The sequence below is a fragment of the Theobroma cacao genome, chromosome 5, assembly GCF_000208745.1.
Source record: "Theobroma cacao cultivar B97-61/B2 chromosome 5, Criollo_cocoa_genome_V2, whole genome shotgun sequence".
Taxonomy (NCBI): domain Eukaryota; kingdom Viridiplantae; phylum Streptophyta; class Magnoliopsida; order Malvales; family Malvaceae; genus Theobroma; species Theobroma cacao.
This window is the reverse complement of record NC_030854.1, coordinates 8,567,037-8,639,125: the sequence shown is the minus strand read 5'-3', so window position 1 is coordinate 8,639,125 and position 72,089 is coordinate 8,567,037.

Genomic DNA, 72,089 nt, shown 5'->3' with positions numbered 1-72,089 from the left:
CTAACCAAGTTTGATTTCTCTTTTGAGCACAAAGTTGAAAAAGCGAACCGTGTGGCAGATGCCTTCAACAGGAAAATTGAGTTCGCAGCTCTAAGAGTGATCTCACCAATGACAGCTAGCAAAGTGACCACAAATATCTTTAAACTTATTGGGGAAAATTTGCACAGAGATCCCCGAGCAATGGTCATTAAAAAGTTGGTGGAGAGTAGAAAGTCAAGATACTTTTGGGTAGAAAATGGACTCTTACTAACAAAAGGACTACGCATATTTGTTCCAAGTGCGAGAGAGATTAGATAGATATGAATGTGGGAATGTCACGACACTCCTTGAGTAGGACATCCAGGTTGGTAGCGGACTATTGCACTATTGAAAGAGGGATATTATTGGCCTCATATGGGGCAAGATGTGATGGATTATATGAAGACATGCCTCATTTGCCAATAGGATAAAGTAGAGAGACAAAGACCAACAAGAATGCTTGAACCTCTACCAGTGCTAACCAAATCGTGGGAAAGCATTTCTTTGGACTTTATTGTAGGGCTTTCTAAAGGGGGAGATATGATAGCAATCTTGGTAGTGGTGGACAGTTTCTCCAAATACGTGACGTTCATTCCAATGTAAAAGTTTGGCTCCACAGAAGAAATAGCTGACATGATTTTTAAACATGTGGTAAAATATTGGGGTGTTCGTAAGAGCATTATTAGCAATAGAGATCTAATGTTTAAAGGCTTTTTCTAGAAAGAGCTTTCCAAGCTATTAGGGTCAGAACTCAACATATTTTCTAGTCATCACCCGCAAACAGATGGTTAAATAGAATGCTTCAATGGGTTGTTAGAAGAATATCTATCACACTTTGTATAAGCAAATTAGAAGAATTGGCCCAACCTATTAGATGTGGCTCAACTATGTTTTAACTCACAAAAGAGGCCAACCACCAATAAAACCCCTTTCGAGATCATCACTAGACAACAACCTAGACTTCCCCATACCTTAGTGTAATTGTATAGCGAGAAGAGTCCACAAGCATTCAACTTTGCTAAGTTGTAGAGACAAAACATTGAAATTGCCAACGCTTATCTAGAGAAAGCCTTTAGCCACATGAAAAATTGGGTAGATCGAGGTCAAAAGGATCAATACTTTACGATGAGAGATCTAGTGCTAGTGAAGTTGGTACCCGAAAAACTCTGATTCTTAAAGAAGAGAGATCAAAGACTAATACGAAAGTATGAAGGTTTAATATCGATTATAGCCAAGGTGGGGAAAACCTCTTCCAGGATTGATCCACCTAAGTGGTTGAAGGTACACTTCATGTTTCACGTTAGCAATCTCAAGCCATTCCATGCAAATCTAGCAGATGCAAGTAGGAGCCGAGCCACAAGAGCTGCCATCAACACCAAGCCACCATTACAGTGTCGAGTGAGGGAAATTTTGGTAGGGAGGATGATGATAATCAATTGACGATCGACACAAGAGAACCTTGTGAGATGGGAAGATTTAGAGCCAGATGAGATCACCTAAGAGAAAAAAGTAGATCTCCGAGCCTTCTAGTAGAAGATTGAAAAATTTTAAGCCAACTAGTCAATGAGGACATCGATAGATTGAGTAGGGAAAGATGTCATAAGCCAACCTTGTATCGGACTACGATAAGGTAGAGTTGTCTAAAGAATTGAGTATTTTGTACTTGTAAGGGAAATGTCCCCTTTCATACATTGTAATGGCTTGTGGTAACATCTCTAAAAATACTTGTTAAGTTTTTAGGAGGGGGAAGACTTTTTAGGAAAGAAATGTTCTAATTTCAAGTTTTGTAATGGCTATTGGTAAAATACGTGTAAAACCTCGTAAACTCTTTATAGGGGGTGAGTAGTCCACGGATTGTTGGGCTACCTTACTAGCAAAGGTATATTTGTAACGAATCATCTAGGGCTGCCCCTATGGCTTAACGATGGCGTGTCTTGGTCCCTTGCACTGATTTTCATATTAATAAAACATTTTTTCTTTTTATGGCTTAGTGGTTACATATATGGCATTCTGTATGCCTTATGATTTTGATGTGCATTGTCTCAATTTGATTTCTTGCTATTATTGATGCTTGATCAAATATAAATGATTATTAGCTGGCTTACGTGGAAGTGTCTGCTTAAGCATCGCACGGACTGTCACTTACTTAGGCGAAGGATCGTAGTTTGTGACACTTAGCGTCCTCATTAAGGTTTGCCTTACCACAACCCAAGGTTGCACACAGAGTGCTTTGATACCATTTTTGTCATATTTCATTTTTAGGGATATGACCGATGAGAGGACCTAGGTGGATATAGACCACTAGTCCTAAACAAGACTCTTATTGATCTTATATACATATTGTTCATCTTAACTTTCATACACAACACACAAAACAACTGTATACATATTGATGCACTATTACACAATTATGAAACTTCTTAACATAAGGTGTGAAAACACTCACATTCTCATCACAATATCTGTATAATGTGAATTCTCATGTTTCAGATCATATAAACATGCATATACACCATCAGGCATCCTTATAAGCTCTCGAGCCATCTCATAACATTTATTTGTATAATTTCATAAAATAATGGCCATCTCTTCATTATATCAACATAAACTTTTCAAGCACATATAAGCATAAAGATAAAGATCGACTTGTCAATTGAACATAACTTGACTCTCTAGGCTTCAAGTGGGGCAACTATATCAGCTATTAAGAAAGAATGAGATCTTATCTCTATGACAATGGTAGAATGCTAATAATTGATCTGTTAAAAAAAAAAACTGAAAACTAACATGTGAGTCATAAAGACTCCGTGAGTGAATATGGGAAGTGGACAGGTCAAAGGGTAGACATTTTACACATATCACATTTTTACTATAAATATGAATCTTGAGATAGGCACAACTGTATTATCAAAACGTTGAAAAAAAATAGAGTTGTCATAAAAGCAACAATTTTATTGAGTAGAAATCAACATTTTATAAACACATAGTCCATAATGAAAACTATACATTGCAAAAAATCCTTTATGAAAAACAAGGAAACTATATTGTACCTGAAGCATTGAATCCCCTCTAAAGGATAATGATACTTAGCTCTTAGACCCAAATTGTGGGCACTTTACTATAGATTTCCATCTATCACATAACTTAATGCCTATTTAGCCTAACTTTTTTTAACTTATCTATTTCTTAAAAGTAATAGCCAGGTCAAACAGGATTTTGATAAGCTCTTAAAAAAATAGCTTTTTTTAAAAGAAAAAAATCTAAAAAAAAAAGCCTCAAGAAAAGCTTTAGAGACGAATTTTCTCTTATCTTTTTTTAAAAATATGCCAGTTTTTTAGGAGAATTTTTCTTTTTGTTTGAAAAATGTCCTCATCTATTAAAAATAATACCAACATTACCCTCTCAAAAATTTTCCTCATTTATAAATTTTATGTTATATAAAAATGCTTTTTATATTACCAAAAATTTTTTTAAATATACAAAAAATAAAGTTGAGTTTTTTCCATTGTGAACAAAGGAATTCATTGATTAATAGAAAATTATTTATTAAATACCTTTATTGTAATTTTAACCAAAATTAGAGCTTATATAAATTGTGTTACCAAACAGCTTATTTATAAAAAAGAGCTTATAAAAGTAAATTTACCATACAGTTTTAGCTTAATTTTAAAAGCTATTATTTTTCATAAGAGCTTCATATAGCTTTTACATTAAAATAAATCAGGCCAAACAAGCTCTTATTTGGAATCACCCTTGTATTGAAGGTTTCTATTGAGATCTAGTTATATAATAACACACAGTAAACATTTAATACATAATTTGATCTATGTCTAGAATCTAATCTATCTCATTAATATCACTATTCATAAATTCAAAAAAAAAAATCACTATTAATAGATTTCTCATCCATCAATAATGGTAACATAATGCATAAACTAGTCATTCACACTTACATGTACAAAATCATTCATTCATAATAAACATACCCTTTTCAACACCATCACCATGGGTGGAATTCTACATTAAGCTATATAGAAACACTATAAAACATTATACTAGGTGCCATCACCACCTGGTGGAATTCTACATCACAATGTGTGGAAACGTTATAAAACATTATACTTGGCAGCATCACCATGTGGTGGAATTCTACATAACAACGTGTGGAAACGCTATAAAGTCATTTAGATCAAAAATTATTTTCCATAAATCTTACCAATACATTATCATACTTGACTAAGGCTCATGCTTCATATCTATATTGATCTTGTAGGTTATGTGGAACTACCTCACATAATATTAATAGCTTTTACTGTGTGTACTCTTGTAAGATAACATGCTTATCTCTAATTCATGAGGTGGAAAAGTCTACATCCACCTTATCATACTTATAATCATCAAATCCTCTAGTTTGTGGTGCTATATCGCATACTAACTCATGCTTGTATTTAAAAATCTCATGAGCATACATCATTCTCATCTCTAATTACTAAGGCGGGAAAAATCATACATCCACCATAACTTTCATCGCTCATGCATCGAGTTTTTTTTTTTTTACACTGAAAAATCACGTAGGGCCCAACTACCCTGTTAAATTTTATTAACTACGAAATGTAAAGTACATAGGAGGTGGCCCTAAGCCGTGCCTCCAAGTTACATGAACATAAGAAGTTTCGGAGAAACAAATAGAGTAAAGAGATCCATTTTACGTGCACAACTTTGGTGCTAAAGTAAAAAAGATATTTCCTAATATTACAGTGAGACACTATTCTAAACTAAATTTAAAATCGAATTAGTGCGCTAAAAATACTTTTCGCGTTCCCAACTAGCTGCAAAGTTTACCGAGATGGCATCTTCATCCGAAGCCTCATCGTTATCCCATCTATCCACGACTTTATCTGAGACTAAACTGAATATCTTATCAATTGAAATTTCAGTGTCAAAATGTCTTTTACGCCGTATACGAGAATGGATCTCGATTTTTGTGAACTTTGTTTTGGAGCAAGAGGGAACAAAAAGAACATCACTTAGTTTTTTATTGTGCGTGCATTAACCAGAGGTGGATTCCATATTGGGAGGATTCTTAGCATAGTTATTCATTTTGTCATGTGAGCATGGCTCTGATGAAATAACCCGAATATGTCCATTTACGTTCTCTATCTGACATGCACTCGATCCCACTATTGGACTATATTCTCCACTACCTTCAGCCATATCAACTGTCACATTTTGACCTCCCGATCCATTCTTTATTTTTTCTACACTGCTTGCAGCCTTGTCAACTGATTTTTGTTTTATTTTTATTTTTTTCTTCTTCTGGTTACGGGCTGCACCGATTTTAGCTTATTTCCCGCCTATTCTTGTAGAGTCTTGTGCCATTATCCCATCAGCTACAGTGGACATTTCACACCTGTCGTCATTTGTGGGATCTTACTGGCCGTGTTGCGCAGTCAACGGTCTTGCCGCTGCAGTTGATGGCCCCACGAACCTGACTGCACCTTCATGCAGCGTTTTGAGCTGCAAAGTCCCATCATGCTCAGCTATTGCTATCCAATCCGAGTCCCTCTCTCCCATGCCATTGCATGGTTGACCCTTCTTACCTTGCACGTGAACCTGTAGGAGTACGTTGGGCCCACTTGCAGCTGACGCCAAGGGAAGTTCTCCCATTGTAGTTCTTGTCTGTTCGTCGCCATGCAAACGTGTTGCTGCCTGCGTTAGTGGTTCCAAACGATTATTGTTGAAATTTATTCTAGCACCCTCCTTCCTCCATGCATGCGACGTCCCATCGCTAGCAGGCGTAGCCATTTTAATACTCGTACCCGAGGCACTTTTTTGCTTATCCCCGCTTGTCCTGCACTTTGAAATTACCTATTGCTGGAGCCATTTGTGGCTTTCCTCCTTTGGGTTCTGTCCTCCCTCGTTCTTTCGCGTCATATTCGGTTTGAGTAAACTTTCCTTGTTCGTGAAAATGCTCCTGAACCTCGCCCTTTTCGGTCTGCACATTTGCAAAAAAAATTGCAAGTTTCTCTCTCCCATTTAGTTCACTGATCACGTGCATGCTTTCTGCCCCTGTAGACTGCTCCTCTTCCATTTCCCGGTGACAACCCGTCACTTCCTTCTGTGGACTACTGCTTCCGTCCGTTACGTCCCCGTGGATTTCGACCACCACACCTTCTCGGCATTTTGCTGCGTCTCCCGACTTGGATGAAAAAATAATTTCATTTGCATAAGCACTGTTTACCTCTATTTGCCCCTGTTTCGGTGCCTGATTCTGCTCTTCTAGATCTTCTTCCATTATTGCCTAAAATTTATTTGAAGTTGGGACGCCAGCATGCCAAAACTCTAAGCCCGGTTCATCTTCATTTTCCATTGTATTTTTTGCTCCGCTGCTGCCAACTTCTCTAACTACTTGCCATTGCTTTTTCTGTTTAGACTGTTCTGCCCTATTCAGTTCCTTCTCTCCTTCTCTTGCGGTCCTAGGCTTTTCTCGTTCTTTAGTTCCCAAAGTCTCATCTGACTGTTTGTTCTTTTCGACTGGTTGCTTAGGTCTCTCCTGTTGCCGTTTCCCTTGTTTGGAGCTGACCGTCCCATTTTTCTGTCCCAGTACTAAACAATTTGAGATTCAATGTCCAACATGATAGCAATGGCTGCAATATTCCAGCATTGGTGCAAATTCAGCCTTTTGAAGTGTCACGATCCAAATTCTGGGCCATGACGGACACATGGGCCCAATGGATGTAGTCCACTAAGCCCAAGCAAACTTATTAGTCTGACGTGTTTATCATTCTACCATAAACTGCTAAGTCATTTTTCAAAATTTAGAATCAAAATATTATTAAACATTGCCATCTCATATTGGCATACTAAATAAGTGTATATATATTTGTTTACAACATGTATCTTAATAATTACATTAAGTTCATCTATATACAATAAAATAATACTCGACTTCCAACGGAGGGACTCGGACGAATGTACAGTTACTGAATGCCGAGACACCTATCAAAAAATGTGTACAAGTCTATAAGGATACCTCGTCCTAGTTACTGGCTGTCTCGTGATCTAAAAACATGAAGTTGAAAATGGTGAGTATAAACCCAGTGAGTGAATAAAGAAGGGAACAAGCATACCATAAGGAATCTTTAATGAAATCATGATGCATTCTTTTTCAAAACAATACAATTTGTTTCTATTCTTACTAAAAACCCCTCATCAAGCCCTTAATTGATTTATCATTTGAAAATCATGAATCCATACACAACGAACCATTTGAAGAATGAAAGCTTCAATGATACGTAAGCAAGTCAAATATGACAACGAATCTTCGCTACAGCGTAGCTGCAGCGAGAATGAATTTTCGTTGCAGCGACGTTGGGATTTGGTTATTAGTCGATTGAGGGTTTCTCAACTGGTCGATGATTTCTCACTAAACCTCTTCCCTTTAAACTTAACTCATTTAATCCTTAATGTAGGAAGTCCATGCTTTGATATGGTAGTAAAGAAGTGAAAGATAGGGCAGCAATTGGACAAGATAGGAGATCAAAACAGAAGGTTTTTCGCTGCAGCGAGATTCTTTCTCGCTGTGGTGAAATTGTAACCCAAAAGTAGAAGGTTTCTCACTGCAGCGAAATTTCACTGATAAAACAGAGAGTTTTTCGTTGCAACGAGATTCCTTTTTCGCTGCAGCGAGAAGCTACGGTGACTATCTCGCTGTAGCGAAATACATTCTCGCTGCAGCAAGAACCAATTCTGGTGAAGGTTCTCAAACCCGAGAGTTTCTCGCTGCAGCGAATATGAATTTTGCTGTAGTGAAAACAAAACAACAAGAGAAAAGTTTCCCCTCACTCAACAAAAAAGCCATCTTGCTAAACCAACAAAATCAACATACATCACATGAAAATTCTCAAAGTACAATGTATCAAATTTCTCATATATGTCAATCATATATCACATTCATAAGTTTTTATTTCATAAGTCTAGATATGTATAATTACATAGATAAACCTCAACATCATCATAAACACACCCGGCTCATGTACATCCCCCCACATCGTGCACACGACACTATCATCATCCACCTCTCACACCACCATCATCACCGGCATGTGCATCCCCCCACATCGTGCACACACATGGTTACAGTCATTATACACAATATCATTCATCATGCACAACACACTCATTTATATATCATCATACTACAATAGTCAATGAATCCATAGCTTTCACATATCACAATATAAAACCATTTTGCAAAAGCTTGTTCCCAAGGCACTTGTCTTTATGAAAAACTTGATAATTCATTCAAATGAGTGCAAATACATTATATTTCCCAAAACAAGTTTTGAAGGCAGTCCGCTCACCAACTGATTGTAGAGCCTTTAGATGACTCAAATTCCCCTAATTGTCCAAATGAGATGATGGGGCTTCCTTAGAACCTAGGATCACATTAGCATAAGCAATAGGTCAATTTACACACTATGACCCCTTAAAGCTATCTCTTAACTAGCTTTCAATTGCAACATTAAATGGCTATCTATGTTCACTATCTTAATCACTAAAAAGTAATGAACATAGTCAACAACAAAACAGCTCATAAATCCTAATTACTAGCCATTTTCTGCAGCTAAAAACCAGGCTTAATTCATCACTTACCCTAAGGCTCTTTTGTAGTCAAATTCTCTGCCAATTGCTTCTAAATCAATGGGGTAATTCTCTATTTCTCTCTCTAGAATGCCCAGCTAATGAGAGAAAGTATGAAAACCATATTTTTTGAAGGGTTTTAAAGTGAGAGGATGAAAGAGCATAAGGGTTTATGGAAGAGTACACCAAAAGCATGAAAATTGGAGCTAGAGAGAGAAAGTTATGGAAGCTTGAAGAAAACTCCCATGGAGGAATTGAAGAAACGTGAGAGAGGAGAAGGGAAGAAGAAGACAACTGCTAGAAATTTCAAGAAGCTGCTGGAAATTCAAGATATTTATAGGCCAATTTTATCCATTCCCTTAAAATTACAAATTTGCCCCCTCCACCAATTTACTTATTCTCCTCCAATCTTTTATGCAATCTTTTTGCTCTTTTAACACTGGGACAATATTCATAATGGTCTAGACATGTTCGGGTTTATAAAAACTTAAAATTTTAACCCGAGGTGAAAAATGACCATTTTGTCCTTACGGTGAAAATCGTCAAAATTTTGGTTTTCTTTCCATTTTACCCCTAATTTCACCATCCATTTATACCTTAGGCCTACTTAAGCCATACTTTTATTAAAAATCTTACTTTTATGCCTTACTAAAGAAATGACGAAATTACCCATGGCTCGTATTATTACATCTATACTTAGTTACAAGCTTATAGAGGTTGGGGTCTCACATGAAGGTAGCCTCCAGACATATCCTCCAATCCTCTTTTGCTAACCACGATCCAAACACTATTCAGTGGAGCCTTCAAGCAGTCATACTCAATGCAGAATCGAGCCACACTTGGCCAGGTTCCGTTTGCAGTGGCCTCATCAACATAAAATGGATTACCAATGGCTTTAACGATCAGTAACAGAGCTGATTTCTCAAACAAATGGGCTTTCAAGTTTAGGAAAGAGATCTAAATTGGGACTATGGATGACTCTTTCTCAGTTTCAAAATTCGGCATCCACTTGAAATGAGCATCTTCTGGTTAGCTATAAACCATGTCTGTTTCATCCAGATCTTATTGAAATCCTACTCATTCGACAGGTTTATCAGAACATGTTTATAGTTCATCCATTGGACATTATAAGTCCCGAATAATCCCAAACCCACAAAAGATTGACGAATGTCAATTAAGCGAGGCATCTTTGAGAACTTCTCGACTATTGAGAATCTGAAGGCCTGTGCTAAAGCTTCAATCTCATCTTCAAAAAAACGCACAGCTGGCTTATCTTTGTAGCAAAAAGAGGGACGTGTGGGTGGTATCAAGGTTGGTTTTGTTGCATTTGCAATAGCAAGAAAGGATTTTTTGACTGCTTTGGGGGAAGTTGGGGGTTGCAGTTGGGCATGAGACTCTTGAGGACTGCCCTTTATCATTTGCGGTTGTGAAAGCTTTGTCCAGGTAACAGAAGGGTTTGCTGTCGACAGGCCAAGGGGGACTGTCAGCAGCAACTAGGGGGCTGTCGGCGGTGGTAAAGAGGCTTGAGAATTCATGTTGGTTGAGAGCATTTTGCATTTTTTTTAGTGACCCAAGGATTAGCTTGAATCACTATGATTAACGTTGTTTATTAAACATATATTAGCTCATGCATCAAGTTCATTCACTAGCATGACTAATAGGAATCATTTTGAAGTAAAACAATTGAAAGGGCTTGTCCCCTTTTGTTAAAAGCTACTATATAATAGAGATATTTACAGAGGTATATAGGTTCTAAAACTCTTTAAAATCATTTGAACTTAAACATTTTGATTTATCATTGTAAATATAGCATTCAAATCATGCAAGGCAACCAACTCGATAAATCATGCTTACCTTTACAAATTAAAATACTTTAAAGAGATGTATCCATTCACCTTGACAAGAAGCACATTTCTTTAAACCTCTATTTGCCAAAACTTGATCGTTCTACGACATACAAACTCTAACAGGGCCTAGTATAATAAATTCCATCATAAGTTTCCTAGTTTCTATCAAACCCATTTATTTGAAACAAATTGAGTAACTAATATTCCTTAGTTCAAATCCAATAAGCTTTAGAACTTCAAACTCAAAGCATTTATTAACATTATTGGAACCCTTACCTTAGTAAATCCTTTGAAAGGTAAAACCCTAAAAAATTCTCATTTCAAGAAAAGGTTTGTTGTTGAACTTCGTAAAGAGAAAAAGTTAGCCTAAACCCATAGATATAAAGCTTGAAAATGGTTAAATATTACCTTATATTTGATTTTTGAAAGCTAATCCTTGCTAAATATGGACTATGTCTGACACCCAGTACCCTCATATAGAAGTCAATATGACTTTATCAATGAGACAAAGGGTCAATGGATGTTGATTAAGTGACAAAGGATGGAGACGGGTGAAAACAGTATTTTAAGATAAAATATATCACACGCGAATAAATAATAATATTTTTATCGAGAAAAAATTTTGCGAGATTAAAGGTGATCCGGATGTGAATCAGGGCAAAGTAAGATGTTTTACAGCCCTAGATGGTTAGTGGAAAATTTTAGAATAAAATAATATTTTATTATTAAATTAATATTAAAATACTAATATTTTATTCGATGTCGAAATTTTCCATGAAGGAGAAATATATAGTCAATCTAAGTGGGGGAGAAAAAGACGAGGAAATTTTAGAGAAAAATGACGTTAATGGAGCTCGTGTGTCTTTATTAAATAAAGCTAGCGTAAATAAATAAATATTTAAATATTACGATGTTACCACGTTGAATCATAAATTTGATATTTTATTGGTACAAGTGTTAAGGAAGAAAAATGGAAAGAAATTGGAATTAAAAGATTATGAGAGGATACAATTAAAAAGGATGAAAACCTTGGAGGGTAAAATGGTAATTTCTCATAAAGCTTGGTCAAAGCTTCTAAAGGAAGCTTTGACTCTCCATTCTTATCCCATGGCTAGCCACTGTGTCCAAGGCATCACTTTCCTCCATCTCCTCCCAACGCCATCTTTGTTCCTCCACCATAAAAATCAAGATTTTCATTTTCTTTTCCTTGTTTTCTTTTCTTTCCTTTTCTTTTCTTACTCCTTCCTTCTCCTAACTTCTTGGGCATCAAACCTGCAGCTTCTAACCTTAATTTTCATCACATCTAAATCGTAGGAGAGAGAAAGAAAAATCTCTCTTCCTTTCCTTTATTTTCTATTTCTACTCCACTTTCAACTACACTTGGATTTTGGCTTCAAATCTTCATTTTTAAGGCTAAAAGGTATATATTTTCAACCCTTGAATTTTTGAATTTATGGGTTAGGGTGTAGATTGTATAGTGTATATTTATTAGAATTATTAAATTCAAATTATGACTTGATGGAGGTTGTTATGGCTTGTTGGTAAATATAGGCTTTAACGGTATTTCAGGACTACTTGGATTAAGACTTTGTGGGCACTAGTCTTGTAAGGTGGCATTAAGTTGAGTGAACTTACATTAAATGTTTTGGGATAAATGCATATGTATTTAGTTGAATCAATTGAAATATTTTACTAAACTTTTCTCAAAATATGCATGGGAACAAGCCCTTGATGAAACATTTTTATGTTGTGAAATTTGAATGTGATGAATTCATATGTTTCTACATTATGTTGATGTGTATGTTATGCATTGAATGGCACTATTGGGTGACAATTGTAACCGTGCATGTGCAGTGTAGGAGTGCACATGACGGTGATAGTGGTGTGCTGTGTGAGTTCAGACATTGATGATATATGCCATGTGCAATGTGGGAGTGCACATGATGATAGTGCCTTGTGCGGTAAGGGAGTGCACAGGATGATTCTAGCTATGTGTGGTGTGGAAGTGCACATGAGCTGATAAGATGGGAGTTGTATACATGTATACACATATCATATAGAGGTTAAGAAAATAAAATGTGATTGTATTGAATATTGAATGTTGAAATTTGACAAATGTTTTCTAATTGATTTTTCATTGCAGCAAAAATGGATTTTCATTATGACAAGAATTCTTTAACTTGATAGCCCTGGGTTTTGTTGCAGTGAAATTCATTCTCGCTGTAGCGAGAAACTCTCGGGTGCAGGGGACTTGACTAGCCCAGGTTTTCGTTGTAGCGAAAATGCATTCTCACTGCAGCGAGAAACTCTCGATTGGATGGCCTTAACCTTTGCTCTGGATTTTTGCTGTAGCAAAAATGCATTCTTGCTGCAGCAAGAAACTCTCGGGTGGATGGCCTTAACCTTTGCTCTAGATTTTCACTGCAATGAAAATGTATTCTCGCTGTAGCGAGAAATTCTCGGGTTGTTGGTTCAAAATTTTTCCTTGAAATTCGCTACAGAGGAAAGGCATTCTTGCTACAACGTATTGCTATGCTTGCCTTGCTTGAACTTCCTAAATGTTTTAAATTGAGTTGAAAAACAGCATGGCATCGAGTTTTGTTCATAATATATGAAATTGCATTATTTTTAAACAAGTGCATCATGCTTTCTAAAACTTTCCTTATCGTTTGCTTGTTCCCTTCCTATGTTCACTCATTGGGTTTATACTCACCCTTTTCAACTTCATGTTTTAGTTTTTAGGTTCGAAGATTGATGGATCTTAGGTAGCAGCGCTTCCTCCTGTTCATTTTACGGTAGGTTTGCCAGAACACCTATGATAGTATTCACGCAATAGTCACTCCACTGATAGTCAAGGTCTTTTGTATAAGTATATGGTTAATTAAATGTAATTAATGAGATTTGTTATAAACACTGTATGTTTGGTTTGCATGATAATATCGCCACAAGTTGGCAAATAGTAATATTATTTTGTGAATGGTATTGTTCAGTTGCCATCATTTATTTTCGAAAGGAAATTATTTTTGAAAACAATGAATTAAGAACCTTAGAGGTAAAAGATGGACATGTGGTTTAATAAACAAGTTTTCATAGAAAGGCTTGCTTGGGCCCAGTGGGCCATGCCTATTAGGTCCTTGCATCGGTGAAAAGAAGTAAAAAGGGGCTGAAAGAAATACAAAATGAGAAAAAAAACTCAGGCCAGGTCTTTTATTTTTTCCCTGTTGTGCTTTAGGGATTGACTTTTTAACCTTAAGGGGTCAATCCCTGGATCTTATTTTTCCTTACATGGTTATAGGGATTGAACTTTTAAACGTCATAAGTCGATCCTTAAGTTTCTAGAAGCTTATTCCCATGTTCCATCTAGCAAGGATTGACCTTTTAAAGCTTGGAGGTCAATCGTTGTAATTTTAGAAGGTAACTAAAGTGTTCTGTATTGTAGGGATCGACCCTTCATTTTTTAGGAGTCGATCCCCCTAAATTCGAAAAGCTAAATGTGAGCCTTAAACTTCCAAGGACAAACCCTTCTCCCCTAGGGAATCGACCCTTTTTGCCTTAACTTCCAAAAGTTCTTTTGGTTTTCTTTTTATCCCATTCTTTTAAAGATTATTCTTTAATAATTAAAGCACTATATAAGAGAGAAATTTAAAGCATAATGGTTATGAAAAATCATCCAACTTCATAAATATCATATGGCTCATCAAAATACCAGTAAATTTTTAAATTTCACTATATGTTAAGTTAGGGTTTCACAGTAAGCTTAGAAGAGAAAAGTCCAAGAGATGAAGGTGGAAAAGATTCCTTAAAGGAATGAATTGGAAAGGCCTACATCATGAGTTAAGGAATCACAAAAAAGGATGAGCCTAAGTGGTTTTGAGATTGCAATAAAAAAAAGAGAGTTGGAGTAATTTATCTAAGCCTAGTACTAATGATCTTATCACTAGATGTGTTGTTGAGGAAGATAAGATTAAAATTGAAAAAGCTGTTAATGTTATTCTTGTTAGTATAACTTGTTGGCTCCATTAGTTTTTGAGATAATAATAAAACATTCCCATTCATTTGTGTTTAATATCTCTACTGGAGTGTGTGGGACAAAAATTGTATGCAAATAATTAATCAATCATTCAAATGCACATATCAAAGAACACAAGAATAAGTAAGTCACAATTGATCAACAAGAAATAAGCCCCTTAGTCGATTAATGAAGAGTTAGTCAGCTAAAATTTAAACCAGAAGTTGGCGGGCTGAAGAGTATTGAGAGACAGAAAAGACTTAGTCGACTAAGGAATAGGTTAGTCGACTAAGTGCCCACTGCCAGAAACTGGAAATAGAAAACAGAGACGACTTAGTCGACTAAGAGCATTCTGTCAAAAAATTTGAACTATTTCCAACAGTCAAAAACTGTCTAACTCACTTCAGAACTGATTTTCCAAGTATAAAAGAGATTTCCAACGGCTAGAAATGCAATCAAGGCTTCCAATAACACAAGAGAGCTCAAAAACTAGAAAATATTCTTTGCTCATTTACTGCAATCAACTCCTATCCTTGTAATTCTGAACTGCACTTTACTTGGTACCACTTAGATCAACCTTGTGATCATAGGTACACTCTTATCACTTCTCTCTTTGTATTCTTAAAGTGAGCAAGTCACTCTAAGGGATTGATTCAAGTTAAGATTGCTTGATTGGGTATAGGTTCTAACTTAACCTTGAAAAGTTAGGTGTTGGGTTTTAGTTGATCTCGGTAAAAACTATTGTGAAAGGTTTTGGCTAAGCCTGGTAAAAGCCATTGTAAAAGCTTGGTGAAAGCTTGTGAATTTCACCGTTCATAGTGGATTAGTTTGGAAAATCCTTGGTTGAATAATCAAGGTAGTGGATGTAGGTCTTGGACCGAACCACTCTAAATTCCTGCACATTGTTTACTTTGTTTTTATTTTCATTACTTTTCAAATTAGTTCCTCATCTTGCCAAAAGCCAAAAAGTGCTATTCACCCTCCTCTAGCACATTTACTTGGGACCAACAAGTGGTATTAGAGCCTAACCCTATTATTAAGGTCTAACACCCTTGGGAAGATCCAAATGGCTCTACAAAAATCAGTAGTTGCTGAGGGACAATCAACAAATAGACCACCTTTTTTTGATGGCTCTAACCATCCTTATTAAAGCACTAGGATGTCAATATATATTAGGGCAATTGATTATGAGATGTGGGACGTCATAACTAATGGACCATTCATTCCCTTAACTCTAAATGTAGTGACAAATGAGATGATCCCTAAGCCAAGGTCTGAATGGACCGAGGCTGAAACTAAAAGAGTTCAGACCAATTTTGCATTGTGCTCTAACTCCCACCGAATTCAATAAAGTTTCAAGTTGTACTACAACAAAACAAGTGTCGGATAAGCTTAGGATTATCCATGAAGGGACTTCTCAAGTCAATGAGTCCAAGATAGCCCTCTTGACCCTCAATTATGAAATGTTTAAGATGGAGCCTGGTGAAGATATCACCAACATGTTAGATAGATTCACATACATCACAAACAAATTAAGTCAACTAAGCAAATCAATTCCCGAGCATGAAATTGTAAAAAGACTTCTTAGAAGCCTACCTAAAAATTGAAAGCCTAAAGTGACAGCCATCCGAGAATCTAAGGACTTAAATGTTATAACTTTGGATGAAATTTGTGGTTCTCTTCTTACTCATGAGTTAGAACTCAAGGAAGAGGAAGAAGAAGATAGGAGGGAAGCTAAAAAAAGAAGAAGAGCATTGCCCTAAAAGCGAGCATTCTTGAAGAAGAACTGGATGAGCTATCCTGTGATGATGATGAAGAATTGGCACTGGTTGTAAAGAAATTCAGAAAGTTGATGGGCACAAGAAATCAAAGACTAGCTAGAAGAGGGTTTAGAAAAGATCAAGGTTTTTCATGGAGAACCAAAAACAAAAATGACTCCAACAAAAAGGAAAAGTTTACATGCTTCGAATGCAAGAAGCCTGGACATTTCAAGTCCAAATGACCCTTGTTGAAAGAAGAAACTCTAAAGAGAAACAAGAAATCAAAGAAGGCAATGGTGGCAGCGACTTGCTTAGACAGTGATACTTCAAGTTCTGAAGCTAAGGAAGAAAAAGCTAAAGAAAGAGCAAACCTATGTTTGATGGCACGAGATGATGAATCCGAGGTATCCTCATCCCTCTATAATATTTCTATTGATGAGCTTTAGGATGAATATGAATGTTTATATGATGAATTTGAGAGGCTTGTTTTGAAATACAAGACCTTAAAGAAAAAATCTGCATCTCTAGAATCAGATTTAGAAAAGATTAAACTTGACTTTAATTATGTTTTTGAACAAAGAAACTTTCTGCAAATTGAATTGGAACATTCAAAAACAAATTTTGAAAGTCTAAAATTAGAATTGGAAAGGAAAACAGAAGCCTTACAAAAGATTAGTGAAGAAAATGTTGCACTCAAAAGTTTAAAAACTGAAACTCCAAAAAAAAAATGCATACTACAAGAAAAATTCTACTAATGCATCATTTAGGTGTTATATTTGTGATAAAATTGGCCATTTATCCTATGATTGCAATAGAAAAAGAAATGTGCAGAAAATAAGAAAAATATGGGTTCCAAAAAGATCCTATGTTGCTGCAACAATCAAGGACCCATCAAGATATGGGTACCTATAAAGAAAAACTGAATATTTGTTTTGTAGGTTAAGCTGCATTCAAAAGCTACATGTTCAAGAGCTCAACTCAAAAAGAAGCAGCCTTGGTATATGGACAGTGGCTGCTCAAGGCACACGACAGGAAATAAAATGCTATTTGCACAGCTAGACAAGAAACATGGAGGAACCGTATCTTTTGGTGATGATTCAAAAGGTAGAATTCATGGCATAGGAAGTGTTGGTAAGAACTTTCAAACTGAAATTAGTCATGTGTTATTGGTTCAAGGTTTGAAACATAATTTATTAAGCATTAGTCAATTGTGTGATAAAGAGTTTAAAGTATGTTTTGACTCAACCAAATGTGAAGTGATAGACATAAGCACTAATAAAGTCTCATTTATAGGAAGAAGATTAAAGAATATGTATGTTGTATTTCTTGAGGATCTTGAAATGGATTGTTAAATATGTCTTGTGGCAAATGTTGAAAATGATAGTTGGTTATGGCATAGGAGATTAGGACATGTAAGCATGCATACCATTTCAAAGTTGATTAGAAAAAATTTAGTTGTTGGACTGTCGGACCTTAAGTTTGAAAATGGTAAGATTTGTGATGCTTGCCAACTAGGAAAACAAGTTAAAACATCCTTTAAGACCAAGAAGATTGTGTCAACATCTAAACATCTTGAATTGCTACACATTGATCTACTTGGTCTAATAAGTACAACTAGTCTAGGAGGAAAATCTTATGGATTTGTAATAGTTAATTACTACTCTAGGTACACTTGGGTTTATTTCCTTGCTCATAAGAATGGTGCTCTACCAGCATTTATAAGTCATTGTATGAAGGTTAAAAATGAAAAAGGACTAGCTATAGTTAGTATTAGAAGTGATCATGGAGATGAGTTTGAAGGAGATGAATTTGAGAATTTTTGTAATGAAAAAGGGTTAGATCATAATTTTTTTGCACCTAGAACACCCTAGCAAAATGGAGTTGTAGAAAGGAAAAACCGAACCTTGAAAGAAATGGCTCGAACTATGCTATGTGAGAATAATCTACCTAAATACTTTTAGGCAGAAGCTGTTAACACAGCAACTTATATCCTAAATAGAGTGTCTATAAGAGCCATGATATCAAAGACTCCATATGAGCTATACAAAGGTAGAAAACCAAATATCTCTCACCCTAGGAGCTTTGGCTGCAAATGCTTTGTGTTAAACAATGAAAACAGCCTTTAGGAAAGTTTGATGAAAAGAGTGATGAAGCAATATTTTTAGGATATGCATTAAACTCAAAAGCCTATAGAGTCTTCAACAAAAGATCTTTAATGGTGGAAGAATCCATCCATGTAGTTTTTGATGAATCCAATACCTTACAAAAGAAAATTTCTGATGATGAGTATGATATGAATGATCTTGAAAATCAAATGGAAGAAATGAGTTTAGATGATAAGAAAAACAATGAAGAAAATTCCTTAGGAAGAGAAAAAGAACCTTCACCCATGGACACCTTACAAAGAACTAAAAATCAATATAATGACCTTCTAAGGAGTTGGAGATATGCAAAAGACCACCCACAAGAACTAATCATAGGTGATATTTCACAAGGTGTTTAAATTAGGAGAGCAACAAGAGAGAGTTGTGAGTTTTTAGCTTTCATATCTCAAATTGAGCCTAAAACATTTAAGGAAGCAGAAAAAGAGGAAAGCTGGATATTGGCCATGCAAGAGGAACTTGATCAATTCAAAAGAAACCATGTATGGTCATTAGTCTCTAGGCCTATAAACCACCTTATTGTTGGAACAAAATAGGTGTTTAGAAATAAGGTAGATGAGCAAGGGAATGTAGTTAGAAATAAAGCTAGGTTGGTAGCCCAAGAATATAACCAAGAGGAAGGAATAGACTATGATGAAACCTTTGCACCAGTTGCTAGGATAGAAGCTATAAGATTACTGTTTGCATTTGCTTGCTTTATGAACTTCAAGTTATTTCAAATGAATGTGTGAATTCTTAAATGGTTTCATCCAAGAAAAAGTTTATGTTGAGCAACCCCCCAGTTTTGAGGACTTTGAAAAACCAAATAATGTTTTCAAACTTCATAAAGCCTTGTATGGATTGAAACAAGCTCCTAGAGCTTGGTATGAAAGGTTTTCAAAATTTCTAGTGGAAAAAGGTTATGTTAGAGGTAGTATTGACACAACATTGTTTATCAAAAGATACGTAAATGATTTAATTGTTGTTCAAATTTATGTGGATGACATTGTGTTTGGTGCAACTAATGAGGCTTTATGCAAGAACTTTGCTAAATAAATGCAAGGTGAATTTGAGATGAGCATGATGGGTGAGTTGAAGTACTTTCTTGGGCTTTAAATCAAACAAAGTGAGAAAGGAATCCTCATCAACCAAGAAAGATATACTCAAGACATGCTCAAAAGGTTTGATATGCTAAAGCTGAAATCAATTTGTACACCAATGAGTCCATCCACCAAACTTGATTTAGATGAAAAAGGAAAGGATGTTGATCAAAAGCTCTATAGAAGTATGATTGGATCACTTCTTTATTTAACAGCCAACAGGCCTGATATCCAATTCAGTGTATGTTTGTGTGCTTGTTTTCAATCTCAACCCAAAGAATCACACATGACTGTTGTTAAAAGAATTTTTAGATACCTCATAGACACACAAACTTTAGGCATATGTGTCACAGCCCAAATCTCAGGCCATGACCAGTGCATGGGCCCAATGGGCATAGCCCACTAAGCCCAAGCAAGCCTTTTTATGCAATCCCAATCATCATTCCCAACCATCATTTCTAAAACCACATATTGTAATTACGGTTATTTGAATATAATAAGAAAATAAAAGAAATATTAAGTAAAATTTTCTATTTTCTTATAAAACAATATTTATAGAGTTATATGTGAATAATTTTTATAGTGTAAAAGCTAAATAAATTTATACATACTGAAATACAGTAAGTCAAAATATTTAATTTAATTTACAATAACAATAGGGCTCCCAAATAAACAAAAGTAAAGAGGACTGTGAACCTACGATTTAGAAAATGCAGATCCAACGGTAGTCCTCGATGAGAGCAGCTATCTACAGCCTATACTGAACCTGAAATGGGTGGAAAGGAGGATGGTGAGATTTTAAAATCCCAATGACTAAACAAACATCATCATAAATATCTAGAGTTGAGTACATAGAGACAATAAAATAAATCATCGTAAACTGGGTCACAGCATAAGAATACATTTCATTTAAAATATGTAAAGAGGTTTATGAATCTCATAAAAACTAGGCTTGTGCCATAAATCCATTCTCGGGGACACTTTGGCCTAGGCATCCTACCGAGATCATCAAGACTATTAAAATTCACATTTCACATAAATCATGTTTTTCTTTTGAAAACATAGTCATTTTTTGACGTTGGCTGAGTTCCCCCTCACGTGGTGGTTTGGCGTGAAGTGAACCCTAAGCTTTACCCCAGAAGATACCCTATGGGCCTCTCCATTCGAGGTAAGAATATAATGAGATTTACTGTGCCCCTCTAAAAGGCTAGTCCACAGAAACCCCCTACTGCAGTGATTAATTAATATATATAATCCACCATACAATAAAACTCAATAACATGATATGGTAATTTTGTAATTCACAGTCTTTCAAGGCAATTAAACAATTCGCATTTCAATACAATTGCCAACTAGCCAATTATGCCTGATTTATCATAAGCCAATCAATTTAAACAATCAAATTGCCACAATTAACAGTCTCCGTGTATTCTATTTTTCAAAATCACTATTAATTTCAAAACAATTTATAATTTAATTTCATTGAAACACATTTATTCATAAAACATGAAAATTTACCTTTTTAAATTTCTTTTTCCATAGAATTCATGAAATCATCTAAAAAACATCCTAGATAATTAAAATGACAGTAAGTTTACTCACAATATCTAGAATGTAGACTTTCGACGCACTCTGTCTACTGGTCCTCGGATGCAATTTCTTTACTTTTATCGGAGGACTCACCACCTTGACACAGTACAAAATTGAGAAATTCACTACATTGGTACTAAATTGAAATTAAACTAATTTAGACTATTAATGCATAATATGGAATGCAAAAATGTACTTATAACTATCTAAACTCGGTATTGGCCTAATTCGTTTTATCACCCCATTAAATTACTAACGCGTCCAATTTAATCCCAAATTAATTTTTTTCAGTTTCTATACCTCAATTGCACCCAAATTGACTTAATGTCCCTCAATGAGGTGCAAATTATCAGTCTCGATAGTAAATTACGAAAATACCCCTAATGGGTAAAAATTCATATTTTTGCTTCGAAAATTCTCATTATTTTTCTTGGCTCATAATTCATCATTTCTTAACCAATTCTCATAGAATAAAAATCAAACTCATCCTCACTCATACTTGGTAAATTCGGCCATTAACGGTTGTGGGAGAAAATAAATTCTTTTCTTGTTGTTTTGTTTCTAAATATGCTAAACTAACTAAAAACACTAACATAACTTAAAATCAAATTAATCTAACAACTTTCTCTCTCCTAACCCATTTTGATCAGCCAACAATTCATCATAAAAACATGTAATTTAAGCATGAAAATAAGGAGAAATGCTTAAGGAAAATAGATTTCAAGCTTAAGTTGAAAAATCCTACCTTTTTCACTTGTTTTCCTTGATTTTCCACACTTTTTCTCTTGAAATTCCTCACCTAGGGTTTGTTCTTCCTCTCTTTCTCTCTCTTCCTTGCTTGGCCAAATATTTGGAGAGTAATGGGCTGATTTATGCTGATTTTTTAGTTAAATAATAAAATATCCTAAGCTTGACACATGGCATTTTCTTATTGGTCTATTTTTAAAATTTTAAAAATTTAAACATTTTATCTCCACCACATGATTAGTCAAGGGTCAAAGATGAAGATAAAGGAAGACCATGTGCTGGAAAAAATGTCCTGATGGTGGAAATTTACAATTTTGCCCCTAGGGTGAAAAAATTACCATTTTACCCTTTTACTCCAAATTATACCGAAATTAAACTTTTTCACTTCTAAACCTCAAATCATACTCCAATAAGTCAAATGGGGTCAAAAAAAAATCTTTTCTAAAATTCCTATTTTCTCTCCAGGTGGCAAATGACCATTTTTCCCCTAGATAGTGAAAATTTCGATTCGACTCCAAATTGATCTTCAAACTCTGAATTACCATTTTGAGTCATCCTTGGACTGTGACGATCTGAATCTCACCTTAAAATTCCTATTTGATCTAGTTCGAGGATTAAATCAACTTTGTTGTACCTCTAGGTACAATACCGACTTTTGTAAACTTTTCGGGACTCTCATAGCATACAATCATGCTATCATCACATGTACGTCATGAATAGTATTTTATAAGGTCGGGCTTTACAGTTAATGCCATCGTGTACATCACCCTACATCGTGCACACAAGCAATATCACCATCCATCTCCCTCACCACCATCATCACCGGTAGGTGCACACTCACCCCGCACATGCACAGTTGCATTTGTCACGCAATGGTACCATTTATGACATAGTATATATATATATATATATATATCAACATTATACAGAAACATATGGATTCATTACACTATCCATTTTCACAACATCAAAACATTTTATCAAGGGCTTGTTCCCATGCATAATTTAATGAAAACCAAGTAAAATCATTTAAGTGCTTCATCCCAACACATATGTAATTCCCAAAAACACTTTGATGCAAGTTCACTCACTGATATTTGTTGAATCTTTAATTGACTCTAACTTCGATTATTACTTCAAACGGACATGTGAGGCCTCGTTGGAACCTATCACACATAATATAACCATCAAAAATATAACAGCCCACAATTCTAATTATTAGCCATCTCTAACCACTTAAAATCAACCCTAACTCATCTCTCACCTTAATGGAGTTATAGTTGAACTCCTTTTTAAGAGTTTTCAAGCTACTATGGCAAGTCTCTCTTTCTCTCTCTTAAACTTTCAGCTAGTGAGAGAAAGTGTTGAACAAAGACTTTTGAGGGTTTTAAGGTGGGAAAGTGAAAGAGCACAAAAATTCTATGAAAAAGTGCTCAAAAGCATGAAAATTGAAGCTAGAGAGAGAAAGTTATGGAAGCTTTAAGGGAGGCTTCCATGAAAGGTAAGAAAACGTGAGAAGGAAGAAGAAGAAGAAGAAGTTGCTGGAAATTTGAAGAACTTGCTAGAAACTTTGACATTTATGCCTTATGTTTATCCATTTTCTCACGTAATTACTAAAATGCCCTTAACAAGGTCATTTGTCTTTCTATTGCCTTTATACAATCTTTTTACTTCTTTGAAACTAAGACAAGGTCCATAAGAGTCTAGAAATACTCGAGTTCACAAAAACTTAGAAATTTCGACTCGAGATGCAAAATGACCGTTTTGCCCCTATCGTGAAAATTATCGATATTTCTATTTTCTTCATTCATTTTACCATCATTCATTTATGTCTTAGGCCTAATTAGGCCTTAGTAATATTAGAAAACCCACTTTTAGGAGCTCACCAGGAAAATGACTAAACTACCCCTGCTCCATATCATAGGGTCTACCTTTGTTACATGTTTGTGAAGGTCGAGGTCTCACATTCTCCCCCAGTAAAAAAAATTCGATCCCCGAATTTTGATCTAGTATAAGGTAGCGTACCTCTAAGTGTTAAAGAGGTTTGGATACTTCGTTCGCATTTCTTCCTCAGCTTCCTATGTTACCTCTTCACTGGTGTGGTTTTCGCCATAATGCTTTCACTAAGGCTACATCCTTTGAGCAGAGTTTTTGATTTGTCTATCAAGAATAGCAACTGGTTGCTCCTCATATGTTGAATCATTATTAACAAAATTAAGTTTCATCTTCTAAATCAATTCCTCCAAATTACTCGCATTAGGGTATTATAATCGTTTATTCTCCATCTGTGGCACTAGTGCCTCAAGAAAGTTTAACTTAACTATGATATTACATTTTATTAATCCTTACATCTTAATCATATTAACTCATTTGTATGGCTCAACCACGATGTAGATTCCAATTCCTTAATATCCTTTCTTTCTCTTTTGCTTCTGAATTCTCCTTTATTCACATAGCTCAATTTCTAATGGTAACTCTTATCATCTTGTCACTATACAACTCATTAAACATGTCAAATTCAAGACTCAAATCATTATAAATAATTCTTCACTTTAATTAATCACATAATCATCTCCATTAATAAATAGATATATATGTATGTACATACACATTTAAGAATCATCATCCATCACTATATGTAGGAACCCTTGTCAATTACTTTGAAGTAAATTTCCTCTATTCATTCCAATCCATAACCTAGGTTCATCATCATATTCTCATAGCTCATGTTTCCCTTTTACTTTTCCATTTCATTCCCATAGGTCAAGTATAATCTATGAATATTAAGGTATAATCAACTCCAAATTACCCCTTCGAATGTTTAAATCACCATTTACTCCACATCCTACCATAAATTGGTTATTATGTAATCCACACAGATTCTCATTGTGCATATGCATAATTTCATATAATTTACATGCTTATACTATTTTCTTATCATTTTCAATCCTATGTATAAGCTCTATCATACCATGCATCCTTGCATCACATTTTCATAAACATGTCACAATCACCAATTATCATTTTCATCAAATTACCATCCAATATCCATGTATGCTTTACTATTTTGTTGATCTTTCCAAAATTTATCTATACTTGATCATCGCATTTATATAATACCACAATTCTTAAAAGTCATCTTCACTTCTTAATTGTCTTTCATACTTCCAACATATATGTTATATTCTTACGTCATCTTGACATTGCTTGCTCCAAATTCATATTCTTGTATCCTGACTCTAAATCATAGCTTACTACCAAAATCTTTACTCATACATGCTTACTTGAAATATCATATCATCATTTTTTTCCCAAGTAGATCTCTACGAATCTTGTTGTGTACTGTTATTTCTTCACCAAGGGTAATATCAATTAACTAGAGCATATAGCCATTATTCATTAAGCATTTAAAGCATAGTTCAATCCTTGCTTACCCTTATCAGGTACTCTACTTTGATAATTACTCAAAATGAAATAAAACATGTGAGGCAAACACTTTTTACCGTTGTATACTCTGCCTCTGTAAGTGTATCAAGATTGGAGCATTATTGGGTCTACATAATGGCAAGACAATCATTGTCTCAAACCAACATTTCCAAACATTTTTAGACTTGCAGCATACCTTTGTATTACGTAACATATCAATCACGAGTACCAACGTCGCTATATAACTATTAGCTCTTTGAGCTTTAATGTGTTCACATTGTGAGAACCCCTTCAAATTATCTCACCAAAGTGTTCACAAAGTGGATACAAGTCCATAACTTATGGTTCAATATCTAAAGCAGTGAACTTTGTCCCATCATTATAGTTCTACCCTTATCTATCAATCATAACTCCCTTGCACATTCACTTATACATTGTTTTGTTGCTCATGAGCCTCTCATGGCCATGCCATTTCGATCTTTTATCGCTAGTTAACTAATATATTCTCTTATGCTTTTTAATACACTTCTAAAACACTTAAACACATCCTTTGGTGGAATTCAATTGAGGACTTAAACAATCAAAAGCTTACCTTCAAAACCACTCATAACTTTAACAATCCAATGTATGCTCAATGACATTTCACCTCATCGGTTCTAACGGACATTATTTTCAAATCTCCCAAGGCATCCTTGTCCTTAATTTGGACCACACAACTATCTTAGTATATTTGCATTGATTATTCTTAAGCTTCTTATGTTCATCCTAGCAACATCCATATTTCTCCCATTATTTACCTTACTTCTCATTCACTCTTTCCTTAGCCTTTAACAAGGCTTAATCTCTTATCTCATTTACCTATATGTCAATATATAAGGCAATAAAGAAACTTTCCAATTCATTCATACAAATACTTTTCCAAAACCTTAAAACTCCAATTAACGAAGCTTAACATCAAGTCCAAGGACCATAATTCAGCTTGTAAATTCAACTTTATGCCCTTTACATCTTATTCATGCGTTCTAGATATGAGGTGCTCTTAGCACTATCGCACGGTGGTTGTTGGGGTTTACTTAATCAATGTTATTCGTCTATATTTAAGGTTACTACATTGATCATCCTCAACCGTTTGGTTTTCCTCCAAGCTATGTCATAATTTCCATAGCCATTTATATTCTCGTAGGTTTATCACATATAATAGGCCAAGCCAATATTTCAAATTCATCTCATCCCTTAACACTTGTCAACAATCAATAAATCCTACCTTAGGACAATCTTTCCATATTGTGTAATAACTTTACTATATATGCATAACACCACACACATAATTATTCACTACTCCTAGTGTTCCACAATTCCTTAGTATTCACAACTAATTGTCTTTCTTATCTTATAACTCAAATAGTTTAACCACTTCAACTTAGTATCATCATGAATTTTGTCTATCTTGATCATTCTACTTATGCTCACATCATTACTTCAAAATTCTAAAATTTATTCTTCCCCCATTTTCATAATTATTTCCAATAACGTATATTATGTCAATTTAGTATCTTGTAATACCACCTATGCAACCCATCATGCATATTATGTTCAAATCTCAAATTGCTAAGTACAAATTTTTTTTCCCACCGATGACATGAGTAACTCCACATATACATATATACATCCATTATCATGTGTAAGAACCCCTTTCTTACTTTCCTCAATTTCAACATGTCTACTCCACATTTCACCTTTTGTGGTATGCGAAGATCATCCTTTAGGCATATTCCACTACTAAAGATCGTATACCTTTACCATAACATTTTAATGCAACTTGATTAGACAATTGTTTCCAAATAACTCTTAAATACCTAAACATCAAGTTGTACACTACTTAGTGGTAAAATCTTAACTTTACTCACCAATCCTTAACCAATTACATTTATAAAGTGAATGATATACTTAACTATTGCATTTCGCCCTTGCGGCTATAAAATCAAAATTTCTTATACTTAGGATGTAGAAACTCCCTTTTAGAACTTATCCAAAAATTGATATTTCCTAAATCCTTTACCTCTGTGAAGATCACATTCGAAATTGATCATTTTTATCATAGATTGCATACTGAGCCCAATAAACTTTTAAAATGATCGTTAAAGCAATTCGTATATCAAGCTCAAATATAGAACTCCATATGGCATTTAGACTAGATTCGACATCTCTCAGTCATTTAACTTCAAGCTATCAAATCCACAACTAGTTCTTTAATCCTTTGACCTCACACACAGCATAACAAAGTTCATGCTCCTCCTTAGAGAAAATTTGTTTACTAACCTTTCACTTGATGACCACACATCAATTATAATAGTCACTGGATTTCACCCTCAAGCTAATTCATGTACTTATAACTATAAATCATAATTGTTCAAATCGAACATCGGGATCTTGCCATTACTTAATTGAAATCGAAACTAGCTCCATCTAAGCTGCTATGCACATAATCGACACTTATATGTTTACAAAATATTTCAAAAGCCCACACCATTTCTATAAGGGCATGACAAGCCCATTTAACATAGTGCACTTACTTTCATGCACATAAACATCAGTTTACACCTTCCTCAATACTTAGATCTATACACTCCAAGTAAATTACAACCATCACTATTCATTCCAATCAAAGTGCGCCCCTCATTACCATTATCGTACGTGTTCCTTTATATTGACCTCAATAATGATCCAATGTCATCCAATTTCTTCCCATTGACAACTATGGGCTTAAATTATAACTTCACTGAATGAATAAGTCATTACGGACCTATTAGTCCTACTCTAATTTCTTCCATCTTTGATCGGAGGGATTTGTTATTACATTAACCTTTCATTAGGAGCATTTGCTTAAAATCTTTCCAACAACAGCTCGTGTCTCGAGGTGGCATCTCAAACTCGAACAACGACACCACTTATGACCTTTGCATAGTGTTAGCAAGAAGGTAGGTTACTAGGAATAGCAGTTCAATAGCCTCCTGTCTATGAATTATGCTGTAGTCACAAACTAGAAACAAGACTTTACATTAACTACGACAACTCCGCTGACTGACACGGGAATCCCTAGGACTCGACTAAACCTAGCTCTGATACCACCTTTATCACAGCCCAAATCCTAGGCCATGACCGGTGCATTGGCCCAATGGGCATAGCCCACTAAGCCCAAGCAAGCCTTTTTATGCAATCTCGATCATCATTCCCAACCATCATTTCTAAAACCACATATTGTAATTCTTTACTAAAATATTTTAGTAACATTTTATAGTGACCCAATACTTACAATTTTATTATGTCAAAATAATGTCACCCATTTGCCAACTCCTAGTGGCATCAGTAATCAAATATACCTATTTGACTTATAGCAAGGATACTAGAAGATTTCATTACATATGCGTATTCACAGGTAGCAGACCCTTGACCATCAGTGAAGTGACCGTGGGTGAAGGTACAGCTACTGAGATTCCATAGTACCTACCAAGAAAGTAAGCATACATGGACAACTCAATCTAGGTCCCAACTGACTCTAAATCTAAAAATGTGAAGTTTAAAAACCTGAGTATAAAACTCAATGAGTGAACATAAGAAGGGAACAAGCAATCGATAACGAGAACTTGGAAATCATGATGCATTTGTTTCAAAAATAATGCAATTGATTTAATTTCTTATTAAAAATCCCTCATTCCAAACTTTGATTAATAACCTCATAGTGTTGTAAAAATCCATGATCAATCCATGAAGTTAAATGGGTGAAATATATGTCAAAATCAAGCAAGGTAGCAAGCATGACAGCACGTTTCTCGCTGTAGTGAGAAACAGTCTTAGTTTGCATATGTTTTTGTTTTTGAAGCATATCTCCCATTAAAGAAGTCCAATTGACATGATTTTTAGACCATTAGAAAAATAAGAGGCTGGGCTACAATTTTGGTGTTTATCACATTCCCTAGTTTTGACTAGAAGGTGGTAAAAATTGTTGTCAAAGTAGAAGCACAGCACTAGAATTTTGAGTCTACCTAAGACTTTCTTGTTGTAGCGAGAATCCATTTTCGCTGCAGCGATAATTCTTTTTCGCTGTAGTAAGAAATAGGGCTAGTTTGTGCCTCCACCACCCGAGAGCTTCTCGCTGCAGTGAGATAAAGGGCAGATGATAATTAAGGGATTTTCACATGCCACAAAATCCATTCCTACCATATTGCACATCAGAGTGAACACATTGACAATAATCAAGTTTCTCATTATTCATTTCAATCACATATTATAATCATAAACTTTCTATCACATACACATATATAAACACGTACACCACCCCATCTCACCCAGCTCATGTGCATCCCCCCGCATCGTGCACATAGCTAGAGTCATCGCGTGCATCCCCCCACATCGTGCACAGTTAATGCCATCATGTACATCACCCCACATCGTGCACACGGGCAATATCACCATCCATCTCCCTCACCACCATCATCACCGGCAGGTGCACACTTACCCCGCACATGCACGGTTGCATTTGTCACACAATGGTACCATTTATGACATAGTATATATATATATATATCAACATTATATAGAAACATATGGATTCATTACACTATCCATTTTCACAACATCAAAACATTTTATCAAGGGCTTGTCCCATGCATAATTTAATGAAAACTAAGTAAAATCATTTAAATGCTTCATCCCAACACATATGTAATTCCCAAAAACACTTTGATGCAAGTTCATTCACCGATATTTGTTGAATCTTTAATTGACTCTAATTTCGATTATTGCTTCAAATGGACATGTGAGGCCTCGTTGGAACCTATCACAGACAATATAACCATAAAAAATATAACAGCCCATAATTCTAATTATTAGCCATCTCTAACCACTTAAAATCAACCCTAACTCATCTCTCACCTTAGTGAACTTATAGTTGAGCTCCTTTTCAAGAGTTTTCAAGCAACTATGGCAAGTCTCTCTTTCTCTCTCTTAAACTTCCAACTAGTGAGAGAAAGTGCTGAACAAAGACTTTTGAGGGTTTTAACGTGGGAGAGTGAAAGAGCACAAAAGATTCTATGAAAAAGTGCTCAAAAGCATGAAAATTGAAGCTAGAGAGAAAAAGTTATGGAAGCTTTAAGGGAGGCTTCCATGGGAGGTAAGTAAACGTGAGAAAGGAAGAACAAGAAGAAGAAGTTGTTGGAAATTTGAAGGACTTGCTAGAAACTTTGATATTTATGCCTTATGTTTATCCATTTTCTCACGTAATTACCAAAATACCTTTAACAAGGTCATTTGTTTTTCTATTGCCTTTATACAATCTTTTTACTTCTTTGACACTGAGACAAGGTCCATAAGAGTCTAGAAATACTCAGGTTCATGAAAACTTAAAAATTTCGACTCGAGATGCAAAATGACCGTTTTGCCCTTACCATGAAAATTATTAATATTTCTATCTTCTTCATTCATTTTACCATCATTCATTTATTTCTTAGGCCTAATTAGGCATTAATAATATTAGAAAACCCACTTTCAGGAGCTCACTAAGAAAATGACCAAATTACCCCTGTTCCACATCATAGGGTTTACCTCCGCTACATGTCTGTGAAGGTCGAGGTATCACAATATGGTACCCAAGAGAATCATCTTTTAGCTTAGTTGGATATTCGAATGCTGATTTTGCTGGCAACAAAATAGATAGAAAGAGCACTAGTGGAGCCTAGCAGTTTCTAGGTAATATGCTTGTGTCATGGTCAAGCAAAAAGCAAAATTCAATAGCTCTCTCTACAGCTGAAGTCGAATATGTATCTCTAGGGAGCTACTGTGCTCAAATATTGTGGATTAAACAATAACTAAAAGATTATGGAATTTCAATGCATAACATACCGATATATTATGACAATACCAATGCAATCAACATTTCAAAAAATCCTGTGTAGCATTCTAGGACTAAGCATATTGAGATTAGGCACCACTTTGTTAGAGATCATGCAGTTAAAGGTGACATTAAAATTGAGTTTGTAAATACTTTACATCAATTAGCTGACATCTTCACAAAACCCTTAAATGAGGATAGATTCTATGAGACTAGAAGAAATTTAGGAATGGTTGGTATGTAGGAGCTTTAGGAAAAATTTTGAAATTTTCTCAAAAGATAGTAGGCACTTAGTCAACTAAGAGAGGCACTTAGTCAACTAAGAGCATTCTGTCACTTTAAATAATAAGACTCAGTGAGTTAGAGAGAAAAAGAATAAAATAGTGAACAAAAGTAGTATACCAAGTGAAGAGAATGGGTAGAAAATATTACCTATATGAAAAATTAAATAGGAGGCAAAGTTTGAATTTTGAACAGGAGAAAAACTAACAGTATTTAAGGGGGAGACAGACGGTTTTGGGAAAATCAAACTGCCCATTAACTCATTTCCTCTACATTTTCTCTCCTCTGAAACTGACCCACCTAAAACTAAAACCCTCTCCTCTCAAATTCTCAAAACCCTCAGTCAGAAACTCCCTCAAATCAAATGGCAAAATCAGGGCAATCTAAAGAAACCCCAGAAAAGAAAAAGGGCAAGAGGCCACTAGAGGAAAGCTCACAAACCAAAATGCAGAAGAAAAAGAAAAAGATTTTACATGCATCTGGAATCGAAAAATTTAGAAAAACGCTAATCATGAAGGGTCACAAAACAGAGAAGAAGAAAGAGAAGGGAAAATCATCTAAGAAAGGTAACTCCTTATCCTTCAAGTTTAGGAATAAGGCCCATGATGATAGATACAAAAAAATAGAAAATACCCCAATTTCCTATGGTAAATTCATAGACTGGGATACTTTTAATGAAACCCCAAAAATTCAGACAAGTTTATCTGATTATTTTGAGCAATTAAAACTGAAGAAGTATAGTACCTTTAAGAATCGATCTTACAGTGCCTGTTGGTTAAAAAGTTTTATGCAAGTATTGCATTAGGAAATGAGGAACTTGAAGATTCTAATGATTATATTGATCATGGTCTAAATGTGTTTATGAATGGTAAGGAATTTGTTGTAATGGCTGTTGATCTAAGGAGTTTACTTAAAATCGAATGTAAGGTAGGTGAGTTTGAATTCCCTGAAAATTATGACCCATCCTCTTTGTGAGAAATAATTACAAGGAAGAAAGAAAAATACTCCTCAAAAAGTAATGTCGGTCTGATTACCAATCCTCAAATTAGGATTTTGCATTACTTTGTTGCTACGAACATTCATGGCAAGAGTGGAAGTTTTAGCTACATTAGCCTTCAAGACTTATGGCTAATGGAGCATGCATTCAATGGTACTCCCTTGAATCTAGGTCGATTTATGGTTGAAAGAATGAGAAGAGCCTGTACTGGGGACAAGATAAATCTGCCATATGGAAATATCGTTACTTCACTAGTACAGAAGAAAGGTATTTGGGCTAAACGGTATGAAATGGACTTGGTAAAAAGTAAAGACTAGGCTATCTACCTAGGTAGTCTGCAAAAGATGGGTTACAAGATAGATGGAGAGAAATTTACAAAAACATCCAAGGTCTTTGCAATACCAGCACTGACAAAGGCAACACCCTCACCATTTTCCAGTGCAATGATTTTCAATCTGTTGATGAGAATGGATGGGAAGCTTACAGAGCAATCTTTAAAAATGGTGAAAATGGAAGAAAGACTTGCAAAACTTGAAAATATGATGAAGGAAAAAGGGAAATCTACTGTTGAGCCTGCAAGCTGAGGGCACTTCAGTAACTCCAAGTCCAACACTAACAGGGCAAGCTGCTGAAGGCCCTACCTTCCAAGCTGAGAGTTCTGCAAGCTCTGTTCCTCAAGATAAAGATGTTGAACCAATGATTGACCCTAAAGTTGATCTTGAGAAGGAAAAAGGATCAGATCAAGGGACTAAAGTTCTTGGATCTCTTGATGGCACCTTTCCATCTATTCAAGATCCACAACCAGACCCTCAACCATCTTCTCCACATTCTGAGGAGGTTTCAATCATGGGTCTTTTTCATCAAATGGTTCATGAGGAGCAAGCTAAGAAAGAAGCAACTAAAGCAAAAACACAGCAAGCCACATCTACACCAACACACACAGCAAAGAAGTAGACTTGGAAAGAAAAAGAGAAAGCTACTGCAACTCCACAGGCCAAATCAAAACCACTTGGTAAAGGTGTCATGACCCAAATTTCGGGCCATGACCGGCGCATGGGTCCAATGGACGTAATCCACTAAACCCAAGCAAGCCTATTATTTATCTTACTTATAATTTCATCTATTATCACTAAGTCATATTTCATAAGTTTGAATCAAAATAGTGATATACATTGCTAACTCGTACTGGCATTACTCATTTAAAATTTACATTAAGTTCATCTATACATAACAAAATAATACTCGACTTCCAACGGAGGGACTCGGATGAATATACAGCTACCGAATGCCGAGACACCTACCAAAAGATGGACACAGGTCTATAAGGACACCTCGTCCTAATTATCGGCTGCCTCGTGATCTGAAAACATGAATTTGAAAATGGTGAGTATAAACTAGTGAGTGAACAAGGAAGGGAACAAGCAACAATTAGGGAGAATTTAAAATCATGATGCACTTGTTTCAAAACAATGCAATTTAGTTCATTCCTATTTAAAACCCCTCCAAACCCAAGAGTTTCTCGCTGCAGCGAGCATGAATTTCGCTGCAGCGAAAACAGAGCAACAAGAGAAACATTTTTCCTCACTCAACAAAAAGCCATCCTACTAAACTAATAAAATCAACAGAGAATTCATGAAAATTCTCAAAGTACAATGTGTCAAATTTCACATACATTACAACCATAAATCATTGTCCATCAATTTGCTATAACACACACATTTACATATGTATATATATATATATATACGTATATACCCATCATCATCATCTCACCAACCCATCATCATCATGACCAGCTCATCATCATCATCACCAGCTCATGCGTACTCCTTACTCGCACATGGCTGGGTCATCACCGGGTTATGCGTACTCCCTACTCGCACATAACAGGGTCATCACCGGGTTATGTGCACTCCCTACTCGCACATAATCGGGTCATCCTCAACTTATGCACACTCCCTACTCGCACATAGTCGAGTCAACATAATTACACAACATTATATTCAAACATATATGTATATCAACATAATGCAGCCACATAGAAATCCATAATAACCACATTTCATAACATAAACATTTTCTCAAAAGCTTGTTCCCAAGGCATTCATTTTCATGAAAAATTGCATAAAATCATTCAAACACTTTGTTCAAAATAGTCATATTCCCAAAACAATTTTGATAGGCAGTCCACTCATAGGTGTTGAAAATCCAAATTTTGGGTGCACTCGGACTAATAGTCCTCAGGCGCAATTCCTTTACCTTTTTCGGACGTCTCACTACCTTGACAAATAACAAAGTCGAGGAATTTACTATATTGTCCCTAAATTGATATAAACTAATTTAAATTACTAATGCTTGATATGTAAATGCAAAAATACGTTCGATTACCGCTTAATCGCGATATCGATTAAATTCGACCGATCACCCGATTAATTGGCGATTGTGTCTAAATCACCTCTAAATTAATTCATTTTTCCTCTAATACCTTAATTTACCACATACCATTTAGATAAAGCCAAATTCAGCATTAGAACCCTCACAGTTCCTTATAGAAAAATTCGATCATTTGATGCACTAGCATCGAAATTTTTTTCTGCATAACCGTTTCACCTTAATTCATCATTTTCGAAGCCATTTTCCTTGAAATAAAAACAATCCCCCATTGATATTCAGCCCTCATGGTTCAACCAACAAGGAACCCTAGAGAAATTGAATATTTCTTTTGTGTTTTTGTTCATAACCATGCTTAACTATCCCTAAACACTAACATAGTCTAAAATCAAATTATTCCAACAACAATTCCTCTTCCATACCCATTTTTCAGAATTGAATTCATCATGATAACTCAATATTCAACCATGGAAATCAAGAACAAAAGCATGGGTAAGCTACGTATCAAGGAGAATTAAAGAAATTTTAACTTACCTAGCTTGTTTCCTTGATTTCTTCACTTTTTCTTTGAATTTCCACCTATGTTTTCTTGTTTTTCCCTTTGTTCTTCCTTTTTTTCTTGTTGCTGGTTGTCTAGGCCGAATATGGTGAGAGAATTGGGGATTTAATGGGCTGATTTCTATAGAAAATAATAAAATAATCAAGCATGCCACGTGTCACATGCTTATTGGCCCAATTTTTTAACTTTTTGACTTTTTCTTCTTAATTTTCCACCACAATTATTCTGGTATTTATCCAATCCTACCACATTTAAAATCCCTTGGTCTTGACAAGTGCTGGGGTGAAAAATTTACCGATTTGCCCCCGAGGCAAAAAAATTATGATTTTGCCCCTACACTCCGAAATGTACCGGAATCACATTATTTCTACTTTTCAACCTCAAATAACACTAATATTGATCAATATTAACCAAATGGGGTGAAAATCATTTTTTTAAAAATTCCCATTTAGTCCTATAGTGGCAAAATTACTATTTTACCCTTGTACTCCAAAAATACCGAGAATCACAATTTTTCAGTGCTAAACATCATTTTATACTCCAATAATCATAATTATATTTCATATAATTATTCTTGGTCAAATGTGATCAAATCTTGGCTAGAAATCTTCATTTAATCATCAAATGGTAAAATGACCGTTTTGTCCCTAATCGGTCAACTTTCTTAATGGACTCCAAACTGGACATTGAACCCCGAATCACTATTCTAAGCCATTATGTGGGTTTCAAAATTTTCAATTTCCTCTTAGAATTTTTATTTGAACTAGTTCAAGGCTCGATTTAACTTAGTTGTACCACTCGATACAATACTGTCTTTAATCGAGCTTGACAGAGTCTCACAAAAGGCATCAAGAGAATGGCAACCAAAACCAAATTCCTCAAAAGAAGAAAATCCTCCATAATTGCTGAAAAGGCTAGATCAGCAACCATCTCTTCTCCTTAAGAACCCCTAGAAGTTTCTGACAAATCCTCACCTGAACAATTTCCACAAAAATCACCACCAGAACCCTCACCCGAGCTTCTGAATGTTTTCTATGGTACTAACGAGTCCACTCCTTCAACCTCTTCAGAGGATTGACCCCTCCTCGAATTTGATGATGCCAAAAAGGGGAAGAAGTGAAAAAAGCTAAGGGAAAGGGAAAATAAATTAAAAAAAATATCAGGGTAGAGGTACTAGAAAATCTAGGAGAAATTTAGGGTGCTAAGTTGTCTATGATAGTTGGTCTATGGTAGTTTGTTGAAAATTGAATACAAATCATTGTGTTGAGACAGTGCTTATTTATTTTGTTCTTCTACTGATAACTGATGTTGATAATGTGTTGAAAACTTATTCTGATAATGTACTGAAAACTTATTCTCATGATATTTTGGTTAGATTGTGAATGAATGCAATGCTGATAAGCTGATGATTGAATATTTAAAGCTGTTATTGAGTTTCTACTGCTGGTTAAAGATTTGGTGCTGATATTGAGCTGAAATGTTGATAATTAATTGTTGATATGATATTGTGAGTGAAATTTGGATGAAAATAAATATGAATGCTGATATTTTTGACTTGATGGTTTATGGCATATAGCTTTGGAATGAATTAAGTCTGGAAACAATATGATAGACAGCAAGCTGAAATAGTAATAATGTTCTGTCACCTTGTCACTTATTGCTTATTATTCCATAAGCCTGTATAAACATATTTTATCGTCAATTTGAACACTTACATGTCATTTTCTATATGACAAAAACATGCTGAAATGAATAATAAAACTATGCACACACTAAGAGGGAGCACACATTTAGGGGGAGGAAAACCTCCATTTTGTGCAGAATTGAAAAAGAATAAAAGGACACTGTGTTGTTAATCAAGGAATGTTTTGTCATCATCAAAAAAGGGAGATTGTTTGCTCCATTAGTTTTTGATGATAATAAAACATTCCCATTCATTTGTATCTAATATCTCTACTAGAGTGTGTAGGACAAAAATTGTATGCAAATAATTAATCAATCATTCAAATGCACATATCAAAGAGCACAAGAATAAGGAAGTCACAATTGATCAACAAAACAGAAGCCCCTTAGTCAATTAATAAAGAGTTAGTCAACTAAAATTTAAATCAGAAGTTGGAGGGTTGAAGAGTATTGAGAGACAGAAAAGACTTAGTCGACCAAGGAATGGGTTAGTCGACTAAGTGCCCACTGCTAGAAACTGGAAACAGAAAACAGAGACGACTTAGTCGACTAAGAGCATTCTACCAGAAAATTTGAATTGTGCACTATAAGACAGATTAACGGCCAAAACTGCAACAAAACTATTTCCAACGGTCAAAAACTGTCTAACTCACTTCAAAACTGATTTTCCAAGTATAAAAGAGGTTTTCAATGGCTAGAAATGCAATCAAGGCTTCCAAGAACATAAAAGAGCTCAAAAACTAGAAAATATTCTCTGCTCATTTACTGCACTCAACTCCTATCCTTGTAATTTTGAACTACACTTCATTTGGTACCACTTAGATCAACCTTGTGATCATAGGTACACTCTCATCACTTCTCTCTTTGTATTCTTAGAGTGAGCAAGTCACTCTAAGGAATTGATTCAAGCTAAGATTGCTTGATTGGGTATAGGTTCTAACTTAGCCTTGAAAAGTTAGGTGTTGGGTTTTAGTTGATCTTGGTAAAAACTATTGTGAAACATTTTGGTTAAACCTGATAAAAGCCATTGTAAAAGCTTGGTGAAAGCTTGTGAATTTCACCGTTCATAGTGGATTAGTTTGGAAAATCCTTGGTTGAATAATCAAGGTAGTGGATGTAGGTCTTGGATCTAACCACTCTAAATTCTTGCGCATTGTCTACTTTATTTTTACTTTCATTGCTTTTCAAATTAGTTTCTCATCTTGCCAAGAGCCAAAAAGTGTTATTCATCCCTTTCTAGCACATTTACTTGGGACCAACAAAACTCATCACAAAAAAGTTAAGAAATCTAACCTCAATTCTCCAAAACAAGTTAAGGATTAAAAAAAAATCTTATCAATAAATTAGTGCAAGGGTCCAAAAGCTGTCCTCAAGTAAGAACTTAAATGTTTTTTGTTTGCAAGAAAAATAGACACAAGAAATAAGATTGTCTCACATATAAAATTTAATTAAAGAAATGTGAGCATGAAGGTAACTCCATGAACTTGATTTAACTAAATCCTATCTGGTTCTAAGTGGCTATATATGGTGGTGCAATTAGTCATGTTGCTTTTATCTTACATGGGTTCATAAGAAAGAGGAAGCTAAACAAGGAAGAGTTTAAGCTCACAATAACCAATGTAAAGGTAGAAGTTGAGCTTGTAGGAACAACTTGCTTAAATTTAAATACTTGTCATACACTTTTATTAGAAAACACTCTCTATGTACTGTCATTTAGATAGAATTTAATTTCTATTTTTGTGTTAGACACTACTAGTTATGCTTTTGAAATAAAAAATTTAATCATGAAGATAATTACTTATTCAAAAAATATTGACTAGTTTTGCCTTGCAAATTATATAAACTATGCTTAGCTTCTAGTAATATTTATGCTATCTCAAATAACATTGAAATAATTATCAAAAGGTTGTATATATATATATATATAAAAACTTCAATGTTGTAGCATAAAAGACTTGGTCACATTTGTAAAGAAAGCTAGAAAGATTGATAAAGAATAACAACCTTCCTATTCTTATTTCTAATGATTGTTATAGGGTTAGTTAACTAGGGTAAAAGGAAAAGGATTAAACAAAAGTCCTGATTTATGAGAACTTATTCACATTAGCATAAATGGATCTTATACATCAATAATCATAAATATTTTTTTAACATTTATTGATTATTTTTCTCATTCTGGCTATCAATTATTAATTGAAAAAATTTTGAAGTTGTCCTAAGGCTAAAGGATCATTTCTTGATATGATATTGCACACCAACATGGTAAGAGAGTCACAAAAGGTCAAAGATATTAGGAAGAGTTGTACATGGACAGCCCCACTGTGTGGTATCTTGAAATTTAACGTTGATGATTCCTTTAAAGGAAACTTGGGGATTTCGACAATGGGGGAATTCTCAAAGATGAGGACAAAATAATGAAGATAATGTTTTTGAAATCGGTGGGAGTGTGTAATACCTCATACTTTGATAAGGTGACTAATAAAGCTTATCAGATGCCAATTGAGGTTAATTAGACTGTTTAAAAGTGATGAAAGGCGAAAAGAATAGTTTAGAGAAAATATTCTGCACGCGAAGAAATAATAATAAAATAATAATATTTTTTATCTAGGAAGAATTAGCAAGATAAAAAGTGATTCGCAAGTGAATTGGGGCATAATAAGACATTTTGGGTGCTAAGGAGACAAGTGAAAATTTTTGAAATAAAATAATATTTTATTAATAAAATATTTTTAAAATATTAATATTTTATTCAATGTCAAATTTTTCGCGAAGAAGGAGTATACAGTCAATATAAGTGGAGGAGAAGAAGAACGAGGAAATTTCAGAGGAAAATGACATTAATGAGGCTCGCGTGTCCTTATTAAATAAAGTTAGCACGGGTAAGTAAATATTTTAAATATTATGGGAACACTGCGTTGGAGTACAAACTTCATATTTCAGTTGAACATGTGTAAAAGAAGATAATAGAAAGAAATTGGAATTTAAAAGATTGTGGAAGGATACAATTAAAAAGGGTGAAAACCTTGAAGGGTAAAATGATAATTTTGCCATTAGTTTAGTCAAAACTTCCAAAGAAAGCTTTGACTCTTTTCTTCCTTATCCATGACCGGCTCTTATCTTCTCCAGCAGATATTTTCTTCTTCTTCTTCATGCTCCCATGCCATTTTCATGCTCCCATGCTATTTTCACCTTACAACCTTGCATTTGAAAAGAAAAATAGAGAGAATCGGCTAAGAAAAGAAAGGAGAGAGAAGTGGGAGGCTTGGGTAGTAAGTGATTCAAGAGTAATTGAAGAAATATCAAGTGGTTCTCAAGATTCAAGAAACAAAAGGTAAGGATTTTTGTGTTTTAAGCTCCCGATTGGTTAAATCTTTGGAGGAATCATGTGTGAATCATTTTGTGGCAGCTATGGTGTTCATGGGTGTGAGGAAATTATGAATTTTGTTGGGTGAAATCCAAGCTAAAATCAAGTGGTAAGCTTAATGCTTCAATTTGAAGCCTATGATTGGTTTAATATTATGAGAATGATTGTGTGCAATAAGTAGTGTTATTGTGATGTCATGGGTATGGTTGAAGGCAATTATATTAATTGGAAGTTTGGATATGTGTGGATATGTGATGTTAGAAAGGCTTACAAGGTTATGGGTGTTGGTGTGCATGAATGAATATTGATGTTATACTTGGTGGCAACATGTAAATGAGAGTGGTAGTACATGTAGACTTAGAAAATGTTTGATGGAAGTAAATTTATAATTGCTACCATATTCTAGGTTATTGGTGTGGAAATGATGGTTGAACTTGATAAATGTCCTTAGAAAAGATTAATACATGTGCTAGAGTCATAAATGAGTTATCGGCAATTATAATTTAAAAAAATTACGCAAGCAAAGGATAAAGGCAACTTTGGTAAAAATTTGTCAAGATGTAAGTTAGTTGAATAAGGATTCACGATTGAATGAAAAAGAGTAGAAATGATGTACGCTAAAGATATTGAATTTGGATTGTTGCTAGGAAGTGCAAAAGTAAGGACAGTGTATTGTGGTGGCATGCTGGAGGAAATAACAAACGACCGGCAAGTTAAAATAGCTAGATACGCCTTAGAACTAATAACGACGTAGTATCCCACAATTGTAAGGTGAGTGAACTTGCATTAAAATGTTTGGGATAAATGCATACGTGTTTAATTTAATCACTTGAATTGTTTTATCAAACTTTTCTTTAAAATGTGCATGGGAACAAGCCCTTGATGAAATGTTTTTATGTGGTAAAATATGAGATATAATGAAACCATGTGTTCCTATATTATGAGGATATGTGTATTATGTTTTTAGTGATAATGTTGTATAATAGCTATAATTGTGCACGTGCTGTGTGGGAGTGCACGTGATAGTGCTGGTGGTGTGCGGTGTGGGAGTGCACATGCCGGTAATGATGTGGGCGGGAGTGCGTGTGATGATATTGAAATGTGCGTGTAGGGAGTGCACATAATGATATTGAAATGTGCGTGTAGGGAATGCACATAATGATATTGCCTTATGCGTGTAAGGAGTGCACATGAGCTGAGTAAGGCGACGGTGGTGTACATGTGTGTATATATATATATGCTATAGACAAGTTATGAAAATAAAAGAAGTGATTGTACTATATGCTATAGAATGCCTTTCCGCTGCAGCGAGAAACCCTTTATTTTGCTTGTCTTGATTGGATATTTGTTGTAGTTTTCACTATTTTCAACTCCATTATGGATTATAAATCCTTCGCCTTAAGGGATTAAATAATCAAGGGTTGAATTAAGGGCTTTACAAGAAATTAAACTAAATTGCATTGTTTTCAATATAAGTGCATCATGTTTTCTAAAAGTTCCTGTATTGATGCTTGTTCCCTTCCTATGTTCACTCACTGGGTTTATACTCATCCTTTTTTCTCAACTGTATGTTTTAGTTTTCAAGATTGAAGGTAGTTGGATCCTAGGTCGAGGCGTTCCCTCCTATTCATCTTTCGGTAGGTTCACTACAACTTTCAATGATAGTAACCCCATCAGAGTCACTTCGCTGATAATCAATGTCTTTTGTATGTGTGTATGATTGTTTAAGTGTAATTCATGAAAGTTACCATAAATACTATGTGTTTGGTTTGAATAATAGTGCCGCCACACATCGACAAGTGATAATATTATTTTGTGAATACTATATGCTCAGTTGCCATGATTTAACTCGTGAGAAGGAATTATTTTTGAAAATTATGAATTGAGAACCTTAGAGGTAAATGAGAGACAAGAGATTTAATGAATAAGTTTTCACGGAAAGGCTTCCTTGGGTTCGATGGGCTATGCCCATTAGGTCCATGCGCTGGTCATAGCTCGAGATTTTGGCTGTTACAGAGTGGTTGAGTCTAACATAATTAAGTTACTTGCCATAAAATAGGCATTTGTGGTGTTTGCAGGATCTTGATGGGACGTATCACATCTTATGAAGATTGATAGTGACTTCACTACTGTGAAAAGCTGGGTAACTAAGACTAAAATGTGTCTTTGAGATTGCACCACCATATGTTTTATATTGCGTATATGGGTAAAAAATTAAGGGCTAGAGGATTGTCATGACCTATTTCTATGGCCATGTCTGGCGCAAGGGCCTATATGGTATAGACTACTAGACCCAAGCAAGCCTTACATAAAACTTCTTGTTCACATAATAATCACAATACACGTGTGGGTGTTTGTGAGACCACAACCTCTATAGGCTTGTAACTAAACATAGATGTAATAATACGAGCCAAGGGTAGTTTCGTCATTTTCTCTAATAAGGTCTCAAAAAAAAGTTTTATGATATTTTAAGGTCTAAATAGGCATAAGACTGCATAAATGACGTGTAATGATGAAAACACGAAGAAAACTAGAAATGACAATAATTTTCACGGTAGGGGTAAAATGGTCATTTTTCACCTCGAGTTAAAATTTTAAGTTTTCATGAATCCGAGCATGTCTAGACCATTATGGATCTTGTCCTGGTGTCAAAGGAGTAAAAAGATTGAACAAAGGGTTGCATGAGAACAAGTTAACTAGTCAAGGGCATTTTCATAATTTTAAAGGAATGGATAAGTTTGGCCTATAAATACTTTCTTCCAGCAACTTCTTCTCCCATTTTCTAGCAGCTTGTCTTCTTTTTCTTCTTCTTCTCTCTCACGTTTCTTCAAAACCTCCATGGAAGCTTGATATGTAGCTTACAAAATTTTCTCTCTCTAGCTCTAGTTTTCATACTTTTGAGCCTTTTTGACTAGAACCCTTGTATTCTTTCATTCTTTCACTTCAAAACCCTTGATAAATCTTATTTTCATACTTTCTCTCACTAGTTGGGCGTTCTAGAGAGAGAAAGAGAGAATAACATCATTAGTTTGAAAGCTTTTGGAAGAGAATTCATCTACAAAGGAACCCTAGGGTGAGTAATGAACCAAGTTTGATTTTTAGCTGTGAATAATGGTTAGTAATTTAGATTAAGAGTTGTTTTATTGATGAGTATGTTCAGTACCTTTTAGTGATTAAGATAGTGAACATAGATAGTAATTTAATGTGACAATTGAAAACTAGCTAAGAGATAGCTTTTAGGGTTCATAGTGTGTAAATTGACCTATTGCTTATGCTAATGTGATCCTAGGTTTTAAGGAAGCCTCATCATCTCATTTGGACAATTATGGGAATTGGAGTCATCTAAAGGCTCTACAATCAATCGATGAGTGGACTTGCATTTCAAACTTGTTTGGGGAATATGAATGATTTTATCCAACTTGTTTTTGAAAATGTATCTTGGGAACAAGCCTTTGGTGAAGTGATTTTATATTGTGAAATTGTGATATACAATGGATTATGTGTTATCAAAATATGATAATATGCATGATATGCATTGAGTGCTTATTTGTATGTTGATGTGGACCTAGCTATATGCGAGTAGGAGTGCACATAAGCCGTTGCTGACCCGGCTTTGTGCGAGTGGGAGTGCGCATAAGCCGTTGCATATGAGATGATGATGATGGGAGGGTGTATATGATGATTGATATATATATATATATACATATATGGTATATGGTTGTAAATGCAAAAATGTGAACATTTGATTTGTTGAAATTTGGGAGTTTACATGTGTTATATGTTGCTTTTGTTATTTAGTAGGATGGCTTTGTTTTAAGGGAAAAGGAGACTTTTTTCTTGATGTTCTGATTCTCGTTGCAGCGAGATTGATTCTCGCTGTAGCGAAAAACTCTCGAGTTTTGAAGGAGTAGACTGGCTGAAAACACGCTGTAGCGAGGAAGCATTTTCGTTGCAGCGAGAATGACACTATAGCTTCTCGCTGCAACGAAATTCATTCTCGCTGCAGCGAGAAACTTTCTGTTTCTGGGTTACAATTTCGCTGCAGCGAAAAACTTTTTGTTTTATGACCAAAATCTCACTGCAGCAAAAAACCTTCTGTTTTGTCTTCTATCTTGTCTAATTACTGCCCTATTTTTCACTTCTTTGCTACCATATCCGAGCATGGTCTTCCAACATTAAGGACTAAATGAGTTAAGTTTAATGAGGAGGTTTAGTGAGAAACCCTTGGCCAGTTGAGAAACCTTCGTTCAGCTAATAACTTAATCCCAACGTCGTTGCAACGAAAATTCATTCTCCCTGCAGCGAGAATGCCTTTCCGCTGCAGCGAAGATTCGTTGTCGTATTTGACTTGCTTGTGTATCATTGAAGCTTTTATTCTTCAAATGGTTCGTTATGTATGGGTTCATAATTTTCAAATGATTAATCATTTAAGGACTTGATGAAGGGTTTTTAATATGAATGGAACTAAATTGCATTGTTTTGAAACAAGTGCATCATAATTTTAAATTCTCCTCTGTTGTTGCTTGTTCCCTTCCTTGTTCACTCACTGGGTTTATACTCACCGTTTTTAACTTCATGTTTTCAGATCACGAGGCAGCCGGTAACTAGGACGAAGTGTCCTTGTAAACTTGTATCCATCTTTTGGTAGATGTCTCGACATTCAGTAGCTGTACAATCGTTTGAGTCCCTCCGCTGAAAATCGAGTCTTCTTTTTGAGATGTATAGACAAACTTAATGTAAATTATTAATATACATGTTGTACACAATGTATGTATATTTTAAATGAGTAATGCCAATAAGAGTTGGCAATGTCTATTACTATTTTGATTTAAAGTTATACTTTGTGACTTAGCAATATTTGATGGAATGATGAGTAGGATAAATAGATAGGCTTGCTTGGGCTTAATGGACTACGTCTATTGGGCTCTTGCGCCGATCATGGCCCGAAATTTGGGTCGTGACAGTGTTTATGTACAGCGCATCAATCAAATCACATAACATTAGGACATGCATAATTACTAGCATATGAATATTCATAATTATCCACAGTTTCACACTTATCATTGGTTTAACACACATCTCGTGCTTAATACCATCTATGGCCTCATTACGATAGGTATCACAAGTCATCTTCACTCCTTTCATTGTTCAACATAAGTAATTCATATCAAGAATAGATAAACATAAACATTTGCCAACATTATCTACATATCCACAAGTCTCGACATGAAAATTAAATAGTGTAATGGACTCGATTTAACAACGGAGTGTGACTATAACAGCAGGCTTGAAAGAAGGGCTCTACCACACCCACCAAGTATAAGCTAAAGGTCTCCTCCATAAGGCATCAAGCCAAGTAAGCAAGCTACTAATCTGCATAAACAAGTTCATTTTTTGTGTGTGAGTTATAAAACTTAGTAAGCAAACAAGGGAAGGGACAAGCCAAAAGGGAAGAGCTTTTGCATAAACCAAAACCTTGACATAGTCATGAATTTTTAAGTAATCATCAATCTTCCTTCAAATCCTTGAAATAATGTTGTTTTCAAACTCATTCAATTGACTGTTAGTTTGATCTCTCAGTTGATTTATCAATAACAAGATGTAGCATAAAAATGGTCTAGTTCTTTTCAAAAAAAAAAATCACATAAGAGTTTGGATTGAAAAAGTAAGTTAAAAACAAGTGAAAAGCCATTTAAAAAGAGAAAATAAACCATGAATTGGATACCCCAGTAGTCATTGTCTTTACCCATACCTTAACACCTTTTTAGTGTCAAATCAACGACATTTAAATAACACAACTTTATTCCTAAAACCAAAATATTCCAATGCTATGATATCTACCAAGATACCATAAAAGTAATGATCGTAATTTTTGTAACAACTCCCTTTGACTCATACTCTATTACTCATTGTCTTATGATTTTAACCATAGTCTATGATGTGGAACTTGAAACCATTGACAAAGTAACTTTTGTATCACTTTGCGACACATCTTAGGCTGTGAGATATCTCCAAGATACGTGAATCAATTTCATCCCAATGATCTACGACTTATGAAAGTGTATGGTTGAAATGAATTGTAATGGATATTTGTTATTCAAAATGCAACTGTTGTAGACATATGATTACATATTGTTTAAACTTTTTCTCAAATCTTGTGTCACATACTTTCTCTAATTCATCTTTCAATGTATTCCCAACATCTCTTTTCACCATTTCGTCAAATATCTAATCATTGTAAGCAACAAATACAAGTTATGATAATTATTATATTAACCATTAACGCTTAGGCTATAATTAATGGTATTTACTCAATGTATAGGAGTATCTTTTTTCTATTCATTAAAACATATATTTTTACATCAAAATATTCGTCTTCTTTAAGAAATTGAGAATTATCTTGTGGATTGAAAGCTTGCCTAAGATAAGTGAAAATTGAAAGATAAACCATAGATTCTATATCTCCCACATCATCATTATGCAACATGTGGTTAAAGCTCGTTCATATAGTGGGTTCAAAATACAAAGAGCAAAACAAGCATATTTTATGAATAATATATGCCTCACATATAGATCTTTGAACAAATGCTTGAATTTTCACTTTTTTCTTGAGATAATGCAAAAACCTAAGCATCATAATAGAAATAAACTTAAATTAGACATGCCCTAAACTATAGCTATGTACTAAGTGGAAACAAATAGAAGATGTTGAACCATAATATCTATCAAAAGGATACACCCATTGATAATGAATAGATCCACCAACCATAGCCTCATAAGGTAAGTAAATCGAAAAATGCTCTATAGAGTCAAAGAAATCGGGAGGAAAAATAATTTCTAGTTTGCATATAGTTTCTTCATATTTTTTTCAATGCCTTCATATGATGTAAATGTATTTTATTTGATCACAAATATCTAAAAAAATGAGATGGCTTAGTCATTACATCCCAAATTGAGTTATGCCCTAGATCATGGAAGGCAATTGAAAGCCACCGTTGCATAAAAACGTGACAATCATGACTTTTCATCTCATAAAATTTTGCATTCAATCTCATTAATATACCAAGCTATGTTCAATGCAAAATCACCTAAAATTTCAACTATTTCACCCATGCACAAACAACTGTTTTTCCCATTGTTTCAACCAATTCTAATTCTGGCCACTCGTAATGCACCTCAAAATTTTGTTGTGCTTTTATGCTATCTTTGGTCTTTCCCTTAACATCTATCATTGTGCACAAAAATATTTTCAAAGACTTTACACTCAATATACATCACATCCAAATTGTGACCAAGTTTTCTAAATTAAGGAATCTCAAGAGACAGAGATTTTTATTAATGAATGACGACATGAAAGTTTTTACTAACTAAGTATGGCGAATAGGCATGGTGGGTATGGTGACTTTGCTGGTTGATAATTGTATGAAGTGGAATTAGTTTTATCTCAAATTGTTCTTAAAAGTTAGCTAAGTTCTTGAGTTTAGTTTTGAATTTAGTTATTTTTAGTTATTTTTCTAATTAGTTTATTTTTATTAAGTTACTTTATTTTATGCTAATTTTATGTTTATTTATCTTAGTTTAGTTATTATTTATTAGTTTTTACATTGTTGTAGGATTTTAAAAGAATAAGGCTTAATTGGGTGAAGAAAGGTGTTTAAGGAGTTCAGATATTGTTCATTCATGTCGCAGTATTTTGAGCATAACTCTCGTGCCAGAACTCTAAATGATACAATTCTTAAACCATTGGAAATCTATGAGATAGAACTACAACTTTGATGAAGATCATTTTGCCCATTTCTTCCTTAAAGATGGAGAAAATCATGTTGGAAGTTGATAGAGTGCAGTAGTTAACAAGAAGAATACATGAGACCAATGGAGCGTTGTAGCTTAAATGGGGTGTGCCGCGGCATCGAGCTAGAAAACTTGAAGAAGCAAAGCGAAAATGAGCAGGCTACAGGCTAACTAAGTCCCTGTTAGGCTCTACACATATTCTAAACCCATATTAAGAGTGTTTAGGCTAAAATATTTTAGCTTAGATAGAATTAGGTTAAGATAGATTATAAAATGTTAGCTTAAGGGAAAGTTAGCCACAAATATTGAGGAGAAATCTAGAGAGAGATTCAAGAAGCTAGAAGTTAAGGTTGAACATTGAAGATCAAGGCTACAAAACTTAATTTATTTTCTTCTTCCTTAGCTTTTATTATTCTTGTTACTCTTGATGGCTAAACTTCATATGTTTTTACTTATATTTGCAACTATGAGTAGTTAAATTAATTTTTAAGGATTGCAATTGAACTCACATGTAGTTAAAATATTTATGTATCTTATTTTCAATGGGATAAAATTGTTTATTCCAATTTTTTCTTAATGTTTTTAATTAACTGGCCACCAATTAAATTGGTCTAGGAAACTAAACAAACTTGGGAAAAGGAGTTTAGTGTAGACTAAATTTGGAATAACATATAATCATATTTATTTGATTGAATAAATAAATTGATTTATGTATAGGATATGAACATAACTATATGCCATATGTAGCCCAAATTAGAGCTTGAACTTAATGAGTCTATTTTAATTTCGATTCACATAGAAATATAGTGTTTTGGTTAAAGTATATATTTTTATTAGAGACTTGGGAGAGCATTATAAATAATTGAGGACTCTAGGTTAGATATTCAACCCATTGGATTAAGTTCAGAGAGAAAGGTAAGATTTAAATGAAGTGCGAGGGATATTGTAATACTAGGCTTTTTCGAATTTGATCTTTATTCAATTATCTTTTTGCTTTGATTATTAGTGTTAATTAGTTCAATTGAGTAGTTTTTTAAGCTTAATTAGTTATTAATTTTTTTATTGTTTGAATAAAACTGAATTGTTTTAATTTTAGTACTTAAGTAACTTTTTAAAATAATTCTCTAAGAGATCGATACTCTACTTGCTAATATATTATCTTTTCGATACGTATACTTGCGTAGGTAGAATTTAATTGACAAAATTTTGGTGTCATTGCCAAGGAACTGTTTTCTAGAATTTTTACTAATACTAATACCAAGCAAATTTAGTCTTAATTCAAACCTTATGTTATTTATTTATTTATTTATTTTTCTAGTTTTCAGGTATCTTTAATCATTGTATGCAAAGGAGAAACTTAAATCTTGTTCTTTTTGATCTAGAGATAGAAAGAACTTTAGAAGACGTCGAAGGAAAAATTTTCAAGTTCAAACTCTAAACTAAAGAATGGTTGAATATAATAATAATCACGATAACAATGCTAGCATTCAGATTATTGAGGAGAACAAAGCTCTGTGGGATTCTGTTGTTCCCCCTTTGCAAAGCTTGCACCAAAGCATTAGAAGACTTCTTGTCAATGCAAACAATTTTGAGATCAAGCCTGATTATAATCAGATGATTTAGTCTTCCATTTAGTTGGTTAGGTTACCTAATGATGATCCTAACTCCCATCTAGTTAATGTCTAGGAAATTTATATTTTTAAATATATCGGGGTGATTGATGATGCTATCAAACTTCGACTCTTTCCTTTTTCATTGAGGGATAAGGCAAAGGAGTTAATTGAATTCACTGCCCATTGGATCAACAACTACATGGGAAGACTTGGTTCAAAAATTCTTGACAAAATTCTTCCCATTTGTAAAGACTACAAAGTTGAGGAATGATATAACTTCATTCACACAATTTGATGGTGAGTCCTTATATGAGGCTTGGGAACGATTTAAAGATTTGCTTAGAAGATGTCCACACCATGGGCTTCTTCAATGGCTTCAAGTTTAGACATTCTATAATGGGATGATCAGTTCAATAATATCTACAATTGATGCCGTCGTTGGTGGCCCATTGATGGGTAAAAATCTTGATGAAGCTTATAATTTGTTGGAAAAGATGGCATCCAATAATTACCAATGGCCTTTAGAAAGATTCGATTCTAGAAAAGCTACTAGTGTTTATGAGATTGATGCACTAAATGCTTTGACTACACAAGTAGCTGCATTGACATAATGGGACTTAACGCTGTCCAAAACTCCTTTATAACTTGTGATCTGTGTGGAGATAACCATTCAAGTAATCAATGTCCATCTAAATGTAAATCAATTTAGTTTGTTGGAAACTTCAATTAGCAGTCGAATAACCCATATTCCAATACCTATAATCTTGGTTGGAGGAACCACTTAAACGTTTCATGGAATAATAACCCAAGACCTTCAAATCCAAGGCCAAACAATCTTCTTGGCTTTCTACCACAAGCAAGACCTCTTGTCTTCGAGAAAAAGCCTACTATGGAAGAAATGTTCATGCAATTCATGACAAAGATTGATGCCTACATGACAAAGAATGACACCATCATTTAGAATCAAGTAACATCAATTTGCAATCTTGAAACTCAAATAGGACAAATTGCCAACACCATTAATAGGAGCCTCGAGGTGCATTGCTAAGTGATAACCAAGCCAATCCCAAAGCTAAGGAGCAATGTAAAACAATCACTTAGAGGAATGGAAAAGAAGTTGAACGGCTAAGTGAGAAATCAATTGAATCAATAGAGCATGTGATGAGGAAGAGGTAATTGTTGAGAAAAGAAGTTAAAAAGCAAGAGGATGGGAAAACTAAAAATCAAGTGAACACTCAAGCAAATTATCCTCCACCACCCTTCCCACATAGATTGCAAAAGCAAAAGCTTGAAAATCAATTTTAGAATTTTGTCAATGTCTTTAAGAAACTCCACATATATTCCCTTTGTAGAAGCCTTGGAACAAATGCAGAGCTATGTCAGATTCTTGAAAGACATTCTTTCCAAGAAAAGAAAATTTGGTGAATTCAAGACTGTTACTTTGACAAAAGAATGTAGTGAAATTCTCCAAAATAAATTACGACTGAAACTCAAGGATCTTGGCAGCTTTACCATTCCTTGCACTATTGGTGATTTATTCTTTGCTAAAGCATTAAACGATTTGGGTGCAAGTATCAATGTGATGCCATTATCAATCTCTAAGAAACTTGGTTTGAGGGAATGCAAATCAACTTTTGTTACATTGTAATTGGCTGATCCTTCTTATGTTTACCTAAAAGGAATCATTGAAGATGTTCTTGTCAAGGTTGACAAATTTATTTTCCCAGTTGATTTTATAATTCTTGACATGGAGGAAGATAAGTAAATTCTAATCATCCTTGGAAAACCTTTATTGGTAACACCTAAAGCCCTAATTGATGTGGAAAAAGGTGAACTTACCTTGAAAGTTCAAGACCAATTGGTAACATTCAATATTTTTAAAACTTTGAAATTTCCAATGGATTTTAAAGAATGTTTTTCTATGAATGTAGTAAATAGTCTAACAAATAAGGCATTTTGAGAAGAATATCCCAATGAACCACTTGAAACATGTCTAGTTGCTAATTTTGATACGGATGATCATGAATTTCTTGAATATTCGAATTTGTTAGATGTTCACTCAAGGTTTAAAATTAATCATCAATTTGAGTCTTAAGATGTTTCAGCTTCATTAATTCCAACTTCTAAGCCCTTCATTGAAGAACCACCTATTTTGGACCTTAAACCTTTGCCAACATATTTGAGGTATGTATTTCTTGGAAACTTTTCCATTTTTCCACTTTTCCAATTATTAGTTTTTTGTCTCTAACTAAATTGCAAAAAAGACAAGCTTTTAAGGACACTTAGAGAATTCAAGAAAGCTATAAGATAGACCACTACAAATATCAAGGGAATTAGCCTTTCCATTTGTATGCATAAAATCCTTCTAGAAGATGATCACAAGGCCACCATTGAACATAAAAGAAGGCTCAATCCAATCACGAACAAAGTAGTCAAGAAAGAAATCATTAAGTGGTTGGATGTTTGAATTATTTATTCAATCTCTGATAGTACTTGGGTAAAGCTAGTCCAATGTGTAGCAAAGAAATGAGGAATGATTTTGGTTTACATTGACAACAATGAGCTGATTCCTACATGAACAATGATTGGATAGAGAGTTTGCATGGATTATCGTAAGCTTAACAAAGCTATAAGGAAGGATCACTTTCCTTTTCCCTTCGTTGATCAAATGCTAGATTAATTGGTTGGTAAAGAATATTATTGTTTCCCAGATGGCTACTCTGGGTATAATCAAATTGCCATTACCTTTGAAGATCAAGGGAAGACTACATTCACATGTCCCTATGGTACCTTTGCCTTTAGAAGAATGCCATTCGAATTATGTAATACCTCTGTCACTTTCCAGATATGCATGATATCCATATTCATCAATATGGTGGAAAAATATTTGAAGGTATTCATAGATGATTTTTCTATCTTCAGAATACTTTTGTGTCACAGCCCAAATCCAAGGCCATGATCGGCGCATAGGCCTAATAGGCATAGCCCACCAGACCTAAGCAATTGCTTATTAGAGATTCCCGATAATTCACTATACTCGTTCACCAATCCATATTAGTGCTTAAACCATATACTTTCATATCATAACTTAAACCACAATTATAATAATCAATTCAATCTTTAAAACATATAATCATAAGTATATACAATGAGGTCTAAAGTCTCCAGTTTAATACTTATACCAAGGCCACTATCCATTTACAATTAAATAAACAAAGTGCTACGACTCAACTTCTAGCAATGGAGTGACTTGGAATAAAATGCTATGAGATGCCTTTACCTATCTGCGATGGATCATAAGTGCCGATGATAGCACGTTGGGCCAATCACTATCTGCAAAAGGGAAATAAAGGGGTGAGTCTCACAAACTCAGTGATCATCGACTCCGTGAGCAGAGAGTAGATGGGAAACAAGCAATAAGCAAATCATTTGAATGATAAAACCAGAATATAAAATGCAAATCTTATAAACCAAACCACAAGGAGGATATTTGTTCCTTGTAAATATAATATCGTAGAATCATAATACAATGCTTTCTTTGGCAAAATAGTGCCGAAAATAAGTGTAACAGAAAAAGTTTCATTCACCGGAACCATCATTGCCATCAAATTTTGAAATACAGTAAAAAAGGAACCACGCTCCCAAAATATGTGGCATGTAAAGAAATCAAAGTGTACAACCACCTAAATCAACTCATGTTTGTCAAGTAAGCATTGAAAGCTTTTATTTAAATAATGGGAGCTACAGAGCAAATCTTAACTCTCCACCATGCATGAGAGTACGCGTTGAAAACTCACAAGGCTCTTGAGTAGAAAAGTATAATATCAACACATGGACCCACTTCCACGTAAAAACAGATCAAGAGTCTTACTCCACCGGATTCCCATAGCCATGGCAATCTCCACGATATTGGCCAACATCGGAGAATCAAGCGGTCGCAATCGCTCACATCCGAGAGTCTCACTCCACCGGACCACTTGTGGCTTAGCCACATATACATATCATAGGTTGTGGCCCTCGCCATGCTTAACCGCCCGTCGATCACCCAAAGGTTCTCTAGCTCAAGCTCACTCGTGCACGAGGATCACAATTAACCAAAGTGATAACGGGCCTACTCTTGACGCACTTGGTTTGTCAAAACCATTTTCAAAAATCAAATCGAGGTTTCCAAGTCTTTTGCTTAAAACTATTTGAAAACAAGATTCAATAACCTTTCAAATTACTTTTCACATAAAAAGGCATGGTGTATTCTCTTATTCAAAGATCGGACTAAAACTAGTGCTCAAAACTTGCATTTTAAATCATTTAACTCTTTCATTTAAACTATGCATATCACCCACAAATACAAAGCACAGATTTTGAATGCAAAATAGTATTAGAAGCTTGTTTCCTAGTTTCTAAAACACTTTACGTATATAGATCATCTATAGATATATCCAAAACAATTTTCAAAACAACTTGCATGCACAATTTCCTACGAGTTCTACCAGCTCATGCTTTCCACAATAACAGTGTATAAATCATTATAAATCCATTTAGAAATCGCCTATCGAAGCTAACAGCTCATGCTTTCCACAATTACATTTAATGAAATATGGCAATGTTTACAAAACGTACAACATTATATAGCTATGGAAATTTTTGAAATAGGCACCCGCTGCTCACTTTACAATAGTGAGATGCTTCGTCATTATTGATTCGGGTTCATATCTTGCTATTTCTACTTGCCGGTCACTCATTACTTCACTCGACATGCCACCACGAAAAACTTTTCTACTTATATACTTCCTAGCAACAATCCAAATTCAATAATCTTAGTGTTTATCATTCCCATTTTCCTCCTTATTCAAACATTACCATCATGTTAATAACTCATACTATGCTAGAATCACCACTTTTCCTCACTTAACCTTGCATATTAGTATACATCTTAACACATTTTTACCAAAGTTGCCTTTATCCTTTGCTTACGTAATTCTTTAAATTATAATTACCAGCAACTAATTTATGAGTCTAATACATATATTAATCCTTTTTAAGGATATTTATCAAGTTCAACCATCATTTCCATAACAATAACCTAGCATATGGTAGCAACTATAATTTCACTTCCATCAAACATTTTTTAAGTCTACATGTACTACTATTCTCATTTGCATGTTGCCACTAAGCATAACATCAATATTCATTCATACGCACTAGCATCCATAACCTTTTAAGCCTTTCCTAACAACACATATCCACACAATCCATTTTTTTCCAAGCTTCCAATTAATATAATTGCTTTCCAACCATAACCATGACATCACCATAACACTACATATTACACACAATCATTTTCATTATATTAAACTAATCATAAACTTCAAATTGTAGCATTAAGCTTACCACTTGGTTTTAGCTTGGATTTCACCCAACAAAATTCACAATTTCCTCATACCCATGGCCACCATATCTGCCACAAAAATACTTACACATATCAACTCATTTCCAAAAATTTCTCAAGCTAAAAATCAAAATTCTTACCTTATGTCTCTTGAATCTTGAAACCCATTTGATATTCCTTCAATTGCTCTTGAATCACTCACTACCTAAGCCTTTCACTTTCCTCTCCTTTCTTTCCTTGGCTGATTCTCTCTATTTTTCTTTTCAAATGCATGGTGGTAAGGTGAAAATGGCATGGAAGCATGAAGGTGAAAAAGAAAATATCTTGTGGGTGGAGATAAGAACTGGCCATGGGATAAGAATGAAGAGTCAAAGCTTCCAAACTAATGACAAAATTACTATTTTACTCTCTAAGGTTTTCGCCCTTTTCAATTGTATCCTCCCACAATCTTTTAATTCCAATTTCTTTCTATTTTTCCACCTTAACACTTGTACCAATAAAATATCAAGTTTACGTTTCAACGCGTATCACCGCGATATTTAAATATTTACTTACCCACACTAGTTTTATTTAATAAAGACACGCGGACCCCATTAACGTCATTTTTCTTCAAAATTTCCTCGTTCTTTTTCTTCCCCCCTTAGATTGACTATATACTCCTTCTTCATGAAAAATTTCGATACTGAATAAAATATTAATATTTTAATAATATTTTATTAATAAAATATTATTTTATTTATAAAATATTATTTTATTCCAAAATTTTTCACTTGTCTCCTTAGCACCCAAACGTCTTATTATGCCTCGATTCACTTCCAAATCACTTTTTATTTCATTAATTCATCCTCAATAAAAATATTATTATTTAATTACTATTACTTCACGTGCGAAATATTTTACTCTAGAATATTCCTTCCACCCTTCATCACTCTTAAACACTCTAATTAACCTTAATTGGTATCCAACAAGTTCTATTAGTCAACATAGCAAAGTACGGGGTGTTACATTTTGAGGATTGTCTCATGAATTTTGCCAAGGTACTTAAAAGATGTGAGGAAACAAATTTAGTGCTGCATTAGGAAAAATGCCATTTCATGGTACAATAAGGCATTGTTATTGGACATAGAATTTTAAGGAGAGGCATTGAGGTAGATAAGGAAAAAATTGAGACCATTGAAAAGCTTCCACCTCTAACAAATATCGAAGCTATTAGACGTTTTCTTGGCCTTATTGGTTTTTATGGAAGATTTTTCAAGGACTTTTCACAGATTTCGAAGCCACTTTTCAACCTTTTAGTGAAAGATGTGCCATTTAAATTTTATAATGATTGCCTTGAGGCATTTAATGAATTAAAAAAAAAAGATTGATTACTGCACCTATCATTATAATTCCAAAATGGAATCTCCCTTTTTATCTCATGTGTGATGCAAGTAATTATATGTGGTGAGTGTTGTTTTAGGTCAAAGGAAAAAAAAAAGTTTCATTCAATTTATAATGCTAGTAGAACTTTGAATAAGGCACAAAGAACTACACCACAACAGAAAAAAAGCTTTTAGTTGTAGTCTTTACTTTTGAAAAATTTTGCTTCTATTTAGTTGGGACAAAGGTGATATTCTATACAAACCATTTAGCAATCAAGTATTTGATTGCCAAGAAGGATTCTAAGCTAAGACTGATAAGATGGATTATTCTGCTACAAGAGTTCGAATTGGAAATTTGTGACAGAAAAAGAACAGAGAACCAAGTGGCAGACCACCTATCTAGATTGGAGAATGAAACTTAAAGTGTAGAATCAATCTCAATCAAGGAAACTTTTCTAGATGAACAACTTCTCCAAAATGGTAAGAAATCCCCTTCTTGGTATGTTGATTTTGTGACTTACCTGGCAAGTAATATTCTTTCTCTTAATTTAAATTTTCATCAAAAAATGACATTTTTGCTTGATGTTAAAAATTATGTTTGGGATGAGCCTTTCTTGTTTAAACATTATAAAGACTAGATTCTTAGAAGACGTGTCTTAGAGAAAGAATTTCAAAGCATACTTCAGCGTTGCCATTCTTCATATTATGGAGGCACTTTAGAAGAAACAGAGCTATTGTTAAAGTTCTTCAATTAGGTTTGTATTGGCTTACATCGTTTAAAGATGCTAACTATTTTGTTTTACATTGTCACAAGTGTCAAAGAGTTGGTAATATCTCAAGAAGACAAGAGATGCCTCTCAACACCATCATTGAAGTATAAATCTTTGATGTATGGGGTATTGACTTCTTGGATCTCTTCATATATTCATACAACAATAAATACATCCTACTTGCAATGGATTATGTTTCCAAATGGGTTGAAGCAGTAGCTTTTCCTACTAATGACTCCAAGGTAGTGATGAATTTCATGAAGAAAAATATCTTCACTTGATTTGGCACTCCAAGGGCAATCATTAGTGATGAGGGTAGTCACTTTTGCAACAAGTACTTCTTACAAAATATGGAGTTAAACACAAGGTTGCAACTACTTACCAACCTTAAACAAGTGGCCAAGCGGAGGTATCTAATAAAGGAATCAAGAGGATCTTGGAGAAAATATTGTGTCCATCAAGGAAAGATTGGGCAATAAGCTTAAATGATGCACTTTGGGCATATTGAACAACCTACAAGACTCCAATTAGCATGTCTCCATATAAGTTAATTTTTACCAAAGCTTGCCACTTCCTGGTAGAGCTCGAGCACAATGCTAATTGGGCCGTTAAAAAGCTAAACTTTGATATGCAAGCAGCTAGTGAGAAAAAGCTTCTGTAATTGAATGAACTTGATGAATTTCGACTTCAAGTCTATAAGAATGCCAAACTCGACTAGGATAAAACAAAACAGTGGCATGACAATAAGATAGTTGAATGTCAATTCGCACATGGCCAGCACTTGTTAATGTACAATTCTTGCTTGAAATTATTTCCAAGAAAGCTTAAATCTATGTGGTCTAAGCCATTCACGGTCACTAAAGTATTTCCACATGGCACAATAAAAGTAGTGGTAAACAATGGTCGGACATTCAAAGTCAATGGCTGAAGACTGAAGCATTATTGGGGATGTGGAATTAATCATCAAACATCCTCAATTCATTTCTTGTGTACGATTTGAAGTAGAGATAGTCAAGCAAATGACTATAAAAAGCATTTTTTGGGAGGCAACCCAAGTTTTCTAAACTTAGTCTATTTATTTCTATTTTTCTTTCATTTAATGATTAAGTACTAATGTTTTCCATTGGTTTTGCAGGTTTCCCCCTATTTCAAAAAAAAAAGGCACAAGTGTTACGGCGCTACAAAGGGAATGCTGCGCTGCCTTAGTGTCAAGAAAACGCCAATTCGCAATGCACACGAGTATCGTAACACTGTAAGGTAAGCTCCATGGCACCCAGAGTTAAGAAGTCTGCCAAATCAGGGGGTGTTTCGGCACCACGGTGCCCCGAACTTGACATGGTGTGGCAGCACCTAGGTGGTGTGTCATTGTGCCCAACCAGGCTTTGGAAAAAAAAAACCTAAGCCTCGCTATAAAAACCCCGCTTTTCTTTCCCTTTTGCATCATTAGCCACCTACTCTTTCTCTTTGTAAAAATTTTTTCCCTCCTTTTGTTTACAATTTTTTCTTCAAATCCTAACCAAACTTCTCTTGCCCTTTAACTATTCAACAGTTGGTCTTGACTGCTCAAATAAGCACACTTTCCTACATTAGTGATTTTTAAGATATTATGCTTTGTGATATTATGGATTGTGGGATTTTTACTGCTTGAGTTGATAAATTCTTGGTGATCAATTGTTTAAATATTTATTTGGATTTTGAGTTTTTGTTATTTGTTTGGAGTTTGATTTATTGAATATGTCACCAAAAAGAGCTAGAGCCAGTGCTAGTAGTTCTTATGATAGTACTAGATTTATTTCTGTTGATGCTAAAAAGAGATATAATGAAGAGGTAGTTTATAAAACTCTGGTGCCTGAGAGAGGATATGATGTTAGTGAAAGTTGGTTTCCAAATGTTAATCTAATTATTCTTTCTAAGCAGTAGACTACATTTTGTGAACAACTACTTGTAGTCGTGATGCCTTTAATTAGAGAATTTTATGCTAATGTAAAGGAGCATCATAATGAGTCTGTTCTTGTTCATGGTAAATTTGTGTCTTTTACAACTAATACTATTAATGCTTATTTTGAAATTCCTGATGACTTGATTGATGAATATTTTACTTTGGAGTTGAATTATGAGGAGATAATTGATTACTTGTGTAAAGGTAATAGGGAGTGGAAATTGTGTAAAGGATTGCATTTGTCTTTTAAAAGCAACAAGCTTTATGGTGCCTACAAATGTTGGTTCTATTTTATTGCTACTAGATTGCTTTCAATTAAGCATGTGAGTAACATCACTAAGGATTGAGCTATCTTGCTTTTATTGTATTCTAATTGGTAAAGAAATTAATATTGGCTCTTTGATTTACCTCAATATCATTAGATATACTAATACTCCTTATGAGGGTATTTGGTTTCCCTTTTTTATTACAAAATCATGTAAGAAAGCTGGTGTGGAATATGGTTCTAGGGAAGAGTTACTTTATCCTAAGGGTCCAATTGATGATGGAATAATGGAAAAATTTATGCAACAAAAGTTGACAACTGCTAGAGGTAGTTCATCAACTAAGAGACCATGAACATCACGTCCTCCAGTTTTGCCCACGGCGTAAAGGATGAAGAGACTTGAGACTTGCATGGATCATCATTCACAATGCTTTAATGCAATTGAGCAAATGATGAGAGCTTATGCACAACATGTGGGCATGGATATGGACACTTTCCTTATGTTGCTTGATGATCCCACCATTGTTGCTAGAGTTGCTAGAGTTTTTGTTTTTCTTTATTTTATTTTTATTGTTCTCTTTTCTTAAACATTGGGGACATTTAAGTTTAAGGGGGTGTCTTTATTTTATCTTATGCCTTTATTTACTTTTAAGTTGTTCGTCTTTATTTATCTTTATTTGCTTATTTTTATTTCATTATTCTACATGTTTATTTAGCATAAAATCTGGAGATATTTTGACACCGTGTGTACTATTTTTCCCTATCCTAGGATAATATTTCGATTAGTTTACGATTTGGCTTTTGGGAAGAATATGGGTATGATTTAAATTTATGTTGATATTCTTGTGATAGCTTCATGGTAAAATGTGACTTCCAATACTTTGAGCACTGTATTTTTGCCTTAGAATTATCATGTGATTTAGAAAAGTTTATGTTAATAAAAGTATAATGAAGTCAAGGATTCTAGAATTTATTTGATTCTCTCTTGAGGCAAAATCTTAGATAACTTAGGATAGGAGATGATTTAGGCCATCTTTATACCATTTAAGCCTTTTCGAGCCTACCCTAATATATATTTACACTTAGTAACCCCTTTTGAGCCTATTTTTCCGTTTCTTTGTAACTACATATTAGCCTAAGCCTTTTTATTTATTTCCAATTTTGAACCTTTTACCTTTAAGTGTTTTAATCTTTCTAGGAAATATCTCAAGCTTAAAATTAAATCGAGGGAGAAAGGTGGACTGATTAAAAAAAAGAAAGTGATGGGTGCTAGAAATTTACCCCTTGTTCATAATTATCAAAAATAAGTTTACGGGGTATAAAAAATAAAAAAAAAAGAAATAAATTGTAAGTTTATTTCAAGTTTGGGGGTTCTATAAAGAAAATTTTGAGCACTTTATAGGTCCTAGATTGATTAAGTGCTTAGGACAAATCTAAGTCTAAATTTATCTTTTATCATACCTAGACCCTAGCCTTACATTACAAGCATAATAAAGACCTAATGATCTTTGAATAAGTATTAGTCTACAATAGTGGAGAGAGAGATTACAGGCAAACTTATGGGATCCTTGTACTAATCTACTATTGGACTTAGTATAAACCAATCCAAATTGTATCATATTCTTTGTAAAAGATTATTCACACATACATAAAGAAAGTCCATTCGAAAGTGAGCTTTCATTTGAATTGATACATGAATTTGAATATTATCTATATTTTACCTTTAGTTAGAATTGTGAGATAATTTCTAAGGAAAAATTGGGAAAACATAACTTGGTGAATTTTTATCTCTTGAAAAGTTGTTTTTAAGCTTTTTTATTTTCTTTTCTTTTGCTCGAGGACTGGCACAATCTTAAGTTTAGGGGTGTGATAATTCTTTGAAATGAAATTATTTTATCTCAAATTGTTCTTAAAAGTTAGCTAAGTTCTTAAGGTTAGGTTAGGATTTAGTTATTTTTGGTTATTTTTTCTTATTAGTTTATTTTTTAAGTTATGTTTTTTATGTTAAGTTTATGTTTATTTATCTTATTTTAGTTATTATTTATTAGTTTTTATGTTTTTGTAGAATTCTAGAAGAATAAGGCTTAATTGGGTGAAGAAAGGTATTTAAGGAGTTTAGACCCAATCCATACATGTGGTATTTTGAGCATAGCTCTCGCAACAGAACTCCAAATGATATGATTTTTAGACCATTGGAAAACTAAGAGGCAGAGCTACAACTTTGATGCAGATCACTTTGCCTAGTTTTACCTTGAAGATGGAGAAAATTGTGTTGAAAGTTGACAGAATGAAGTAGTCGACAAGAAGAGAAAACATGAGACCAATGGAGCTTAGAGGCTTAGATGGGTTGTGTCATGGCATCGAGCTGGAAAACTTAAAGAAACAAAGTGGAAAAGAGCAGGCTATGAGCTAACTAAGTCCCCGATGGGCTTTACACCTATTCTAAGCCCATATTAATAGTTTTTAGGCTAAAATAATTTAGTTTAGGTAGAATTAGGTTAAGATAGATTATAAATAGTTATCTTAAGGGGAAGTCAGCCAAACATATTAAGAAGAAATCCAAAGAGAGATTCAAGAAGAAATCCAAAGAGAGATTCAAGAAGCTAGAAGCTGAGGCTAAAGATTGAAGATCAAGGCTGCAAAAATTAGTTTATTTTCTTTTTCCTTAGATTTTATTATTCTTGTTACTCTTAATGGCTAAACTTCATATATCTTTATTTACTTTTGCAACTATGAGTAGCTAAATTTATTTTTCTAGGATTGCAATTGAACTCACATGTAGTTAAAATTTTTAATCTCTTTCTAGCTTATTTTCAATGGGATAGGATTATTTATTCCAATTTGTTCTTAATGTTTTTTAATTGACTAGCCACCAATTAAATTGATCTAAGAACCTCAACAAGCTTGGGAAAAAGAGTTTAGTATAGACTAAAATTGCAATAGCATATGATCATATTTATTTGATTGAATGAATAAATTGATTTGTGTATAGGATAGAAATATACCAGCATGTCATATGTAGCCAGAATTAGAGCCCGAACTTAATGAGTCATACTTAAGGGAAAACGGTGGTTTCTATGATAGGAAATCTATACAGTCCCTTGGTTATTAAATGTGTCGCGATTCACACTTCACAACTGAAGATTCCACATAAAGACCCGACACTCCGTTGGACCAACAAAAGGAAGTCCTAGGACCTAAACAACCTAGGGCTCTGATACTAAGTCTGTCACGATCCAAATCCTGAGCCATGACCTGCGCATAGGCCCAATGGACGTAGCCCACTAAGCCCAAGCAAGCCTATTTATATAACCTGTCCATCATTCCATCATAAGTTATTAAAGTCACATTTCATAATTTCAATTCAAAAAAATGCTAACCATTGCCATCTCGTAGTGGCATTTTCAATCAAATATACATATATTATCTAAACCATATATCTTAGTAATTCACATCGAGTTTGTCTATACACAACAAAAGGGATACTCGACTTCCAGCGGAGAGGCTCAGGCAAAAGTTCAGCTATTAAATGCCGAGATACTTACCAAGGAAACGAATCTACAAGAACAGCTCGACCTAGTTACCGGTTGCCTCCTGATATGAAAACATGAAGTTGAAAACGGTGAGTATAAACCCAGTGAGTGAACAAAGGAAGGGAACAAGCAATCGATAAGAGAAGTTAAGAAATCATAATGCACTTATTTTCAAAAACAATGCAATTTAGTTTAACTCTTATTAAAACCCCTCATTAACCCTAAATGAATTAATCACTTGACGATAAAAAATCCATGCACAACAAAGGATTTGAAGAGTGAAAACTTTAATAGCATTCAAGCAAGTCAAGTGAAACGACAGGTCCTCGCTGCAGCAGGAATGAATTTTCACTGCAGCAAAATTTAGGCTTAATTTATCAACTGGCCGAGGGTTTCTCACCAAAACCTGTCATTTCAAACTTAATCAATTAATTCCTTGCTGTTGGAAGTCCATGATCAACTATGGTGCTAAAGAAGTGGAAAATAGGGTAGCAACCAAACAAGGAGGTAATCAAGACAGATTGTTTCTCGCTGCAGTGAGAAGCTTCAGCAACTTTCTCTCTATAGCGAGAACCAGGCCAATGTAACTTCCCTAAACCCGAGAGTTTTTCGCTGCAGCGAGAAACAAGACACCAACAATAAGTTTTTATTCTCTCAAGAAAAGGCCATTTTACTGTAAAGACAAGATCAACTTGAAAATGCTTAAAAATTTTCAAGGTTCAACATGCAAGATTTCACATGTATTACAACCATATACCATGCTCATGAACTTTATATAACACACATATTTATATTTATACATACATTGTCACAACCCGGAACTCTCATCGAGCCCATGACAACCGCCGCGACGTCCCGATAGACATTCATTACCCAGAATGTCAATCGAAACCTCGCAAGGCTTAACATCAGTTTTTCTTGCTTCCCCCATGAGTATTAGTTACTAAAATCATGTTTTGAGAGATTATAAATTATTTCCAAATCAAAACAATAGAAAAATAAATTTTTCTTCATAGGGGTATTTTGGTCATTTTTCTTCAAAAATCTCAAAATCTGCTAAAAATGTAGTATGCGAGTACAAAACATATAATTCATAATCAAAAATAAGTTTAAACATCTAAAACCTTCATTTAAAATGAAATTATGATTATTTGAATATAATAAAAATATTCAATAAAATATTCTATTTTCTTATAAAACAATATTTATAGAGTTACCGGTAAATAATATTTTGTAGTGTAAAAGCTAAATAAATTCATACATACTGTAATATTGTAAGCCAAAGTATTTAACTTAATTTACAATAACCAGTGGGCCCCTGAATAACCAAAAATAAGAAAAGACTGTGAACCTACAGTTTGGAGGATGCAAATCCAATGATAACTCTCGATGAAATCAGCTATTTATAGCCTATTCTGAGCTTGAAATGGGTAAAACGGAGGGTGGTGAGATTATATAATCCCAGTGAGTAAACAAACACCATTCAAAATATCTAAAGTCGAGTAAATGGAGACGATTAAAATATTCCATCTCAATATGTAATTCATAACATAAATATTCATTTCATTTAAATAATCAACATGGCTTATGAGTATCTTAAAAGCTTGGCTCCTGCCAAAATCATTCTCGGGAATACCTTGGCCGAGGAATTTAACCTAGTCCGCCAAGGCTGTTAAAAATTTCGTATACACGTAAACATATTTTTAGTTTGAAAAACACAGTCGTTCCTTGACGTTAGCTGAGTTCATCATCATGAGGTGGTTCAGCATGACGTGAACTCTAACCATACCTCAGGAGATACCCTACATGCATCTTCGATCGAGGTACATATATAATCGAATTTTGTGCCCCTCTAATAGGCTGGTCCATAGAACCCGCCTACTGCAGCAAGCTAAACCCACCATACAATAAAATTTTGACAGCATGACATGACTAATATTATACTTTTCAGCCTGTAAATGTAAAACAGAACAATTCATACAGTTCACAAACCACAATTCCAACCAGTCATTCTAACACATTATCATAAGCCATCAATTAGAACCATAAATTATAACACATCAAGTGGTCTCCAGTTACTCTATTTTCAAAGCCATCATTCAATTTCAAGACAATTTATAAAATCATTTCATTTAAACATATTTTGTTTATAAAACCTAAAAGTTAACCATTTAAACTCATTTTCCATAACATTCACCAAATCGAATAAGAAGACCACTTTAGATAATTAAAATGATGATAAGGTTACTCACTATTTCGAAAATCAAATTTTTAGAGTACTCCGACTATCGATCCTCGGGTACAATTTCTTTGCCTTTATCGGAGGATTCACCACCTTGACATAGTACAAAATCGAGAAACTTACTACATTGGTACTAAATCGAAATTAAACTAATTTAGACTACTAATGCATGATATGGAATGCAAAATGCACGGGTAATCATCTAAACCCGATATTGGCCTAATTCATCTTATCACCTGATTAATTGGCCAACTCATCCAATTTAGCTCTAAATTGCTCCATTTCTTTTCCAATACCTTAATTCACCAAACACAAGTCAAATAACCTAAAATTTGGCAAAACCATCTTCACTTTTCTTCTTAGAATTTTCAGTCAATAATGGTGCATTAACTCCGTGATTTTTCCTACTACTTTCTACACCATAATTCATCACTTTCTAACCAATTCTCTTAAAATAAAAAAAATCAAATTCATCCTCACTCAATACAAGGTAGGTTCGGCCATTGATGGGTGATGGGGAAAATGAATTCTTTTCTTGTTGTTTTACTTCTAGCAATGGTAAACTAACTAAAAACACTAACATAACTTGAAATCAAATCAATCCAACATCATTCTCTCTCCATACCCACTCAGCTAGCCATGAATTCACCATGAAAACATGAAATTTAACCATGAAAAATAAGGAGAAATGCTTAAGGAAAATAGATTTCAAGTTTAAATTGAGAAATCCTACCTTTTTCACTTGTTTTCCTTGATTTTCCACACTTTTTCTCTTGAAATTCTCCACCTAGGGTTTGTTCTTTCTTTGTTTCCCTCTTTTCCTTGCTTGGCCAAATATTTGGAGAGAAGTGAGAGGTTTATAGGCTGATTTTTAAAGGAAATAATAAAATATTCTAAGCTTGACAAGTGTCATTTTATTATTGGTCCATTTTTAAAACTTTAAAAATTTAAACTTTTTATCTCCACCACATATATTTTCTCACTTATCTATAACATAACAAGTCAATGGATGAATTCTATGAGCATGACAAGTGTTGGGTGTGTAAAATTACCATTTTGCCCCTAGAGTGGTAAAATGACTATTTTGCCCCTATGCTCGAAAAAATGTCAGAATTCAAATTCTTCACTTCTCAAACTCAAATTATAACCCAAATGATCAATCTTAGTCAAAAATTTCATCTAACTCTCACATCTTAACCTCGGGTGGTGAAATGACCATTTTACCCCCGGATCATGAAAATTCTAATTTGACTCCAAATCGGTCCTCGAACTCTAAATCACCATTTTAAGTTATTCTAGGAATTTAAAATTCTCAATTTCATCTTAAAATCTCTATTTGGTCTAGTTCGAGGCTTAATTCAACTTAGTTGCACCATTAGGTACACTACCGACTTTTGACAATTTTTTGGGGCTTTCCAAGTATGCAAGCATATTGTTAATCACATGAATGACATGGCAAGTATTTTATAAGGTCGGGCTTGACATACATCATCAAGCATACCATCCCGCCACACTCAGCTCAATGCAATATCATCATTATGTGTGCACTCCCTCCTCGCACACTTCAACATCATCATGTGTGCACTCCCTACTCGCACACTCTATCATCATCACTTATGCACTCCCTACTCGCACACTTCAACATTATCACACAACATCATTCATCAATTCACAACACATATTCATATATATATACATACCAACGTAATATAAGAGCACATAGAGTCATCCTTATACATATTTCACATTTCACAACATCAAAACATTTTATCAAGGGCTTGTTCCCCGGAACACATTTTTAAAGAAAGATTGGATAAAATCATTCAAATGTTTCACCCAAATACCTATACATTTCCTAAAGAAATTTTGAAATGCAAGTTCACTCACCGGTATTTGTTAAATCTTCACTCAACTCTAACTTCCTCTAATGGTCCAAATGGGGCGGTGGGGCTTCGTTGGAACCTATCATCACATTAGCATCACAATTAACTCAATTCCCATAACTATAGTTCTAGAAGCTATCTCCTAAACCATGTTCTGCTAGTTATTCCTAACTAGTTTCCAACTACCATTAAGTGGCTATTATTTGCACTACTTTAGTCACACTAAAAATGATTAAACAATCTCAACAATAAAACACTCACAAATCAAATTACTAGACATGATCAACAACTAAAATATCAACTCAATTTCAACACTCACCTTGCTAGATTTGAAATTGGATTCCTCCTCAAAAATTCCCAAACTATTATAGAGAGTCTTTTTTCCTCTCTCTAAAACACCTAGCTAGTGAGAGAAAGTATTGGTTTAAGACTTTGTAGGGTTTTTAAGATGAAAGAGTAAAAGAGCACAAAGGGCTTGTGAAAAGGCACACAAAAGCATGAAATTTGAGACTAACTTGAAAAAGTTATGGAAGCTTGAAAAGAACTCCCATGGAGGATGAAGAAACGTGATAGGGGAAAAATAAGAAGAAGAAGAAGCTGCTAGAAATGTGAGAAGAAGCTGCTGGAAGATGACATTTATAGCTCAAGCTTATCTAATTCCACTTAAATTACGAAAATGCCCTTAACAAGTTGGCTTGTTCTCCTCTAATCCCTTCTGTAGTCTTTTTACTCTTTTAACACTAGGACAAGGTCCACAATAGTCTAGAAATACTCGAGTTCACGAAAACTTAAAAATTTTGACTTGAGATGAAAAATGACCATTTTACCCGTACCTTGGAAATCATTATTATTTTTATTTTCTTCATCATTTTACCCTTATTTTCATCATTCATTTATGCCTTAGGCCTACTTAGGCCTTAATATTGTTTGAAAGCTTACTTCTAGGGGCTCATTAAGGAAATGACGAAATTACCTTTGGCTAGTGATATTACGTCTACTTCTAGTTACGAGCCTATAAGGGTCAAGGTCTCACAACTACTGCATGCATGGAATGTCTTCAAATTCAAGAGTCTGGCAAACACAATAGAGGACTTTATCTATATGGATGGAGAAACTTTGAAGTTGCAATCCTTTGGCAAGGAAGTGATGTAGATAATAACAACAAAACCTAGTAGATTATATGAAATTGTTGTTGGTGAAATAATGAAGCACAAAAAATTTCAAGAAAGTCTGAAGCATGATTTCACTATTCTTAAGGATAATTTTCGCCCCTTCGGAGTACGAAACTTAGTGCAAAAGAACTATGGTGATTATCCTTCAGGATTCAATAGACCTTTCCTTATTAGTTTGCACAAACTGGTAAGGGATAAAAGGAACAGTGGAAACACTTTTTTCAAAGAAAAGCAACCTAACTAGAAAGCAAGGAAAATAGAAGGAAACTGTAGAGAAGCTTTAGAAGAACTACGCAAAGAAGGTATAGAAGAGATGAGTAGGTGTATTGTGATTGAGGTAGATAAGCTATATTAATAAGTTGGAGCATAAAGTTAACATTATAGAATATTAGCAAAAAGTCAACATAAAATCAGCAAAAAATTATAGAAATATCAAGCAACAAATATCAAGTCAAATAATAGTTAAGAAATATCAAGCAACAAACTCAGGAAATATTATGGAAAAATGAGACTAAGTCAAATAAGGTTAACAGACTCAATCATTAAGACTATTTCAACTATTAAAGGCTAAGGAAAAATAAAACTAAGGTGCCAAAAGTTCACTTGGGCCTAGCCCACTTGCATACTAGCGCATAGAGGGGGAAATCTAAATTTTCTCAAGGCTTGGCCTGATCTCATGTGCGTACAAGCCCACTCCTTTTTCTTTCCTTGCAACAAGCTCATAATGAGTTTGCTTATTTATAGTACTCACCTCTTTTTGTACCGTAGCAATGTGGGATATTGAAACTTTATGAAATACATTATTTTTCTAATAATCCCCCACATATTTCATAAAGTTTCATAGGAAGTGTTTACTGGGTCAAATTTCATTTGAGTGCAATGCATCGTGACCAATGCTTTTTAGGCTATGAACCAACCTTAAAGAGAATGAAACATAAATCATAGAATTTTGGTGAAGTTTGTAACTTCTATGAACCAAAAATTCTTTATGTGAGATATGATTTTCATCAGTCACATTACACCTCCACAATTTCTGTTATTCAACATGATTTTGCACAAATAGGCCATGCATGTGCCTAGTTATTCATAAGTGCTCTAGATAATTTGCCACAATGCTCATAGGAGCAACCCCACTCCACATTTATATAGGTGATTCCATCAAGTGTAAACTGCAGTTTAATACACTACCCATAAAGGATATGGAATTCATTAAGAGTTTAACTGATCCTCTTTTCATTGCAATCTTGCACTATTTATACACCATAAGAGGGACAATGATATTTAATAGTGCATCAATTTATCAACAAATAACTTGTTACTACCCATATGAACCTAATTCATGGGATTTCCAATATCATAGGTTGGGTTACTATTGCTTGTTGATTTTCTCGATTGGCTTAAGTCCCATTCCCCTCGATGTATCATTAATTAATTTTCTTCCAAAGGGTTTAGCCAGAGGATTGGCCAAATTAAGCTTTAACTTCACATGATTGATGGAAATAATTCCATCTTTAAACAATTATTTTTCTACATCATGTCTCAAGTGAATGTGTCTATTCTTACCATTGAAAGTTTTATTCTTTGCAATGGCTATTGCAGCTTGGCAATCACAATGCATAGACACATAAGATATTGGTTTCATTCCCAACGAAATATCAACTAAGAGGTTTCTTAACCACTCAGCCTCATTGCCAGCCAACTTTGCAGTTACAAATTCTGACTTTATTTTGGATTTAGCAATTATTGTTTGTTTTGCTTCTTTTCAACCCCCACCAAGGGTGAATACATAACCACTTGTAGATTTTATCTCATCTGTATTTGATATCTAGTTAGCATCATTGCACCTTTCTAATACAGCACCTTTCATGTATTTCATTACTATGCTCAAGAAAGTTCGATGATCTTTGATTGGGATTTTGTGTATATCTACTCAGTCTACACATAGCATAAGTTATATCAAGTCGAGTATAATTCATCAAATGCATCAAACTCCCAATAATTTAAGCACACTCAGACTGAGCCACATTACGTCACGACCCGGAACCTCCCTTAGGCCCATGACAATCGCCGCGACGTCTCGATTAACACTCATTATCCGGAATGCCAACCGGAACCCCGCAAGGCTTACATATCAGTTTCTTTCCTTTCTTGTGAGCAATCGTTGTTAAATATCGAGTTTTTAGAGAATATACACTATTTTAGATCAAAAACAATCAAAATAAAATTTTCGCCACACAGAGGTATTTTGGTCATTTTTTTCTCAAAAATTTCGAAACTGGCTAAAACGTAATATACAAGTACAAAACACATAATTCATATTCAAAATGAGTTTAAAAGTCTAAAATCTTCATTTAAAACGAAATTACGGTTATTTGAATATAATAAGAAAATAAAAGAAATATTAAGGAAAATATTCTATTTTCTTATAAAACAATATTTATAGAGTTATACGTGAATAATTTTTATAGCGTAAAAGCTAAATAAATTTATACATACTGAAATACAGTAAGCCAAAATATTTAATTTAATTTACAATAACAAGAGGGCCCCCGAATAAACAAAAGTAAAGAGGACTGTGAACCTACGGTTTGGAAAATGCAGATCCAATGGTAGTCCTCGATGAGATCAGCTATCTACAGTCTATACTGAACCTGAAATGGGTGGAAAGGAGTTGGGTGAGATTTTGCAATCCCAATGAGTAAACAGACATTATCATAAATATCTAAAGGCGAGTAAAATGGAGGCAAGTTTAAACAACAAATTTCAACCCATTTCATAATGTTTTCAATTTATTTCTTAAACCATAAAATATTTGTAATTTACCAAAACAGTTGTTAAGGCTTATGTCTTTTATTAAAACAAGGCTCAAGCCAAAACTAATCCTCGGGGATACCTTGGCCGAGGCATCTAACCGAGTCCGCCAAGGGTGTTAAAATATTCACACGTGAAACACATTTTTATTTTTAAAACCAGCCGTTCCTTGGCGTTGGCCGAGTTACACATTCACGTGGGGGTTCGACGTGAAGTGAGCTCTAATACTACCCCAGGAGTTACCCTCCTCGCCTCTACAACCGGAGTAACTATATAACTGGGTTTACCGTGCCCCTCTAATAGGCAGTCCACGGAAACCCGTCACTGCAGTGACTAACCCACCAATTTTAATAAAATTTCGACAGTATAACGTGGCTTTTATTTATTTATCCAGCCTGCATAGTAAAACAACTTACATAAATTTCCCAATGCACTCACAAAATATAGCCACATATACTCATTTCTCATAAGCCATTCCTAGGAAAATATATATTTTTCAAGTCAATTTGCAGCCTCCAATTACTCAATTTCATAATCAATACAATATATTTTTATTTGTCACATTTATTCCTAAAACATCAAAAATCCCGTTTTAATCTCGTTTTCATTTCATAAAATACATAAAGGGCATTTAAAAATAAACTCTAGATAATTTACAATAATAATAAGTTTACTCACCGTTTGTACAAACTAAAAGCTTTCTAAGCGCCCCGATCACTACTCGTCGGGTACGACTTCTTTGCCTTTTCCGGAAGGCTCTCCTCCTAGACACATTACAAAAATTTACACAATTCATCACATTGATGCTAAATCACTATATAATTAACTTAAATCCTATACTAATGCATGGTATGAAATGCAATAGCCTAAAACGGCTTA